The following is a 56,290-nucleotide window of genomic DNA, read 5'->3' as shown; positions in this document are numbered from 1 at the left end:
GCACTCGAACCCCCACGACAGTGCTCTGACCCCCGGGACAGCACTCGGACCCCCACGACAGTGTTCTGACCCCCGGGACAGCACTCGGACCCCCAAGCAGGGCTCTGACTCCCGGGGCAGCATTCGGACCCCCACGCAGGGGTCAGACCCCCAGGGCAGCACTCGGACCCCCACGACAGTGCTCTGACCCCCGGGGCAGCACTCGGACCCCCACGCAGCGGTCAGACCCCCGGGGCAGCACTCGGACCCCCACGACAGTGCTCTGACCCCCGGGGCAGCACTCGGACCCTCACGCAGGGGTCAGACCCCCGGGGCAGCACTCGAACCCCCACGACAGTGCTCTGACCCCCGGGACAGCACTCGGACCCCCACGACAGTGTTCTGACCCCCGGGACAGCACTCGGACCCCCAAGCAGGGCTCTGACTCCCGGGGCAGCATTCGGACCCCCACGCAGGGGTCAGACCCCCAGGGCAGCACTCGGACCCCCACGACAGTGCTCTGACCCCCGGGGCAGCACTCGGACCCCCACGCAGCGGTCAGACCCCCGGGGCAGCACTCGGACCCCCACGACAGTGCTCTGACCCCCGGGGCAGCACTCGGACCCTCACGCAGGACTCAGATCCCCGGGGACGGTACTGGACTTCCAGGACCAGACTCCGACGGCCGGCGGAGGCCGCAGAGGGGGACGCGTGGTGGGAAGCGCCCGCCCCGGCCCAATGCCGGCGCCCGGCCCCGCTGGCCACGCTACCTGGTGCCTGGTCTCCGGAGAGCAGGACCCGCAGAAGCGAATCTCGTCCGGGCCAGCGGCGTCCCGCCCCCCCAGCGCCCGCGAGCGCCCATCTGGCGGCGGCAGGCACGCGACGCCCGACGGCCAATGGGGAGCCCGCACGGAAGCCCCACCCCACCCCCAAGGTCCCGCCTCTTTGCGTGCGGCAAACGGCGGGATGTGGGCCCTGCGGGCCACCGTCCGCCCAGGGGCCTGGGTCTTCCGCGTGGTTCGCGGCCACGGGGCCCCGAGAGCGCCGCCGCCGCTGCCGGCCTTCCCGGATCGCGCGCTCGCCGCCTTCGGCCCCGGGGGACTCAAGGGCCCAGGAGGTGGAGGACGGGGCCCACGGGCTGATGGCCCGAGCGGCCGAGCGGGAAAGGAGGAGGAGCCAGAAGATGCGGAGGAGGAAGAGGAGGAGGAGCTACTGAGGAGGGACCCTTTGCTGCCGGCAGGGACCCAGCGCGTGTGTCTGATTCACCCTGAGGTCAAGCGGGGACCGCGGAAACAGCAGCTAACCGGAGGTGACCCGGAGCGGTACCGCGGCCGGGGTCGGGGTCGGGGACACTGAGAGGCGGGGCTTCCGGGGGCGGAGACTCGGAGAGGGCGGGGCTCCGAGTGCTGGCGCTGGAGAAGAGGCCGGAGACGCTGAGAGGCGGGGCTTCCGGGGGCGGAGTCTCGGGGGCGGGGCTTCGAGTGATGGGGCAGGGGCCGGAGACGCTGGGAGGCGGGGCTTCCGGGGTGGTGCCTCGGAGGGGGCAGGGCCCCGAGTGCTGGCGCTGCAGAACGGGCCAGAGACACTGAGAGGCGGGGCTTCCGGGGGCGGAGACGGGGGGCGGGGCTTCGAGTGCCGGCGCTCGGGCCGGGGACTAGGACGGGGGGCGTTCCGAGGGTAGTCAAGGGACCTTGGGGGGTGTCGGGGTACTCAGGGGGGTGTGCCGGGGGCGGGGCTTCGAGTTCTGGCGCAGGGGAAGTCGCCGGGGACACTTGAGAGGCGGGACTTTCGGGGGGCGGGGCTTCGAGTGTTGCTGCTCGGGGCGGGGACCAGGAGGGGCAGAGCTCCGAGGGTGTCGCTCAAGGAGGGACCCTGGGGGCGGGGCCCGCACTTAGAGGCGGGACTTCCGGGGTGGAGACTTTGAGGGGCGGGGCTCCGAGGGCAGCCGTCGAGGAGGGGCCCTGGGGGCGGGGCCCGGGCTTAGAGGCGGGACTGCGGCGGGAGGGGTGGAGACTCAGGGGCGGGGCTCCAGGGCAGGTGCTCCGGGTGGAGACTCGGAGCGCCCCAGTGAAACCGCTCTCCGCCATCCCTGCAAACCCGCGCGGGGCCGTGGAATCAGTCCTCCGTTACCCCCAAACCCGTGTCTGCCCCGTGCGTGGTCGTGCCTTCTCCAGCATGTGCTGGAATCGCGCAGTGCGCGGCATTGCACACCGGCTCTTTTCGCTCAGCGTGCACCCAAGGGTCGTGTGTGAGCGCGGTGGCTCGACAGCGGCTTTGTGTTCGGTGCTGATGATATCGCCTTGTCTGGGCGCGCCTGGGGGCTCCGTCGGTGACGCACTTGCCTTCAGTTCAGGTCATGATCCTGGGTCCTGGGATCGGTCTGGCCTGGGCTCCCTGCTCGGTAGGGAGGGCGTCCGCTTCTCCCTCCTCCTGTCCCCCTGCTCGCTCGTTCTCTCTCCCTCTGCCCGTGTCTCTGCCAGAGAGACGATCGACGACAGATGCCTCAAAGTGCTTTCCAGGGGGCTGCGCCGCTTGCCTTCCCACCGGTGGTGACGGACAGATCTCGCTGCTCGTGCCCTCACCCGCGTTAGGTGCTGGCCCCCTGCAGCATCAGGGGCCCATCTGATCAGTGCGTACCAGGCTCTCCTAGAAGTTTGCCCGTTTTCCCCCCGGTGAGCGATGGCGCAGCCGGTGGCCTTGTGTTTGCCGTCCCCGTGTGCTCTGGGAGGTGTGTGTTGGGTCTGTGGACCATCCTGTCTTCACGCTCTTTCCCTGCCGCGGACTGTCGGGCGTTCTTTGTGCACGGTGGAGAACGTTCCTTTCTCAGCTGCTTTAGGAAAGTTTCAGTCCAGCCCACGGCCTGACTCTTCCGGCGCTGGATGCCGTTCCCAGGGCGCGTGCTGCAGTCCTCACTGTCCCATCTGCACGCCGGGAGCTCGTGCCTCAGCCTGGCCCGCTCACAGGCCCATCACCGGAGTTCTTCATTTCCGTCGGAGCGATTCTGACCGCTCGCCTTTGCGTTCCGTTCTTCCTTAGGCCTTCGGTCGGTCTGCTTACGCTACCCACCTGTTCTGGCTTTCTGCTTGATCCCTAGAGCCTGTGCAGTACGGGTCGTAGTGGGCTTTTCCCGAAGTTGGCTTTTTTATTAGTCTGGGACAGAGAAACCACAAGCGGTGGGGGGGGGAGGCAGCAGAGTCAGAGGGAGAAGCAGGCTCCCTGCCCAGCTTCTGCTTTGGGCATTGCAGAACTCGGTTCCCGGACCGTGTGGGCCGGGGACGTGGTCTGTAGTCCCCGCCGTGCGTGAGGCTCTGCGTCGGAACTGTGGACCGCACACACTGCTTCTCGCCGCTCACTCCACGGGGCGATTGGACCACACCCCCAGGTGCTGGCCGCGGGCACTCCCGGAAGTCTCGCGACCCCAGCGGAGGGTTGTGGGAGCCGATCCGCGATGGAGCGGGGGGACATGGCCCCACCATGGAGGTGACGACAGAGTGCCTGGGGGGTTTGCTGATGGGCTACATGGGACGTTGAAGGAGGGAAGCTGCGGTGGCCCCGTGCCCCGGATCGGAGCGCCGGAAGGGTGGAGATGTGGAGGACCCGCGATGCCCGTCAGGTATCAGAGCTGAGGAGACCGTGCGTCCCCTCAGCCAGAGGACGGGGCACCCCGTCCCCCACCAAGCAGAATGTGCAGCTTCTCCGCAGGACTTTGGATCCCCCCCAGCCTCATCACGGACCCCCCCCCCCCCACCACCACCACCGGGCTCAGTTTCCTCCCTGTGCCTGAGCTCTGCAGACAATTCGGGGACATAAAATTGACCCAAAGCCCTCAGCACCCGGTCACTGGAGTGGGGACAATGAGTACGCGGTGCGTGTCTGGAAGGGACGGCTCCTCTGGGACATTGTGCTCTGGGGAGGAGCCTTGTGGGGCAGTCGGGAGAGCGCAGCGTCTCAGGGGTGCCCTGCGCTGCCTCCCTGCTTGGGAATGCTGTCAGGACAAGCCTCCGGCCTGAGGCCCCAGTCCCCCACGCCCTCAGCTCCTGGGACCAGCCCCTCCTTGGGACCCCAACCCCCTGTCTGGGATGTTCGCTGAACTTTCCCCAGGCCACCTCCTGCACAGGCTGGCACCAAGGCCCCATACATCATGCTGTCCATCCTGGGCGGCTGCTTGCTATCTTTCCTGTGTAGCATTGGCAACGGGGGTCCAGGGACAGCCACTCCTTGCCCACAGGGCTCACAGCCCACCCCGTGGGGAATGCAGCACGTTCCCTGGGCCCTCAGGGGCTCCATGCAAGATATGCTATGGGCTGGGGCACGGCAGACCATGGAGGCCTCCCGTTTGCTGCTAAGTCCCCAGTTGCCACATTAGGAGGACCCGTCCTTGCATTCCCCTGGCCTCGTCCTCCCCTTCTCGCCGTCTGTGGCTGGAACAGCATCGCTGTGTCTTGGAAGAAATGGGTACGGGGGTGCTTTCTCACGACCTCTGTGCACGCTGCAGGAAGCCATCCCAGCCAAGGGACGTGGGCCGGGGCAGGCCAGGCAGGGCTGGACAGGGCCCGGGGCCGAGCCCACGGGGACGCGTCCCTCACTCTGGCCCTGTGTCTCTGGAAAGCTGAGTGGCAGGTGGCGGAAGCAGAAGCACTGGTCCACACACTGGATGGCTGGTCGGTGGTGGAAAGGACGGTGGTGCCCAGCAAAACACCTGAGGGGAAGCTCATCTTCGGCAAAGGCACTTTGGAGCACCTGACAGGTGGGTCCCTCCTTTCCTCCTGAGAGAAACGGAGCGACAGGTGGGCTCTCATCTGGGCCCTGCAGAGGCGTCCTCGTGGGAACTTGGATCACGTATCGAGAAGCCCACCGTGCCTCTCTCCCCATTTGCTCTGTGCCCACGGGTGCCATCGGGGCCATTCGGAGTAGGGCGGACAGCGGTCCCGAGGCCCCCGGCCTATCTCCCCCTGCACACAGGGTGCTGGGTGTCAACTCTGTTTCCACGGAGCCCGAGGGTCTGCGGCCCCCGCGGACATCCAGCTCCCGGCACAGATCCGCAGGCTCAGCACATGTGCCCCGAGGGCTGTGCACCGCCCATCTCTGTCACCCCGAGGCCTTAGACCCGCTCAGTCCCCGTGGGGTTGTGCACCTGCCATGTGTCTGCAAGACCCACACCCCTGCAGGGGAGCCCAGGCCTCCCCTTGACCCCCGTCCCGCACACCCGGCTTCCCTAACGTACGCCCGGAGAGTTGAGGCTGTCTGGCGGACCCGGCCAGCCAGAGCTCAGGGTCAGTCCCACGATGGCCTGCACAGCGCACAGCGCACTGCACCGACGGGACCTTCTCTCCTCCCCAGAGAACATCAGAGGGTCGTCAGAAATCACGGCTGTCTTTCTGAATGTGGAGAGGCTGGCCACGCCTACCAAGGTATGCGGGAGCCCCTCTGTGTTTCCCACGCCATGCGCTGGGGGGTGTTGGGTCAGCGTCCCCCTGGGACAGGACAGCTGAGGGTACCGGACTGCAGCCAGCGTCCCATCCCCCCTTCACCCGAGGTGCCGCCACAGACGCCTTCCCTCCCTGCCTCTCCCTTTGCAGAAGGAACTGGAAGCCAGCTGGGGCGTGCCAGTGTTCGACCGATTCACGGTGGTCCTTCACATCTTCCGCTGCAACGCCCGGACTCGGGAGGCGCGGCTGCAGGTGGCGCTGGCCGAGCTGCCCCTTCTCAGGTACCTGGCACAGGCCCGCTGTGGCAGCGTACCCCAGACCCTCTTCTGGCGGTTCTGCGTCGGACTCGATGGCCACTGGAGTGTGGCGAGGACAGAGTGCGGGGCTGGCCACGCCCTCCCGGACAGCTGGCTTGTCAGGCGCCGTGTCCAAGCAGCATGTCTGCCCGGGCACGTCCCCCTGGTAGGCCCATCACCCCACTGTGGGGCCCTCCGTCCGCGGTGTGATGGCCTGGGCAGGGGGGAGACCACCTGGCCTTGTTCTCTGCACCCAGAGTTCTTGTCCTCACTCGTCTGTGTGGGCACGTGCCGTGCTCGCGCTGGACGGGCAGGTGTTTCCATTCCTGTCTGCTGAGAGGCCCCCTTCCCACGGCAGGACCCACCTGAAAAGCAGCACTGCCCGCCCGGGTGGACAAGGACGGGGCTCGCGCTATATCATGGGGTCAGGTAACGTGTGAGGTCTTGTCACAGGGTGCTCGGGGAGGCGGGGGGAATGTCCCAGCAGCCACCCCTAGGGAAGAGGACAGCGTTGCTGAAAGAGACAGTGGGGCAAGGGCGGCATGTGGGCCTTGTGTGTGTCATCTTCAGACAAAGTGAGATATGTAGGCCGTCTCCGGGGGCAGCTGGCACAGAGGACCCAAACTGGGGGCTTAAAAACCACAGGAATCTATCCTCCCAGCTTCGGAGAGCAGAGTCTGAGATCCAGGTGCGGCGGATAGTAAAATCCAGGCAGGACAGGGCCACTGCGATCCAGGCAGGGCCGGGCCACTGCGATCCAGGAAGGGCAGGGTCACTGAGATCCAGAAAAGGCAGAGATGCTGAGATCCAGGCAGGACAAGGATGTTGAGATCCAGGCGGGACAGGGCCACTGCGATCCAGGAATGGCAAGACCGCTGAGATCCAGGTGGAGCTGGGATGCTGTGATCAGGCAGGACAAGGATGCTGAGATCCAGGCAGGGCAGGGCTGTGCTCTCTCCTGACGCTCTAGGAGTTGGTCCTTCCTGCCTCTTTCAGCTTCCGGGGCTCTAGGCATCCCTGGGCTGATCACGACATCCCTCCCCTCTCTGCCTCTGTCCTTACGTGGCTTTTTCTCTCTGTCTCTTGCCATCTTTTATGTGGACGTTTGTGTTCTGATTTAGGGCCCCCCTCGTCTAGGATGAGCCCATCTCAGATCCTTGACCATTTGTATGGGCCAAGACCCTATTCCGAAACAGGGTCCCGTTCACGGGTCCTGGGGGTCGGGATGCAGACGTGTCTTTACGGGCACCTCTCGAGTCGGCTGTGGATTTCACGGGGCTGTCCTTGCAAGGCTCCCTCTTCCTCCCGCCGCTGATCTCAGAGGGCAGAAGGCCACGGGCAAGACCCCCTTCTGCTGCACAAAGCCGTCTTGCCGATGGAAAGACGTGGAGGCAGGGGCCTCGTGGTAGAGCAGGCTAGGGGGACCCCAGTGAGAGGATCCCAGTCCATATCCCGCACAGGGACCTCCATGGCGCCCTTTGCGCGGACGTCTTTGCTGCCTCCTCCGCTCGCTGACGCGCGATCACTGCGTTTCTAGGAGAATCGTTCATGCAGGTGCAGCAGCGCCTCTTGAAGGAAAAGGAAACGAAGATCCGGAAGGCTCTGGAGAGACTGAGGCAGAAACGGCGTCTCCTGGGCAGGCAGCGGAGGCGGCAGGAGTTCCCGGTGATCGCCGTGGTGGGGTACACCAACTGTGGTGAGAGCCCTCGGGGCGTGAGACGTGGGGTCCGCGCTGCCCTCGCACCCCGTACCTTTGCGCCGGGCTCGTGTGTTTGGGGAGAATCCGTAGCAGATGCACCACGACCGTGGCACGCAGAGGGCCGACCGATGAGACAGGTGGAAAGCGGGGCCGCTGTCCTCGGGGAGTCACAGTGCCCACGGCCCACACCCCGTCAGGTCACGGTGTGGTTGTCGAGCGCCAGACGGTGGACAGGGCTCCCGTCTCTTACCGCGGCGTTTTAAACTCAGTGATAGGAAAAAAAAACAAGACGTTTTTAAGCTCATTCCCGGTAGGACCTGCCCGTAGGAGAAGGAGAACCATCCGGGTTGCGTCCGATAAGACGTCAGGACACGTCTCAGGGTTCCGTTCACGTGTGGGCTTAGCGCGGTCGCAGGCAGGATGCCGACCCTCGGGTTTCCTTCGTGCTGAGGCCCTGGGTTCACGGGACCGTCCCCTACGGGGCAAGCACGGCGGGCTCACTTCCTCACCCTCGAGCTCGCCCCGCCAGCCTGAGCCACCCTAAGGTCTGGTGCCCGTGTGTGGTCGGAGACCACCGTGACGCCACCACCCCTGTCCTCAAGGAGCTGGCGGTCCATGTCCCAGGAGAGAGGGAACTTCCCACAAACCTGGGACGGCGCACCGGGGATACACCTAGCTCTCGGCGACCCCTGTCTGCACCACGGTTCACCACTGTGCGAAACACAGGCAACTGCTCTGTGGCCGTGTGGGGCGGGGAACACGGGGGCTCGGTGCGTGGTGCACGGGCGTCACGGGGGTCTGTTGGGGTCCCTGGGGCTTGGCCGGCGCATGGGACGAGGAGGCGTCTGTAACCCGGCACCTCCTGTCCGTCCACGGTGCCCGGTCACCCCACGGCAGGCGGGTCCCCTCCTGCTTCACCTTCAGGTCAGGCTCTCCCAGTGGCCACTGGCCATCTCTGAGGGCCCGGGGCCAGTGTGCCCCGAGCACGCGTGCGGGTCCGGACGCGGGTCCACCTGTTGGTAAGGCTGTGGGGGAGCAATCTCTGCAGGCCGTCGGACACACACAGCTCCCGACGGTCTACGCCATCACACTCCATCGGCACCGTCACCCGTCACGGAGACACCCATGCGCTGAGACAGCACACACACGCTACCGTCATCCCGTCTACACAGACACCCACCCTCTGACGCAGTGTCCCTGCCCCCACTCCACCGTCATCCCGTCTACACAGACACCCTCTGACGCGTTCCTAGTCCATCCCCCTCGTGTCCGCCGTCATCCCGTCTACACAGACACCCTCTGACGCGTTCCTAGTCCATCCCCCTCGTGTCCGCCGTCATCCCGTCTACACAGACACCACCCTCTGACGCGTTCCTAGTCCATCCCCCTCGTGTCTGCCGTCGCTCTTCTGTATGCCGATACCCTGCGTCTCAGGCACACGGGGACCCGCCTGGTCTGTGTGAACACCAGTCCTGTATCCCTCACGTACAGATAGGACTCTCGCGTCTACACCAGGACCCTCATCTGCCGGGCGCCCACGCACCCCTCTCCCACTCACACATCCCCACCCTGGCGGCCCCGGCGCCATCCTGTGGGTGCCTCTCATGCCCCAAGCCTGGACCTCCTGACCCCCGTGCACAACGGGGAGCAGCATCGTCTCCACCTCAAGGCACCCCAAGGGTCCTGCAGAGACGAGACCTGGGAGGTCAGAGACCTCACAAACGGCGGCCACCACAGGCCAGGGGCACGTGGGTCAGACTTGGAGCCGCCGAGGGACAGCAGTGGACAGTGGGGCCCGTGCGAGGGGCCCGTCATGCATGTGTCTGCCGTGGCCCACCTTCCAGGAAAAACCACGCTGATTAAGGCCCTGACAGGCGACGACGCTGTCCAGCCCCGGGATCAGCTGTTTGCAACCCTGGACGTCACCGCTCATGCTGGGCGGCTGCCCTCCCGCATGGCCGTCATTTACATGGACACCATCGGCTTCCTCTCCCAGCTGCCACACAGCCTCATCGAGTCCTTCTCCGCCACCCTGGAAGACGTGGCTCATTCGGTGAGTGTGGGATGATCCCAGGGGCCGAATGCCCTGAAACACCAGCATTACCTGAGGCCAGGTTCCGTCACACACAACACAACCCTGGGGACTGGACCCCTCACACATAACCCTGGAGACCGGGTCCCCTCACACGTGACACCAGCCAGGCTCCAGATTCCCTCACGCGTGATACAACAAGGGGTCCAGAGCCTCGCGGACGCAGCACAACCCAGGGCTGGGGTCGTCTCCTTCATGACACAACCCTGAGACCGGGTCCCCTCACACACGACAGTCTGAGGGTTAGGGTTACAGCCCAGAGGCTGGGTCTCCTCACACGTGACACAGCCCTGTGGCCCGGGGCCCGTCACACACGATGCAGCGCAGGGATCAGGTCCCATCGCTTGCATCACAGCCCTGGGGGCCGGGTCCTCGCACTCACGACACGACACGGCGACCAGATTCCGTCATACCTGTTGCAGCGCTAGGGCCTGGGTTACCCTCATACACAGCACAGCCCAGAGCCCAGGTCTCGCCTGTGACAACCCGAGGACTCCCGTCCCTCCCCCATCCGGAAATGGCACCTCACTCCCCCTGACCGCGAGGCCTTGCTAGTGACCTTCCAAGACGGATTCCGGAAGGAGGTGGAGCCCCTCTGCAGGGAGACCTGGGACTCCTGCCCCTTGGCCCTGGGGTCCGCGTCGTGTGCGGCTGTGGGGTGATGGGACGCAACGGCATGTGCTGTTGGGGCGTCCGCCAAAACCCCGACCTAGCGTCAGCACGAGGAAACAGCACACGCCAACGGAAGGGCGTCCCACAAAGTGCCCACACGTGCTGAACGTGGTCAGGGTTCAGAGGAGCCAGGAGGGGTGACGGACGGGACACACGTCCTGCCCGGCGTCCCAGGACAGAAAGGAAGAGATGCGTGACTCCGAAAAGACAGGAGCACACCGGAGTCACCCCTTGATCGTGGCCTGTGCTCCCGGGAACGGCGGCGGCGGTTACTGCCTCCCTGTTTGCCGTTCCAAAACCAAACGCTTCGGGAACAAAGTGCTGATCTTCTGAATTTTAAGTGCCTCGAAGACCTGGGAGCAAACGTTGCAGAACGGAAGCGCTCCCTCTGCTTCCGGGGGCAGAATTACGAGCAATTCTTACTCTTCCCCGTTGGGCGTTTTCCCGGTAACGTGTTGGGTCCCTGCCTGCACACCATTTAAAATCAGGCAGAAAGGGTTCCTGGGGGTTCAAAGTAAGCGAGAGTCTGCAGGTTTCCCCGGGAGCCTGCAGGTGGACGGCGGGACCCTGTGGGGTTGGAGACGCGGGAGACGCCCAGGCCCTGGGCCGGGTGCGGGGGCGCGGCCTGTCCGGGGGGACCCTGTCCCCACCGCGTGGCTCGTCTGCTCCTCAGGATCTGATCGTCCACGTGAGGGACGTGACCCACCCTGACAGGGAGCTGCAGAAAGCCAGCGTCCTGTCCGGCCTGCAGAGCCTGCGCCTGCCCGACCCCCTCCTGGACTCCATGCTGGAGGTTCATAACAAGACGGACCTGCTGCCCGGGTGAGTGCACCCCCGCCCGCCCACGGCCCCACGGCCCCACGACCCCGGAGCCTCGTGCCTGGAGGGTGCCGGCGGGGCACCTGTGTGACGGGGAACTGACAATATCAGGCCGCTTTTGTCCTCCCGGGGCGCGTCCCCCCTGCTCTCAGGGAGACAAGGGGGTCGGAGCACCCTTCTCCCACCTGCCTGCCGGGAAGGGCTTTCGCACGCAAGCAGTCACAGGCCAGCAGACCGGCCGTTTGGGGTCTTCTGAGTCCCCTCGTCCGCGTGGCCCCCATATCTCTCTGCATCCTTATCGTGGTTTCCGTTGTCTTCCCATCCGACATCCTGACGCACACGGAGGTGGTCCCAGTGGGAGCTCCGGGGGCCGGGGTCCCTGGGGGGTCCTCGCTCCATCTCTCCGAGGCGGAGCCGAGTCTGGGGCTGCCCCTGTCCAGGTACAGCCCGGCGGAACCCCAGGCTGTGGCCGTGTCCGCCCTCCTGGGGCACGGGCTCCCAGAGCTGAAGGCGCGGCTGGAGGACGCCGTCCTGAGAGCCACGGGGAGACAGGTCCTCACCCTGCGGGTCCGGCTGGCGGGGGCACAGCTGAGGTGCGTGGGGCTGGCCTGGCGGGGGAGAGGGCCGTGGCCGTGCAGGGGGTGCAGGTGTGGGAAAGGCCACGGAGCCGGCCCGGCACCGGCATGCAGAGGAGCCGTGTGGTTTCCGATGTCGAGCGGGGCCGGCCAGCTGTTGGTGGGCAGGCCGTTGGCAGGCCTCGGGCGGTGGCGACAAGGCGTGGGCGGCCCTGGGACGGAGCTCTGGGCGGAGCACCTTCCGCGCACAGGTCCTGACGCGGCGCTACCCTCGCACACACCCACAGCTGGCTGCACCGGGAGGCCACCGTGCAGGACGTGCACGTGATTCCCGAGGCCGGGGTGGCCGACGTCACTGTCATCATCAGCCAGTCCGCCTACGGCAAGTTCAGGAAGCTCTACCCCGAGTGAATGGACATCGTGTCTGCGGCCATCTCGGGGCCTCCGCCCGCCCCTCCACGGCCGCTCAGGGGGGAAGGGCCGGCGGCTGGAAGTCAGAGGTCGGCTTGCCGGTGACTGAGCGGCTCTGTGGCTGCCGGACCACGTGCGCCTGGTGAGAGTGGACGAGCCTCCCGCAGGTTCCGGCCGCGGGACGGCCTCTCTCTTGCTTCCACGCGTGGGCCACCCTGCAGGAGGACGTCCTGCCCGTGGCGGCCGAGAGGGGGCCGGTGGCGGCTTCCCCGTCTGCTGCGTATCGCAGACTCAGCAGCCGGGCCTCGCTGTTCCCCGCGTAGCACCCTGGACGTCCTGACGGTCTCCCGGCAGCCCGGAAGCCTCTCAGCACGGGTCGTGGGAAAACACGGTGCATCCTTGAATCAGCAGGAAACGGGGGTGCTCCGCGCTCGCCCACAGCCGGCTGGGACGGGCCGAGGCTGGAGGGATCACGCCTTTCCCACGGCCTGTCAGGGACCGGGGCTGTCTTCACCAGAGGTCCCGGGACACAGGACAGGATGCCGGTCCCTCCACTCTTAGAGACGTCTGCAGACATCGCAGGGGGGCCCGAGCCCGGTGCCGTTCCCCGTTCTCCGGAGGGAACGGCGACGTGAGCGGACACCCTGTTGCCGCCCGGGACGGTGCCTCGCTTGGTTTCCGCCTTCGATGTGTCTTGACCCTTACAGCGGTGTTCTGGGAGTGACTCAGATTTCAAAACTCGGGGATCAAGGAGAAAACACCTGTAGCCTGCCTGGGGGTCTGCGGGGGAGGGGGCTTTCCTACGGACGGGGGAGCGTTCTCCTCACTCAGGCGTGAGGCGAGAAGACAGCTTGGGGACGCAGGTCGCCGCAGCGCTGGCGTGGACGACCGAGGGGACGCCGGCCGTCGGGGACAGCAGGGAGCACGGGGCGCGTGGAGGCCGGGTTCCCACCCGGAGGCCCCAGCCCCTGACGCGGGCCCCGTGAGACCCACGTCCGCGTGCTGGCTCGCGGACCCGTTTGGAGAATACACGTGTCTGCTCTGAAGCCAGCACAGGTGGTCGTCTGTCAGCGGCTCCGGGACGCTCGCACGTGCGGGGTCCTGCGGTGCGGACGGGCGGCACCTGACACCAGCGCCCTGCGCTCTGGCTGTGTGCTCGGACGGCCTCTCCCGTCCTTCCCGTGGGGGCCCCGAGGGCTGAGTGCGGCTGAGACGAGGTCCCGTGGTGTGGTCGGGGCCGCACAGTGGACAGGGTGGTGTGAGGGTCCTACACGGCATCGTCGGGGCCGCTGAGCTGATGAGGGGAGCACGGGGTCCCCCAGCGGCATGGTCCTGGCCGGCCCCGTGGCCGGGCTGGACTGCAGGACAACCCAGGTGTGCTTGGGGCATCAGGACAGCTGCTTCCCTCGGACGGCTGACCAGTCGGGACCGTCCCGCTTTCTGCCTCCCTCGGCTCAGCCCCTGGGGGTTGGGTGCTATGGGGTCTCCGAAGAGACCTTGTGGGGCAGCGAAGCTCCTGCATGGGCCACCCCAGCTCCCAGGGTGCAGCCCAGTCCAGTGCCCCCAGGAATGTGCCCCACTCTGCCCCGAACCCCCTCGGCCATGCGCTCTGCCCGGGTACTGTGTCGGGGGCACCCACGTGCCTGCAGGCCCCCCTCTGGGCTCTGGCCACCCCATCCCAGTCCCTCCTTGTGCAGGGGACGGAAGGAAGGGAGCACGTGGGGTCAGGCCTCTGTCCCTCACTCTCCTGGCTCACCCGCCCCCGCCTGCTGTCCCCACCCCAAGGCCTGGAGACTGCAGGGTCCTGACGTCCGCTGTGGATGCTTAGTGAAGGGGGCGTGACGAGGGGCTCCAGGGGGCGTGCAGCAGAGGGTGGGAGCTTTGGAGGCGCCTAGGACAGTCGGGGCTTCACGGGCCTGGGAGGGAGTATTGGAGGGCATTCAGGGGCCTGGGAGGGTCGGGGGGCTTCCAGGTTCTGGGAGGGAGGGTCGGGGGGCTTTCAGGGGCCTGGGAGGGAGGGACACAGGTTTTGGGGGAGAACAGAGACACGGTGTGAGGCTCCCTTTGGGGGATCCCCAGAGCACAGAGCTCTGTCCAGCCCCGTGGAGTCAGGGGCACCCAGCAGGGCTCCCCGAGGGTCTTCTGGATTCCCGACATGGCCCGAAAATCACGGCGTCCACTCACCAAGTGTAGGCGCAGATCTGGAAAAGGCCTGATTTTACCCTCAAGAGAACACACTCCCACCCGGATTAAAGGGTCATTGTCGAGGACGGTATCCTAAGAAGACAGAATGCCTTGGGCTCTTCCGTTGTAGGAGGAACGTTCCAGAAGACGATACTCCAGGAGCTCCCGGAGCCCCCGTTTGTAGGGAGAGAAATCAGAAAGGATGACTGGAATTCACCGTTTGAGAATGTGAAACCGCCAGCTTCCCAGACCTCACGTGCGAAGGACGGACTTCTGTAACATTTGGGGTCATGGAGTTCGAGCCCTGGGTCCCGGGAAACAGCGAAGCCTCTAGCACCGGCCTGACCGCCCATGGAGGGGAGGGGGAGGGGGAGGGGGAGGGGGTGGGTCCCACCCGGACCCCAGGGTTTTTGCTCACAGAGGCCAACCGCGATTCCCAAGAGAACAAGGCGTGCCCCCTGGGCTCGCAGGGAAAACCCAGGCACCCGCACAAGGCCCTGGGGTTTCCGTGGGGAAGGAAGACGGGAGAGCGCACGGGGCCGGCTGTCCAGCGTGAACAACAGTGGCAGCCCCCAGAGCCAGAGCGTCCCCCGAACAGAAGCTGGCCCAGGGCTGTGGCGCCGTCTTCCCAGCGGCGTCCGCTCACCTCCCGTCCCCGCGTCCCCGTCTGGGGTCTGGCAGTGTTGCTGACCCTGTCGTGACGGTATTCGTGGCCTGTGGTCGGCGGTGCGGCTCCCCGACAGCTCAGGCGGCGCCTGGCGTTTGTAACCAGTAACGAGTGTTTGAAGGAGGCACGCAGACACGTCTCGCAGGGATCGCGGATCGCACGCTTCACAGGCGGCCGCGTAAACGTCACGGGCACGGAAAGCAGGCGACTCATCTGACTCGCTTTATTGGGATTTTGCTCGAATAAAGCCCGTCCTGCGTCCGAGGAGCCGGCGAGTCGGTTCAGCCTGTGAGCTCCGGGCGCCCCCCACCCCCGTGCGTGCGACCCGTGAGCGACGGATGGGGCGCTTCTGTCCCGTGGAAGACACGTGCTCCCGCGGCCGCCGCTTGTGTGCGGGAATCCGCTAGCCCGGACGGGGCCGTCTCACCACCGTCCGCGAGGCCCCCAACGCAGAGCCTCGGGACAGAGAAACGAGACAACACGGAACGTCCTCGTCGCCGGGAGCGTGGCGGAGACAGACGGACCTTGAGAAACCACGGAAGGGGACACAGGGACGGTGACAAATGCCCAGCGTGGCAGTGGGAGACGGGAACAGTGGCAGGAGCCGAAGCCAGAGCCGGGACCAGGAAGCTGAACTTCGGGGACGTCTGAGGGCAGCCTCCCAGCGGGGCTGAGGCACCGGCAGTGCGAGGGGTTCTGGGGCCGCGGGCAGCAGATCGGAGCAGCACAGACTGGCCGCGCCGGGGCCGGTTGTGCGGACGAGGACGCCGCGGCAGCCCCCGGCGTGGGCACAGCTGCCGGTCACACCCGTGTCCCCGTCCCGCCAGGAAGACGGCGCTACCGGAGGCCTCGGGAAGGGGGAGGGAGTGTGCACAACAGCCCTCGCCTTTGGACGGCCCTCACGGGCCTGACGTTACCGTCACCGAAGCCAAAGTGAAACCAGCCCCCAGGGACCCACGGTCCTCGGGAAACACACAGGCCCTGATGCCATCAGAATGAAGAGGTTTTCCCTGTTTCCGTGGTTTTCTCACTGGGATTCCGGCGCGCCCAGTCCTACCCCACAGACACGGAGTGACGAGGCTTCACGCGGCTGCTGGAAGCCATGAGGACGTCCTCCTGCTGCCCTCGAGGCCCCAGGGGAAGGGACGCCCCATAGCGGCCACGGCCCCGTGTGGGCCGAACCTCGAGGAGCAGACCCCGGGTTCCGGGTCGTCCGTCATCTCTGTTGCGAGCCCACAGCACCGTGGACCGTGAGCGTGTCCCGTGAATCCGCCCAGGAACGCCGAAGACCTGCAAGGTCAGGGGACAACCCTGGGCACGCCCTGACGTCAGGGGAGACGGGGAGCCCGCCCCAGGTCCGCCCGCACTCCACAGGAGCTGCAGAAGGGGTCAGCATCGAAGCAGCTTCTCGTTGAGTCTTACGACGTCGCCCACGAACGCGTCCACCCCGATGAAGTCGCCCGCGATGATGTTGGTGCACTGAGCGCCCGGCCCCGGGCACTGCTCCCGGACCCACGCACGGAGGCACGGCAGGCTGGGGAGCGTCATCTTCCTGAGGGACTCGGTCGGGTGCCCGAGGACATACGCCAGGTTCTCCGTCAGGTTGATGCCCGCCACGAACAGCCCACCTGAAACAGGATGGAGAGAGAGGTACACGGGGTCGTGGACGCCTGTCTCGTGCCCGCCAGACCACCCCCTTCCCCTCCCACTTGTCGTCCCCAGAGCTGGAGAGTTCCAGCGGCAGAAGGACACACGTGTCAGCGTCCGTGCGGTGCTCCGGTCACCCAAGAGTGGACGGGAGCGCCTCCCAGAGATGTCCACGGCCCGACACCCACGTGGTGGACGGAACCATGTGCCAGAGACGTCCACCTCCCAACCCCCACGTGGTGGACAGAATAATGTCCCCAAAGGCATCCATGTCCCCACAACCTCTGTGTGGTGGCTGGAGTAACAGCTCAGAGCCCTCAGAGCCACGTGAGCCCTCAGCCGTGGGAACAGTGGGAGCCACGTGAGCGCTGAACCCTGTATGGGCTCGGAGCCACAGGAGAGGTGGGAGTGTGGGAGGCCCACGGGGGGCTGCGGCAGGGACCCTTGTACAAGTTCCCCTCATGTCGGCCTGGGGGGGCCCCTGCAGCTCAGCGCCCCATCCCCGAGGCAAAGACCACCATGGTTCTCAGCGGTGGTTGCGTGACGCCCCCCACTGCCCCCACCAGCTCCTTTCCTTCAATGTGGAGGGAAATTCGCAAGGTGCCGCATTCAGTACTGGAAACAGAACGCTCGGCAGCCTGTGACCCATTCACGTGGCTGTGCAGCCACCGCTGTCTGGTTCCGGAACGTTCTCATCCCCCAAGGAGGCCCCGTTCCCACGAGCTCCCGTTCTCTGTGCCCCCGCACACCCGATGCGGCCATGGGTCTGGGCTTCCCTCCCCCACCACCAGGCGTCCGTGGTCCATCCGCGGCACCACGTGTCCTCTCCGTGGAGAATCCATATCCGTTGTGCGGGTGGACCGTCCGCACACACGCGTGTGCCACGAGGCCGGGCTACCTCCACCCAGAGCGCTTTCCAAACACCGTGGGACGAGCGCCAAGTGGGAGCCTGGGCTTGGTCAGGTTTGGGGCTAGAATGGTGGCCCCCCCCGCACTGCCAGCCGCTGCAACCACACGGACCTTCTCCACGGCACGCATCAACGGTGCGCGCCACGCAGGAGTCTGCTCCGTAACAACGGGCCACGGGACACACCGGGAAGCCCGCGGTCAGTGCGGCGTCTGGGCCTAAACCCGGCTGCCTCCCGCGGAAAGGCGCACGGAGCCGGCTACGGCGAGCACGCAGCACAGCTTGGCACACGTGTCGCCCGCGAGTCTGTCTGCGCTGAGGGCTCTGTCGGCTCTGAACACGGCCGTCGATGCAGGTGACTCAGACCCACTCCCTGCTGTGCCGACCGGGACCCATGACCGCATCGCATCACCGGCCACGGATGTGGAACAGGACACGGAACAACACAGCCGGGACGCTCAGAGTCTCCACTGGCACAGCCACGCACCCGTGACCACGGATAGGACAAGTAAAGCCGTGGCCTCCACCATCAAGAAAAGGTCCCTTCAGGCCAGTGGGTGCCACCAAGCCCAGACGCCTCTGCCACAGCCTTGAGCGGGGCTGGTCTGCGGCGTGTTGGGCAGCCGCTGCCCCACGAAGCCCTCGGACCACGGGGCCCCCGTGGAAACACATGGCCCTGAGGGCAGTGCCACAGGAAGGAGCTCACATGCGCACGCGAGTCTGCACCGGCCCTGTCTGAGCTGGAGGCAGGGCGCGCCCTTGGACCCGGCGCCCGATGGGGCACGGTGGACTGAGTGTGCGCGGGGTGAGCGCCTGGAGGCCCTCTGCTGGCAGCACGGCTGGCGTGCCACGCCGGCCGCCCAGGAGGGGCCCACGCGGAGAACCCTGTCACCTCTGGGAGGGGGACCCCACGCAACCATTGTACAAAGGACGCACCACACCGAAGTGAGACGGGAAACCGGACAAAGACGCAGGGACAGGGATGCAGTCAGAGAGACGGACAGACAGGTCAGCCGGGGAGGCAAGAGAGACCGGATGTGAGCTTCGGGTCGTGGGCGTTCCTCACGCCTCGTCCTCCAATGAAGCAACCACGCCCCCACCACACAGGGTGGCCGGAGGGTCCCCGCCCGTGCCCGTACCCCCAGCAAGCAGCCGCTACACGGACGGTCAGCAGCCGCCAGCCACTCTGTCCGGGCTCTTGCACACTAAACCGTGCACAGCGCGTCTGTGTGAGAGCATGGCACGCTGCCCGGGGTGCGTGTCGGTCCCACGGCGGTGCAGGACGGCAGACCACAGCTGCACGGCACAGCCATCAGCAGCCTGGGGACACGGCACGCACCTCGGTGTTGACAGCACACGTGTGCACATGCGTCACGAGGAAGCGTGTGCACGTCTGTAGGCACAAGTCCACACACGTGTACCCACGCACACGTACACCTGCAGACATACACTGCGTACGCGTGTGCATCCGTGTTACGTGTGTCCGCATCCGTGTTCATGCGTGTGCGCGTGCATGTGTGTCCGCCCGCATGTGCGTCCGTGTTGTGCGCATGTCTGGATCCGTGTGCACGGACGCACATTCGCACGTGTGCGCACCCACATGCATTTGCACCACCCACACGCGTGTGCCATGCACGTCTGCGTCTCTGTGTAGGCGTGCACACGTGAGCACACTCCCTGCAGTGTGTCCGTTGTCCACATATCTGCCTCCGTGTACACGCACATATACGTGTGTGCGCACCCACACGCGCGTATCCCTGTCATGCACACACACAAAAGAGACGGCTTCCAAACGTCTTTCCTGAGAGCCAGAAGCAAGCCAGTGTGTGCCCTGCTGCAGGGCGGGGTCCCATGAGTGGACGGGACGTGCTCACCTGGGCGGCCGCAGCTCTTCATGCGCTCCAGGTAGCGGATGAGCTCCTGGGGCTTCACCTGGTCGCCCCACCAGTAGGGGATCCCAGGCCACAGCTCCGCGTGCCGGCTCACAACGCTGTCCTCCTCATAGGACAGAATGACCTGCTGGCCGCGTGACCACATCTGGTTCAGTGTTGGCACCTCCTGGGGGGGGATGGCGCTGAGAGACACTGACGGTGGGGGACCGGGGCGTCCGAGAGCCAGGGGTGCTGGGGGACCGGGGCGTCCGAGAGCCAGGGGTGCTGGGGGACCGGGGCGTCCGAGAGCCAGGGGTGCTGGGGGACCGGGGCGTCCGAGAGCCAGGGGTGCTGGGGGACCGGGGCGTCCGAGAGCCGGGGTGCTGGGGGACCGGGGCGTCCGAGAGCCGGGGTGCTGGGGGACCGGGGCGTCCGAGCCAGGGGTGCTGGGGGACCGGGGCGTCCGAGCCAGGGGTGCTGGGGGACCGGGGCGTCTGAGAGCCAGGGGTGCTGGGGGACCAACAGTGCTGAGTGTGACCTGAGGTGGAAAGGAAGTGGTCCTCCCGTGCCCAGGCAGCGCGGGGGCCTCTGGCAGGCTACACTCTGCACGGGACGAGCGGGGTCTTTCTCCTCTCAGGACATCCACAGGACCAGAGGCTCAGGACGCACCAGACTTCCCAGAATCACGCACAGCAGAACCAGCAGGTAAGCCTGCCCTCCCACTCCCGGCCCCGGGGGCCCTCCTCACCCCTCGCGGACACAGCATGTCCCCAAAGATGTTCCTGATGCAGGCAACCAGGTACTCATGCAGGCCGTCCGTCATGCCCTCGAAGTCCCTGCAGGCCAGGATGACGACCTCCCGGGGGTGGCTCTCCAGCCACTCAGAGATCTCCGTGAGCGTGTCCTGCGCAGGGGAGACAGCAGCTGGTACACAGCGAACCGAGAGAGGCCGGGGCGCTGGAGGACACTCCCGCGGGTCCAGGGGGCTTCTCCGGACAGAGCTCACGGGACGAAGGGGCTGGGTCCCGCAGGAACGCAGACGTACAGCAGACAGTCGGGCCACCAGCCCATTGCTCCGGGGACAGAAGCACACGCGTGTGCATGTGTGTGACTGCATGTCTGTGTGCTCGCTCGGAGGGCACCGAGGTGTGACGTCTGCACGTGCCAGGGGTCCGCCAAGGCCAGCCAATGGCCCGTGGAACGTGGTCCCCTGAGGTGTCTCCTGACCGCACTCACTCTGGAGGGCTTGCCGCGGGAACGGGCGGCCCCAAGCAGGGGTGACGCCGGACGGTGAGGCGTCCTACTTAGACTCGGTCGCGGCCGGAGGAGAAGGAAGACACCGCAAGCCAAAGGTGGGCAGACACGGGGCCCCACATGGCAAACTCCCAGACGCACTAGAGGACCCCAGAGTCTGGGCACAAGCTCAGGAAGGCGCCCGGCCACGAGTCCCGGAGGCCGGCTTTCTCCCGCGTGCCGGGGTCACGGGTGCACCCCGCGGCGGGAGCTGTCCCCGCCGAGCCCGCATACCTCCACCAGCGCCCTCATGTACGCCCCGCGCGCCCCCGCGCTCCACCAGCGCCGTCGCGAACGCCCCGCGCGCCCCCGCACCTCCACCAGCGCCGTCGTGTACACCATGTGCACAAAGTGCAGGTTCTTCTCGGAGCCGTCACGCATGTGTGCGATCCGCAGGTCCAGGTACCGCACGCCCGCGTCTAGCTGCTCCGTGACACCCAGCACCTGCGGACAAACAGCCGTGGTCACTGCCAGGGACTGCGTGGTCCCCGCCTCGGCCCACGGCCTGCGTCCCGGGCTCAGAGTAGCGTTGGAGCAGCCCAGCCGTGAGCCCCGCGGTTGGATACCCCATCGGTACGTGTTGGTGTCTGCGGGGGCTCGGGAAGCCACGGGGGCCCTGCCTTTGGGAACATGCGTTCCTGGAGACATTGGCCACGGAGAGCCACGAGGGAGGCTGGCTTCCAGACATCCCACAGGGTCCTGCTTCCCTCCCTGCCCAGGCTGTCCTCAGGAAGGAAGCCTCTGTGGGCCTCAGTAGCACTGGGCTGGTTCCGTGAGCCCCACCTGGACACTCGGGGTGGGTTGCGGGTCAGGATGCACCGTGGCAGGGGGTATCTGCTACAGTGGCCGTTGTCCCGCACCCCACCGACAGCACCAGGAAAGGCAAGAAGGAGTCCACAGACGGTCAAGGGAAGAAAAGGCTGTCCCCTTCCTGGCAATGTCATAATGGGAAAAGGCACAAATTTCCACGGAAATAACATTGACGCCCTGGGTGGCCCTGCGGGGAACTTGCCTTCCTCCTGCTCGTCCCCCAGCTGACAGATCAGGACACTGAGGTTGGGGAGACCACACAGAGGCCTGTGTGCACGCTGGACCTGGCCAGATGGGGCGCACCCTGTGGGGACCTGGCTGCTTGGGGTGGGGCCTTGCTCAGAGACCCCGAGTTCTCAGGGGGCCCAGAGTCTGCGCAGGGGAGTTCAGCCGTGCCGGCGACTCCCAGGGGACGGGCCAGTCTTCCCGCGGTAACCCCCGGGTCTGCCGGACGCCGTGCCCAGGCTTGTGATCCCACTGCCGTCTCGGGGGACGTGCTGGCTGGAGGCAACTGAGGAAACCGATCGTTGTCTCCCCCAAATGTCCCTTCAGGCACTTGAGCTGTATTTTTAGGCAGTAGCTAGGGGCTCCTTGTCCTAAGGTTTGGAAAGCAGCAAACTCTGGAGAGGACAGCAACGTGTCCCCCAGCGTGTCGAGGGACACAACCGGCCAGCCACCAGGCAGAGAGGCCCCTGAGGAGCACGGAGCAGCCCTCCTCCTGTTTGCCCCTCCCTGTCTGTGCCCCTGAAGCTAAATCATGCCCCCGCCCCCGTCCTGTCTTCCCGAGGGTACTCAGCTCTATGGTCATGGGACATTCTGTGCAAAATCACCCACTGTGTGCACAGTTCCCAGCGTGGGACGCACCATGACAGGGTCCACTGACCCCCTATGTCTGCTGCCGGTGTGCCAGCGTGGCTGGTTGTGTCCTGCATGGGATTGCCTGAAGGATCCCGCCCTTTCAACAGCCCCCCACAGCACAGCGCAGACGTCCTCACAACCACCCCGTAGTAGTTCCCCGGCACCGAGGGACCCCAGGACCGAGGAACTCCGGCACCGAGGGACCCCAGGACCGAGGAACTCCGGCACCGAGGGATCCCGGCACTGAGGGGCCCCAGCACTGAGGAAGCCTGTCACCGAGGGACCCTGGCACTGTGGCCCCCAGCACCGAGGGACCTGGGCACCCTAGGGTCTCCCTGGTTGCTGTGAACCGGCTCACCCGCCCACGAGAAGGCCTCCACCTCCACGGGGGAGGCACCTGAAGGACCGGTCAGGAATGTGGTTTCTCCACATTCCAGACCCAGACCCACAGGCGGGAGGGGTTAATGGTGTCCTTGGGACTGAAGTTCCCAGAGCCCAGCAATCACAAAGGTCAGAGCCTGGGGGAGGAGGGGACTCTGGAGCGGGAGAGCCTGGAACCAGAAAACATACACCCCTGAGCCCCGCCCCATGTGGAAGTGAGGGATGAGCTGATCTCTGGGTGGGCGCCCCGCTTTGCTGTCCCCACCCGGGCGCCCCCGTCGCGGCCGGCACCCCTCCCCCGCTTGCTGGCTAAGGGTCTGCTGGTGTCCACCCCAAAGCCAGCTGCCTGCACCCCAAGAGGATAGACTGGGTCACCCTGATCTTCTCCAGCACGTCCCCCCACCATGAGGACACCCCAGGTCACCCTGACCTTCCTCGGCACCCCTCCCCCACGAAGAAACCCCAGGAGACAAAAGCTGGACAGGGAGGATGGACCAACCCTAAATTGAGAGGACAGGCTGATTCTCTCCCAGAACCTCAGGGACAGGACACCCTGTACCTGCCCTTCCCCGCACGCACCCCCTCCCTGCCTTTCCCCGGCATTCCCTACAGAAACTGGTCATTGCCATTCTGTGTCGTCCTTTTCACAGGTGTGCAAATCTCCAAACAGACCTCGGGACACCCGCACAGCTCGGGAGTGTTTCCCAGGACTGAGGGCTCTTCGAGGTCACCTGGAGGCAGAAGACGCCAGCCTCCAGCCTCCGCAGTGAGGGCCTGCCTCATCCACCTCCCAAACTACAGACCCCCTGGTCTTCACCACTGGGCTGTGGGGGTCCTGCGGGTTGTGTGTCTGCTGGACGGGTCCGGGGTCCGATTTCCACTCCACTCCCCCCACTCACAGGGATCAGGGCACCTCGCTGCCGGGAGGACGCGGGTCACCCCGCTGCTGACCCGTACCTGGGTGGTGGACCACCGGAGCACCATGGGGCGGGTGACGCAGGGCAGGACCTTGACCAGGAGCTGCAGCAGCCGGGACTGGGTCTGGGAGATGGGCGACCTCTTGTTCAGGCAGTAGGTCATGGTGTCGTGGCTTCCTGCAAGCAGACACCAGGGGACACTGCACGGGGCCTCCTGGGCTGTGTGCTCCGAGGGCACGTGGGGAACACACAGCGTCAGGCGTGACCGGGCGTTGCCCAAGAAGCACGCCCACCAGACGGCTGCAGAGTGCGCAGACGGTCGTCCAGAACCAAGGGACCTCAATCCAGGGGCAGGGGTCCTTATACGAGACACAGGATCGGAAATGGACGCAGAGGACGAGCGCTGGGACCCCAGGCACCTCCCTGGTGGGGAACCCCAGACATCACCTGGGGACAGCCCTGTGCAAAGCTGGCTGTCTCCCCACAGAGCCCGGGGTGTGCTCCTGGCTCCCGGAGGCGTCCACACCAAAAAAAGTTTAAGGTTTCCCAGAAACCTCTGTAAAGCAGAGTAAGAAAGGGGAACTTTTCTACGAGGTGCTAATGGACGTGTGTTATATAGCAACGAGCTCTGGAAAGAAAGAAACCCAGCACAGTCGGTCAGACGCGCTGTTGGGGACCCACGCGACAACGGATCGCAGTCCCGTGTTCACAGAGGGGCGCGATCAGACCAGCTTCAGGGTCTGTAAGGAGGCGTCCCCATCAGGGGACCAGCGGGTCCAGCCGGCACGCGGCTAACAGGGCAAATCGGGCCAGATTCCCGTGTCCTGTGTGCCGTCCACGGTATCCCTGGATGTTGGCAGATTTTCGTGCACGATGAAAGCACGGGGTTCTGTTGGGACACGTGGACATGATCCCCAGTGGAAAAGTTATGAGGAACACAGGATCAGAAACGGCGGGATATCCCCAGGCTGGACTAACTAACATCCCAAACACATCCCCAAGACGCGTTTGTCCAAATGCCCATACGGTGGGCAGAACGGGACCCTCCAAGAGGTTCCGCCGAAAGCCCCTGGAGGGGGGACGTGTCATCCCACACGGCAGAAGGCAATTGGTAGACCAGTTTTGGGTGTCGAGCGGGAGATCTTCTTGGATGACCCGGTGGCCCGATCTTGCCTCGAGGGACCTCATAACAGGGAGATGGGGTCAGAGTTAGAGGACGGTGGGCAGAAGGGACGTTGTGGGCTTCGAGGTGGAGGAAGGGGCCCCGTGAAGCCGGATACAGCAGAGAAACGGAGTCTCCCGGGAGCCTCTGGAAGGAGCTGGCCCCACAGGCACTCCGAGGTCAGAACGTGCCCAGTTCTGGGCCCCAGAACCGTGAGGTCACAGCCGGGTGTGATAAGGAACCACCCAGGTTGTGGTCCTTCGTTAAAGAAGCCCGGGGACACTCCCACAGCCACCCAGACCTCGGTGCCTTTGGGACCAGGAGCTCCTCCCCAGCGGCACTGGGCCGTCCCCTGCCCCTCACAGCTGTGGCCCCCCCACATCTGCCTGGGAGCTATTGGCCCACAGCCATGTATTCTGAGGGGCGCCCAGGAGATGGAACCCCCAGGACGGGCACTCCTCTGTGCCCTGGGCCCTTCTCACCTCCCAGAATGACTCCCTGCTGGTCCCCAGGACACCTACCCCCAAACCGCATCTCGACTGCACGCAGAGTCCTTGGGACCCACAGAAAACATGCCCCCACCTGGAAAACAGCCCCCCCCGGCAGGGGGGAGGGGAGACCTCAGTGACTCGGGTCACCAGGAAGTACACGCAGGGACATGGCTGTCCTCCAGCATGTTGGTGAGGCCGGATTAGGGTGAGCTTCTCTGTGTCTGCGTCTCCTCTTCTGTCTTATGAGGACCCCGTCACCGGGTTCAGTACCAGCCCGATCCAGGACGAGCTCATCTCACACCCTCCCTTCATCACGCCTGCAAATACCCCATTTGCACAAAAGGCCCCATTCCAAGACTCGTGGCAGGGGGACATGAATTTCGGGGGCACCGGCCAGTGCCTACAACTGGGTTTGTGCAGGGACACCGCCTGACCCCCAGGCGCTCTCTCATCTGTGAAGTCCTTCAAGCCAGGGACTCTGGCCACGGGGGGAGTCCCGCTGACGGGACAAGAGGCAGCCGTCGGAGATTCGCAGACTCTTCCGCCCCATTCATAGGAACCAGATAAAGTGCGTATGCCTGTTCCTTAAGAAGTCATAGAATTCTGGGGGGCACCTGGGCGGTCCGTCGGTTAAGCATCAGTCTTCGTTTTGGGCTCAGATCATGATCTCGGGATCCTGAGATCGAGCTCCGCAACGGGCTCTGTGCTGTGCTCGGGATTCTCTCCCTCTGCCTCTCCCCAACCCCCCACTGGCACGTTCTCTCAAATTAATGCATCTTTTAAAGAAAGAAGAAGTCGTACAATTCCTGAAGAAAAGGCACATACGAAACTGTGGGAAAATGTCAAAAACGGCGAAAATGCACCCAGCTGAGAAATCCGCCGCTTTTGAGGGAGGAATTCCTGACACCGCGTGGACGTGGCCGCGGAGACACACGGCGGGATCCACCACGCTTCTCTTCCGCGAACACGGAAGACTGGCAACGCCCGTGTGCTCGGCCGTGCAGAGCCTTGCGGCCACCGTCCCACTGCCCTCGGAGCCCCAGGGGCCCCGGCGGAACCCAGCAGGCCTGACTCAGGTCATTGGATCCCACAGTCCCCAACGTGCTCAGTGTGATCTCTTTGTGGGTCAGACCCACTTGGGACCCTCCAGGCTCCAAATGCAAGAGACACTCAGCGCGCGGCGGGTGGGGAGTGGTGAAGGCTTCCGTGAGAAACCAGCGGGTTCGCTACGCGGAGGGACAGAGCAGCAGGGACGCTTGACCCCGAATCCCTATGCTGTCAAGAAGCCACACTCCCCTGGGGTCTGCACGTGCCTGCTGGGCTGCGTTAGAGAAGAAGGAGAAGGGAAAACACGCAGGGCATGTCTGTGTATGTGTGTGCGTGTGTGCCTGTCTTGTGTGCATGCGTGTGCACATTCACGCACATCTGTGCCTGTACCGTGTCGATGCGTGTGCATGCCTCCCTGTCTTGTCTGCCTGCGTGTGCAGGTCCGTTCACACATCTGTGCCTGTACCGTGTGTGTGTGCCGCGGGCATGCACTGCACCTGCCTACACCGTGTGTCTCCACGTACGTGCTCCATGCGGTCTCCCCACACCCGAGCCCCATCCCATGGCGGCGGCTTCCCTGCCGGGACGCGGAGGCCCTCACCTGGGATGGAGATCTGGTGGAGGGGCACGTCCCACAGCACGGGGCACAGTGCCGACATCCAGTCTGCGTTTGTGGTGCATGGCAGGCTCTGGAAGCTGCCGGAAGTGCTCACCCGTCCGCCCATCGGGGGCCACCCTGTGCGACCGACCTGAGGAAAGAAATGAAGTTTTGCAGAGGTCAACCGAGGGGACCCACCTCCGTGCAGTGGGAAGGGGCTCACACGGCAGCCTGCAGAGCCTGCGCGGTTTCCATTCCGCGGTTGCAGGCGTCTGAGGGCCCAGGTGAGCACCCTGTGCTGGGGTGCTGGGCTCTGGTGCAAGGAAGACAGCGCACTCCCTTACAGGCACCAGGGAGATGCCCCGGGCTGGGGGATGCTAGGGGGTCTCACGGGTCCTTAACCTGCAGCCCCAGCCACTGCCTTCCGGTGTCTGCCAGCGGTGTGCCCAGCACGCAGGGCATGATCTCCGCTCACCATCAGCAGGTGGGCGGTGCGGGTCATTAACGCACAGGAAAGGGAGTTCCAAGGACGTGTCCGCAGTGCTCCACGGGCCAGTGGGCAAGACCTCGCCCCTGGTCCACATGTGCCTGTCCATTGTAACCCGGCCTCCTGACCTGCCACCGCCACCCAGAGGGGACACCCTTGGGGACAGAGCCATGCCCCCAAGCCCCGAGGTGACATGTACTGGTTTCCCAGCAGGAGCCTATCCTGGACTGAGCTGTGTCCCCACCACCAGATTCCTATGTGGCAGCCCTCGTGTCCTCTCCCTGGGTCGTGGGCTGGGTTCTGAGCAGAAGCACGTGAGGCGTGAGACCCGAGCCCACAGGGACCACGCAGCATGCCAGCCACCGCGCAGGCGTTCCGGACCCACCGTCTGCGAGGGACGAGTTCCCTCTGGTCTGGATGTGGCCCTTCCTCTGGCCGAGTCTCCCACTGTCGGAGCTCTGCCGGTACAGCAGGGGGCTGGGGGGCTCAGAACGGGCCTCCCTGAAATAACCCACTTTGCCATAAGGACGACTTTGAGCTGAAGGAGATTGAGAAAAAGCCGAGACAAGAAAAACTCCCTGCCCTTCTCCTCTCTGCCTGGAAGCGGCATAAACTTCCCTTCCTGAAGCCATTCCTGCTCTGTGCCCTGCCCCAGGAAAGGGGGGAATGTTCTCTCCAGGAAAGTCTGTATGACGAGCCTCACCAAGGAACACTTACCTCCTACTCATTTCCCCAAAACATTTACATTCTCATAATTGACTGTCCCTATGATGCCAATCCCCTTTTCCTCTGGCTTGTCACCTCCCCCCAAAATGCGTCACCCGTTGTTGCAGTGGCAGGTAAGCCCATAAGTCTATCTCTGTGAACCTACTTCTTTTCCGTGAAGGCCTCTGTACACGTACAGAATCAACCTTTTCTCCTGCCCATCTGTCTTTTGTCATTTTATTGATTTTATTTTGTATTTTATTTTATTTTATTTTTTGGACGAGCTCTATGCCCAACATGGGGCTCGAACGCTCAACCCTAAATTCAAGAGTAGCATGCTCCACCCACGGAGCCAGCTAGGCACCCCCGTCTTTCCTTATTTTAGTTTGCAGGTCTCGGTTACAGAACCTAAGAGTGTAGAAAAAATTTCTTCATGGTCTACAATGCCTCTAGTACACCAAAAGCCAACACCGCTGGTTCTCATTCTGCCTTGGCAGCAACAAAGACGGGTCCTCTACCTCGTCCATAAGAGGGTCCTTGACATACTCGACTGGCCCCCCTGCCACCCATCTTCACTTGTGGCCTCTCCCAGAGCTCTCTCAGCTCGCACTTGGTGTCAACGGTGTCCCTGCAGCAGTGAGTGTGGGACCCCAGACCTCCTGGGGCGGGAGGCTGACATTCACGCAGCTGGCGTCCAGGCGGTCAGGGGCTGGGCTGTGCCACACACACACACACACACACACACACACACACCCAGGAACGATTCCTCGAGGTGCCATCCAGGCACGGATGGGCCACCCCCTGCCCGGCGCCCACGCAGGTGTCTGGAATGCAGGTGGATCAGGAGTTGTGTAACCCCATCCTCAGGATTCTGTAAGTGTGTGTTGGCGAACCTCACCGGGGAGTGGGGCAGCCTGGATGGGGACACACTTCCCTGCATCCTTGTCAGGGGAACAGAGGCTGGGGTCCTCCCTCTCCCAGATGCCGCCCCAGGGGGGCCTCTTCAAGCCCAACGGAAGCATAGACGGGAGCCCAGCCCCATCCCAGTGGCCCCGGACAGGGGGCTCTGGTGAATCCTGGGATCTCCCGGGGACTCATTTTGCCTCCAAGGAAGATGACTCTTTGAGTTTCAGACTGAAGGGGACAGAACACACCCCCCTAGAAACGTGCTCTTCGGGCTTTAGGGCTGTTCCCAGCAAGGAACACCACAGAGAAACTCCAGAACAAGGCACAAGGTCCCCTGCACAGAGGCGGCTCCCAAGCAGACAGGAAATGTCCAGCTGTCCCCGCACCTGGGAGAGGGCCTGGGGACACCTGCAGCCCGTGTTGTCCTCACCGAGCTGGACCACCTCCCCGGTGAGCAAGGCTGCAGTTAGGCGAGCCCTGGGGGAGGGCATTGCACAAAACGGGGCTGAGAGCCGGTTTGCAGAGCCCAGGACCCCGCTGGTGAGTTAGGCGGCCCAGCTCATTCTCTGGAGGACGGTGACAGGTGACAGGGTGAGGCTCAGGAAATAGCTCTCCAGTGAGTAAACAGACGGACACGTGGCTGGCAATCTGCCTGACATCCTGGGCCTCCTCCTCACCAGGCTCCCCAACGCTCCTTCACCAGCCGGTCCTCCCTGATCTGCCTGTCCGGAGGTCCTGCGCCAGCACCCAGGGACCGGCCGCGACCCCAGGGGCCAACAAGTCCTTCACCTGCCCGGCAGCTAGGTCAGTGCCCAGGGCACCCGCCACCCTCAGGACCCTGGGGCCACAGCCTGGGGGGGGGTTCCGAGCTCCACTCGGACCCCAGCCGGTTCCCTCCACCCGCCGGGCGGGGACACCAAGCCTGGAGTGGACACTCTGGTGGCGGGTCCTGCTGCCCCTCCAGCCGGGTCGGGAGGAAGCAACAGCCTCAGCGCCAGACCCTCCAGACCCCCTGTCCCGCGGCCCCCCACCGGCACCCCTGGCTGGGACCACCTGTCAGCCCGCTGCCCCCACAGTGGACCCCTGCGCTCAGCCAGGAGGCACTCACCGCCTGCCGCAGTCGCTCCGCAGAGTTTCCGGCAGAGGCTCCCTCCTCTTGCCCGGGACACTCCAGCACTTCCTAAAACGCTCTCCGCCTGTCATTCGCCGCCCCAACACCGCCCCGGAGGGAGGAGGAGGAGCAGGAGCAGGAGTGGCATTCCAGACACTCAGTTCCTGCTGTGCAGCAGCCTACCACCCCCAAGTCCAGACCAGGACCCAAGTCCGGAGCAGGGATCCCCAAGTCCAGAGCAGAGACCCCCAAGTCCAAACCAGGGATCCCCAAGTCCAGACCAGGGACCCTAAAGTCGAGAGCAGGGACCCCCCAAGTTCAGAACAGGACACTCCCAGTCCAGAGCAGAGACCCCCAAGTCCAGACCAGGGACCCCCAAGTCCAGACCAGGGACCCCCAAGTCCAGAGCATTGACCCCCCAAGTCCAGAACAGGACACCCCCAGTCCAGAGCAGAGACCCCCAAGTCCAGACCAGGGACCCCCAAGTCCAGACCAGGGACCCCCCAAGTTCAGAACAGGACACCCCCAGTCCAGAGCAGAGACCCCCAAGTCCAAACCAGGGATCCCCAAGTCCAGACCAGGGACCCCCAAGTCCAGAGCAGAGACCCCCAAGTCCAAACCAGGGATCCCCAAGTCCAGACCAGGGACCCCCAAGTCCAGAGCATTGACCCCCCAAGTTCAGAACAGGACACCCCCAGTCCAGAGCAGAGACCCCCAAGTCCAAACCAGGGATCCCCAAGTCCAGACCAGGGACCCTAAAGTCGAGACCAGGGACCCCCAAGTCCAGAGCGGGACCCCCAAATCCAAACCAGGGATCCCTGAGTCTAGAACAGGGACCCCCAAGTTGAGACCAGGGACCCCCAAGTCCAGACCAGGACCCAAGTCCGGAGCAGGGATCCCCAAGTCCAGAGCATTGATCCCCATAAGTTCAGAACACAACACCCTCAGTCCAGAGCAGAGACCCCCAAGTCCAGAGCAGGACCTTTACGTGGAGAGCACTGCCCTAGGGTCCACAGGTCTTCACAGTCCCAGGCTGTAGGGACCAGATCCTCACAGAGGACAGGAGGGCATCCTGAGGGCATCCTGAGTGTGGATGGGGGATGGGGACAGAAAGACCTTGAGTGTGACCAGGGGACACAGCCATCAGAGGACAAGGCGCCGGGATGGTCGGCCGTCGGGACAGGGAAAGGAGGACATCCTGAGAGCCTGACCGTGCTCTGGCTGTGGTCTGGACTCCGGGGCCAGAGCAAACAAGACTTTCATCAGAGCCCGGATTGCCTCACACCCCTGGGTGCCGGCGCCTCTGATCTCTGAGCACACTGGTCGGCAAAGTGACCGTGTCCCGTACTGAAGTGTCCGGCCATCTGGCCTGAGTGGCCCTTGTCCCGGCCCTGGTCAGGGGACTCGGCCTCCGTGGGTGGAGGCCGATTCCCCAGGGCACGTGCCCACCTGCAGACCGGCCCACTCAGATGCCAACCCCAGGTGACTGGGAGACCCTGGTCCTGTCTTCCCCCGTCTGCTCCACGCACGGAGTGCTCAGCAAACGTGCCTCACGCAAGTCTGCGGGAGACTGGTGGGGACGGAGGGGACGCAGGACCATAGGAGGACAGGAGGAGGGGACGCAGGACCATAGGAGGACAGGAGGAGGGGACGCAGGACCATAGGAGGACAGGACTCACCTGCGGCTCAGGCTGGCTCGGAGCATGGTGTGGGTGCAGCTCTCCAAGGCGGCCTCCTCCCACCCCGTGCCAGGCAGCCTCCACTGTGCGGCCCTGTGGGGGTCATGAGGACCATCCGCAGCCCCCTGGCTTCTCCTCCCTGCCCTCCTCTCTCCGCTCCCCTCCCCTCCCCCTCCTCCTTCTTCCCTCCCCCCCCTTCATCCCTCCCCCTCCTCCTACCTCTGCTCCTCCCTTCTCCCTCCCTGAGACCCGCTCCCTGCCTACAGCCCCCTCCCTGGCCCCCAGGCTCCCCTCCACAGCCCAGAACCCCACACAGACCCCATAAAATGGGACCCAGAGCTCTGAGCTCTGGGGGCCTTGACAGTGACCTCACCTGGGCTGCCTGTGGACCAGACCCTCCCTCCCTTCTACTGCCCTTCCTGCCTCAGGAGGGGCTGCTCCCTGGGAACCAGCGCATGGCAGGCCCCCCGTGCCCAGGCCTGGAGGTCGCTGGGAATGCTGAGCTAAAGCAGGCACTGGCCTGCCTCACCCGGGGCGGGGGGAGGGGGAGCGTGGGCGTGAGTCCCAGGGGCTGTGACGTGGACACGGGGGCCGGAGGAGCAGGGGACGCGTGGACAAGGACACCAGCCTCGCCGGCTCTGCCGCAGGAAGGGCCGTGAGCTGAGGGATGCGGGGCTCCTGGAGCTGGACGGGCTGGAAAGCCCGCAGGGACCTGCTCACACCCGGACGGCCCCGCCCGCGGCACACTCGCAGCCTCCTGGGGTGGGGGTGTCCAGGACAGGCACTTGCCGCCTGTGGGTACCGCCGCCTCCCCTGCACCCCCACCTCCTTCCACCGGGCCCTGCTCGCGGCCACTCCTCCAGGAAGTCCTCCAGGCCGCACTGAGGCCAGAAGCTCCAAGGCCTCATCCCTGCAGGGTCTCAAGGTCTCAACCCCCTGACCCTCACGCCCTGTGGGGGGTCTCCTTGCTAACCCTCTCATTCCCACCTGTGGAGCGGCACGGGGTCCACGCTCTCGCCGCAGGCCTCCTGCTCAGGGACAGTAGGCGTGTCTGGGGTGAGACCCACGATGTCACCCGTGACGGGAAGGGACACGGGTGTTTTCCCGAGCCCAGGACCCCACGTGGCCTTTCTACACAACCTTCCTGTGGGGCTCCTTGTGTGTAACGGTGGGTTAGGTGTTTAAGGCAAGCGTTGGGGACACTCCCCATGCTGGGCAGCACCCCCTGTCTGGTTCCAGAACATTCTCTCTCCCCAAAGCACACCCGCTCACTCCCGGTCGCACCCCTGCCCTCCCCGGCGGCGAGCACTCAGCACATCCCTTGTCTCACAGACCTTCTGGGCTGGGCGCCTCCTGCGTGCCCGGGGCCCTGGGCCTGCCCCTCACTGGGCACCACCTCCTCCAGGCTCCCCTGATACCCGGTGCCTGCAGGGCTCAGCGCCTCACCCCTGCCTACAGCCCAGCACCGAGCATGACCCCTTGAGAGTCATGTTGACGTTCCACACACTGACACGCCGCACGGGTGCCCTGTGACAGGAAAACCACGGGCAGAACCGGACGGGTTCAGGGTGTCCGGGGGGCAGGTTCTGGGCAACCGTACCTGGCGTCCTCCTCACACAGGGTCACCTCGAGGACACTGACCAGGTCCGGCTGCGGGTCCACACCGGCTGGCTCCTGCCCCCAACCCCACCGTGGCTGTCCCTGCAACTGGGTCCCCTCCCCCACCCCACTGTGGCTGTCCCTGCCCCCGGGTCCCCTCCCCCGACCCCACTGTGGCTGTCCCTGCCCCCGGGTCCCCTCCCCCGACCCCACTGTGGCTGTCCCTGCCCCCGGGTCCCCTCCCCCGACCCCACTGTGGCTGTCCCTGCCCCCGGGTCCCCTCCCCCGACCCCACTGTGGCTGTCTCTGCCCCCGGGTCCCCTCCCCCTTGGAAATGGCAGTGGAAAGCCCTTCATCTCCGTCCGCGTCTCAGAAGAGAAAAAAAAAGACGGGAACTGCTCCTTCTGCTGTCTGCTAGGCAGGCTTGTGGGGACTGCCCTCTGACGTGAACCCGTTTCTCTTTGCCTTTGTTCCTCAGGAAATCAGGACTTTCATTTTCCTTCAAATTTGCCTCGTTCGGGAAGCGTTGGACAAAGCTGCGGCAGGGCTCCCGTGATTTCTGTTGCTTTGTTCTAGGGACACATAATGTCCTGCTTGTTTCAGGGATACAAGTGTGTGACTCATCAGGCTCACACAATCCACAGCGCGTAGCACGGTGCACCCTCCCCCAGGGCCCACCCCCAGCCACCCCGTCCCTGCACCGCCCTCCAGCAACCCTCCGCTTCTTTCCCGAGATCAGGAGTCTCTCCTGGTTTGTCTCCCGCTCCCGATGAGCCTCTGCCTGGTTTCTCAGATCCCTGGTGTCGGCGACATCCCACGTAAGTGCGTGTCCGTGACTGACGTGTTCGCTCAGCGTGACAGCCTCCGGTTCCATCCGGTCTTGCACACGGCAAGCTCCTGTGACTTCGGTCACGATGTACAAGAATCCCGCCCACACTGTGCCTGCGTCCTCCACCTGCCGCCGTCCTAGGGTCCCACAGTTCTGGGGCGGGACCCCGATCACCCACTGTGCCGGCAGGATGCAGCGTGGTCCCCCGTGGGCTCCGGGCTTGGCTCGCCAGCCCCGCGGAGCGGGACCCACAGATGAAGAGACGGGGACAGGAGCCCCGGGCTCGGGGCCACACGGAGTCGGCGGCCTGCACAGGAGGGAACCCACCGCCCTTGGATGCCTGCACAGGTGCTTGGAACTCTGCAGGGGCAGGGCCGAGGGACTCCTGCGGGTCCCCTTTCAAAGGGCTGAGAGACTCGTCACACCTCTGCGGTGCAGGGAGGGTGCATGGTCACCCCCCACGGACACCCCCTCCTTCAGCACCTGGGCTCTGTCAGGTCTGAGGCAAACTTTTAAGTCGAGGCAGCTGAGTCCCCAGCGTGACCTCACCCCGTGACATCACCCCCCTGTCCTGGGACATCGCCCAAGTCCCATGACCCACAACTGTGCCATCCCCTTAGCCCCGTGACCCCTGCCCTGTAACATCACCCTCAGCGCCGTGACCCTCAGCCCCCAGCCCTGCGACCCCCACCCTGTGACCTCGCCCTGTGACACCTCAGGCCTGCGAGCCCCATCCTGTGACGTCTCCCCTAGCCCATGAGCCCACCCCGTGACGTCCCCTGCACCCCGTGACCCTCTGTCCCCAGTGCCCTGACCCCGGCTGCTCTGTATGTGGACTCGCGTGCGGGTGAGGGAGCAGGTCCACAGGTCTCGGGGTTAGAGCGACCCCCGTGGCAACGAGACACGTGGAAACGGACTCGTCTGTGGCACCAGGTCCCCGGGATTGTTCCTCTTCGGGGGTTTTTCGTGACCACACACGCTTTCTACCCAGAACACAGGATAAAGACACAAGTAACAAGACTTGTAAACGCTGTTAGCTAATTCTGTGGGCGTTTCAGGAAATCACTCATCGGTTTGTGAAACCCAAATCCTCTTTGTTCAAAGGATGTGTAAACCCCTGAGTGTAACTACATCTTCGAGCCTCACTTCTTGTCTCTGGAGGCCTCTGCATGTCCATACGCACACACAAGGTGTTCTGTTTCCTTTTAATCTCTCATTTTTTACTTTAATTCACAGGCCTCACTAACAGAACGTAAGAGGGTAGAAGAAAAGTCCTTCCTCTCGAACACTTCCAGAGAGCCTTCGGAGAGGGTGAAGCCCTGCGAAGCTGTGATGTGGGACTTCTGGCCCCCAGAACTCCCAGACAATAAAGACATTTCTGATGTGTAAGCCACTGGCGTGTAGTCCTTTGTTCTGGTTCCCCAGGGAACTCACACCAGCTTCCTGCTGTCCTCCTGAGACTCACATAAGACTCATGAAGTCCCTGTCCCCTTGGACAATGCTGACAGGCCCCCCGGCTCCCTCGTTTGGCCCATCAGTGGCCGGCTCAGCTGCCCATCCTGACCGATCTGTGGGGATCAAGGGCTTGGTCATCACGCAGAGCACCATCAGGCCTCTGGACTTGGGCCGGCCTCCGTCTGAGCCCCCAGATGAACCTCCTGCGAGCCCCCCGGAGAGCTGGCCATGGACAAGGACAGAGGCTTCCTGGGCAGCTGTGGGGCAAGCCGCCTGCTCATCACACCCAGTCCCCTGGGCCGTTGGGTCCTGACGCTGGAGAGGCCTGCAGACTGCTGGTCACCGTGTGCAGCCTCTCTCATCATTCCTGCGTGTGCCGAGCGCATGTTCCCGTTTCAAGTGAGTTTATAACATTGTCCATTCAGATATCCGTGAGCTCACGGCAACAGTCTTTGCCTTGTGCGGAGGACACAGGGGGACAGCGGGACGGCCAGTCGCCTGGATCACGACTCGGGCTCCGTCCGGCTGTGCTGTTGTGCTCACGTGTGTGACAGTTAGAGCTTAATCATCTCTGGGAACCACCGCCCCTAAAAAGCTCGGTGGCCTCCAGCCCTGCCACCCCACCCACCTGCTCACCCTCCCTGGCCAGCACTGCTGGTTGCCTGCCTTCTGCCTGGGGCGGCTCGTCTGCCCGAGGTGCCTGTGCCTGTCGGTTCCCCATGGCTGCTCTACCAAATTACCCCAAACTGGGGCCTTCAAAATTCACTCTGGCACATGGTGGAGCCCAGATGCATGACGGGAGGGTGTCCTCAGGGATGGGTTCATCCAGGAGCTCCAGAGGTGCATCCATCCCAGGACCCCTCCCAGCTCTTTAGCCCTGGCGGCTCCGGGCATCTGTCCCTCGGTGTGTACGCGCTTCACCCGTCTGCCTTCATTACCCTGCGGGCTCTTTCTCTTCTGCCGCCTGCTCTGCGTGTCTCTCGTGAAGGACCCGTCACTGGATTTAGGAACACTCTGACCCAGGACGGTCTCATCTCAGATCCTTCCCTGAATCACGTCTGCAGAGACCATTTTCCAGCTGAGATCCGAGCACAGCTTCCAGGGATTATGAGGGGTGCATGTCCTTGGCGGGGGTGGGGTCACTATTAAACTCACTTCCACACCTAAAAGCCGTGTGGTTTAACTTTTACTTTTTGTAATGTGTAAACAGTTTGATGCTGTATGTAATCTTTTGGGACTTACTTTCCCCCTGGAAGGTTATATTTACAAGACTCACCCACGTTCTGAGGATTCTGCAGTGCTCTAGGTCTGAGTGGGTCCGTCGGAAGGGAACCCCACCTTGCGAAAGCCCTGCGGGTCTCCACTCTTCCCTGTTGTCTATCCTTCCTCTTCCCTTATCCCTCTGCTTTACCTTCTTGTTTTATAATTACTACACTTCCTTTCTAGGAGCAGTTTCAGGTTTATGGAAACATGGAGCAGAAAATCCAGGGTTCCCATGACCTCTCCAACCACCACCGCCTTCCCAGTTCCCCTGATTATGAACATGTGGCTCTGGGCGGTGCATTTGTGACCAGCAAGGAGCTGCCGTGTTACTCACGGGACAGAGTCCAGTGCTGCGAGCCTCTCTGGGTGCAGACACGTTGACAAGGACCACACTTGGCCTGACCAGGACTGTGCAGAGCAGGTCCATCCCAGGTCCCCTGGGCTCGCCTGGCCCCATCCCTGCAGCTCGGTCCCTTTCATGGGCTCCCTATGTCGACCTTCGGAAGCGGGTCATCTAGTTGGGACCATGACCCTAACCCTAAGCCTCCCAGACTTGTATCTTTCTATTCTGTTCCTATGTGAAATGATATTTTCGCTCCTCATCACTCAGAGAATTTTAGAAGTTTTCTTTTTCTGGCGGTGAAACTGTTGGGCAACACCTTTTTATGTTTAAGTCTTTGATGGATCACGTCAGCATCCCCACGCTTATAGTTACATCTGTTATAGCTCTAAAGCTCCAACGGTTACGCTTTCTCCGGAATTGTTATGACTCCTGGCAACTCCCTAACACAGTAGGTGTTTAAATATACCACGCGCTATTTATAGCAGTAAGTAAAAATGCATTGGAGCTGCATCTTTTAATATGATGAGCGCAACTCCCCTTTCTCCCCACATGTATTGAAGGTGACCGTGCCTTATTGCCAGGAATAGAGAAGATCTGGGGGCACCCGACTGGCTCCATGCGTGGAACGCGCAACTTGATCTTGGCAATGAGCGTTCAAACACCAGGTTGGGGGGCGGATTTCTTAAATTAAGAAACACATTTTTTAAAACCTTAAAAAAGAGATTCATTAGATACATTCTTAGTTTCCACTTTTCGATATTCACAGAGACATCTGCAGAAGGTTTGTTACAAACTATCAGTTGGGGGCCCAAGTATTACACAAGAGATCGGAGTGTTTGACACGCTTCGTTCGGTCACGTGGAGAGCAAATCATGGCACAGGTTCCGCAGGGTGTGTGACCCGATCCTGACACGGCTTCCTCTCTCGGGGCCTGGGAAGCGGGCCAACAGGCTTCAGCAGTGCTTACCCATTGAGCAAGGGTCGACCTTTGGCATCCACTCTTTGACTCAGAAATCCCTTTTTTTTTAACTTTATTTTTAAGTAATCTCTATACTGAACGCGGGGTTCAAACCCGACCCCAAGATCAAGGTTCGCACGCCTCACCAGCAGAGCCAGCCAGACGGCCCTAGAAATTCTTGTTTAACCCGATGGACAGCACAGCCTCAGCACAGCTGGAGTACGGTCCTTCTCATCCCACCTTGGCCTGTGTGGTAGTTTGTTCTGAGAAAAGCTCCCGCGCGTTAGGATCTTCCGATCTCCATGTCTAGGTTTTTCCACTTACGGACTATTGTTAGTGTGTCTGTCCCTCCCTCCCTGCCCCACCAATCAGCCCCGCCGGGTCCCATTCAACATTCACTGCAAGAGAAATGTGTGTTTGCGTCATTCTTACAACACCGAGAGAGCCAAGCTGAAGGACGCTTCCTGGACCCAACCCAGCCGAGATCCAAATGACACGGAGGGGACACAAACACTGGGCTCCTTTAAAACCAAGATGCGTCAAAATAATTCTTTGAATGTGCAATGATGTGTTAGCACCCGAAACCATGAGCTGTTTTAATGGCTTCATGAGGGCGTCATTCACATGTGATAAAACGCACACGGAAACCGTAGGTTTGGGTAAGCTCTGAGATGTGTGTGCACGCTGAAAGTCTTACTGTGATCCAGGTAAGGATGGACCTTTCCTCCCCCGGCGTCCCTCCTGCCTGCGCTCCCGCGCCTGCAGACAGCCCCAGATCTGCTTTCTGCCCATACACGTTCCCGCACGTCTTCTAAGTACGCATGCCTGCCCGTGTGTGTCCCAAACTTGGGCTTTCAGTTTTTGGGATACGTCGATAAGAAGATCATAAAATAAACCTTAGTGATTTTGTCGCAGTCAGACTTGAATTCAACAGAGCGTGGGGCGGGGGACAGAGCCGACCATGAACGATACCGTTTCTACAGAAAAATCGGCAGGCACTGTGTTCGGAGAGACGGCATGAAGACTTACAACATTCTGGGAGGACCAGCTGTACAGCTGGACTGGCCTTTAGGGCAGGTGTAAACCCAAGACGCTGTGCTCTGAACAAGCCCGTTGGTCAGGAAGGAGTCCCAGCATGTTCCCCGTGAGGTCCACAGGCTGCCCGGGAGTGAGCGTTGACAGCCAGCCCGTCCTGACTTTCAGGAACGAGACTCCTTCCTTCCAGCCACGTAAAGATGTGTGCTGGGCGAAGCCGGAAACGGCGGCCCATGTTGGAGGCTGTTAAACGCAGGACTTCCCAGAGACACCAGGGATGCGCTGCCCTCACGAGCTCCCGCCGGGACACAGGGACTCTTGGCCTTGCAGGAGCCTAGACCACTGTCCTGGGTCCCACCCAGAGCCACTTCATGACGCCCATGCATGCGCCTGCTCTCCCTTTAACAGAAACGTCTCCAGGCTGTGGAAGGCAGGAAGCTTCTTAGGGCCTGAGTTGTGTCCCCTCAAGTCCACTCCTTTCAGTCCTTACCCCAGACCCCAGAAAGTGATCGTATGTGGACACCGGGTCATTAGAGAGATAATTTAGTTTAGCCACACCCCACATGACTGCTGTCCTTGTAAGGAGACGAGGACACAGACACATGCAGAGGGACAACCACATGAGGTCACAAGGAGAAGATGCGGTCTGCAGGCCCAGGAGCCGGCCTCGGCCCTGCCTGGATCTCCGACTCCCAGCCTCCAGACTGGAAGATGAACACCTACCATCTACGCCCCTCAGTCTGGGGTGCGTTGATAAGGCAGCCCCAGCTGAATAAGACATCGTGCATTTATGGGATCTCGAGGGTTTAATGTCCATAGGAAAAGGGGGCTGCATGAGGGGTTTGCTCTGGAAATGGGCTCCCAGGCAGACTAATTTCAGGAGCACCCATGATTCACGGATTCTGCACAGGGATTCCCTCCCAACCACTGTCCTCTCCTGCACCCTGGAGAGAGGGCTTGTGCATCCCAGTCTGGAGATCTTCGGCCCCCGCTGCGTTCTCCCAGGTGTACGGGGAATTGCAGGTTTCTGGTCAACAGAAAAGTTGGGTGTTCTGCACCTGCTCCGCGGGGGTGCCCTGAGCTGCCAGGCGTCCCGCAAGGAGGGACGAGGCTCTGTGTCCTCCCTGCCTGTCCCCGGGGGAGACCAGCAAACAATTGTGAGCAAGCAGTCTAACTTTGATCTACTTATGAACACAGATGATCTCTGAATGACTGTAAGATGGACTTAATTTCGCAGGAATACACCTACAATGGGATTCTAGGAAAGGGTGTTCTCATTTTTATTCCAAATCTTACCAGGAATTTTTCAGCGTTTCGGAAAAACGAACCCTCCGTGGCAGAGTGGCTCAGCGTTTGAACTGAAAATCACTATGGTTACACCAGGGATTGCTGCAACCACAGTGATTCAGGTTTTATACGGATACGCCTCGTTTGAAAAACATTAAATTTGAAGGTTGAACCGAGTAGAATGTTAGCCCTTTTCTTAAGTGTAAATTTAAGCATCTGATTACTTTTACAGGTTTTGTGTCATTGAAGCCAAGTACTGACATACTAAATTACATGTTGTTTTATTAAAATGTATTTCCCTTTCATTCCCCTTTACAGTGCAATTACAGCTCATAATAGATATAGATTCAATCACACGTGAGTTACACGTGCAGAAACCCTGTTACCTCTGCCTTTGATTTAGAAGGTGAGGGGAGTGTCACAAAATCGTTTTGAAAGATTTTGCTTATTTGAGAGAGAGACAGAGCACAAGCAGGTGGAGAGCAGAGGGAGAGGGAGAAGCAGACTCCCCGCTGAGCTGGGAGCCCGACGCAGGGCTCCATCCCACGACGTGGAGATCCCGACCTGAACTGAAGACAGACGCTTAACCATATGAGCCACGCAGGCGCCCCTGCAAAGTATTTGGCACAAAGGGGTGAGAATCTGTTGACAGACCCACCACGAGACACTGCCTCGCTCCCGCTGCTAGAATAAAAGCACAGACAGTAACCCGGGGGCCAACGGGAAACGTCAGGTATCACTGACACGGGCCACAAGCGGGATGGACCTTGAAAGCCGATGCTCAGTGAGAGAAGACACGGGCATGGCCTAGGTCACGCGCCTCCCTGTACACGAGATGTCCAGATCAGGAAAATCGAGAGAGCCTGGGGGGATTAGTGCTTGTGCTGGGCCGGGGGAGGGAGGTAAGGGGTTTCCTTCGAGGGTGGTGACAAGGTTTGGACAGTGACGGTGCTGAAATGGTCCAGCTTTCTGACTGCACGGACCATCACTGTGCGGTCCCGTGGAGGGAGTGCGTGGTAGGGAATGGATCTCCGTCAGGCTGTTTGAAGGAGCAGAATCTGGTGGGTGTGGCCTGAGGTGATTCTACGACTCCGGTGAGTCTGGCTCTGTGGGTTTGGTCTGCCTGGCATCTTGGCCAGCAGGTTGTGGAGACACTCTGCTGGGACCCCCACGGGAAGGTTTCCCCAGAAGAATTACGATCGTCAGGAGAAAGCAGAATGAACGGGGGCGTCCGCTGTGTGTGATGCCTGGAGCTGCAGAAGCCATTAGGGGACCGCGAAGAGACCATGGCTGCTGGCTGCAAAGGGAAGAGGAAAGATGGAAGCAAAGACCCCGAGACTCCGATGCCACTGTCGAGAGGCCAGATTAACAGCTCAGCCTCCACACCTGGCTATGTCCGTACAGCCACGAAAGTCCCATCTTCTGTCACGGGCAGCCCCCGAGTAAGCCCCATGTTACCTGGGAAGTTTTCTCCTCCTAAAGAGGAGATTTAGAGTTAAGCCCAACGCAGCAGCTGCCCTTAACAACACAAGGGTCCGTTACACTGCGTGTGCCGGAGGAACGCACTGGGCCACGGTCCCTGCTTCACGTGCTCGTGCCATCCTGGCAGACGAGGAGCACCTACAGGACAAGCTAATGAGTCATGACGGGAACGTGCTGGGACCCTGCCCTGGGAGGGGTGCGCCTGAGAAGATCATTGCGGAAGAGGACTTCTGACTGGAATCCTTTTTTTTTTTTTAAAGATGTCATTTAATTATTTGACGGACAGAAATCACAAGTAGACAGAGAGGCAGGCAGAGAGCGGGGGAAGCGGGTGCCCCTCTGAGCAGAGAGCCCGATGCAGGTCTTGATCCCAGGACCCTGAGATTAACGCACTGAGTCACCCGGGAGCCCCTCACGGGAATCCTAAAGGATGAGCTGGCGTTCGCTCTGCAGGAGTGAGTGTGGATGCACGTGTCTGAGGACGTGTGACGTGTCTACCCGCCTGTGTGCAAGCATCCCGGGCACGTGTGTCCATGTGCGGCGAGGCGAGTGCGCGCGCGTGTCCCACGGATGGGTGTGCACGTGCGCACTTAGGAGTACATGCGTGCAGCGGGTGCCGGTGCGGGTGCGCACATGTGACTTCATCCGGGCGCGTGCGTGCATTCGAGCGTGTTTCCCCGCGTCTGAGCGTGGATGCGAGTGAACGCGTGCACTTGTGTGGCTGACACGCGGCAGGGAAAAGGCCGCCAGGTGCAAAACCACTCAGGCCGCCAGAAAGAGCCAAAGACTTGGAGCTTCCCCTGCTCCTTAGCCACAGCCCAGCCCTCGCCTCCCTGGGGCTCACCCCTCCCTCAGCAGATCACCCCCCCCCCCCCCGCCTCGCCCCTACCCCTGCTCCCCCAGACCCACCCCTACTGAGTGCCCCGACCTGACCCCACCCCAGACCCCGTCTCCATGCTCAGTCCCCGCTCCTGCTCTGACCCAGGCTCCCCAGGATCTACTCTGGTCCTGACCTGATCAGTCCCCCAAACCCCAGACCCCCAGGACCCTGGCCGCGACCCTACCTCCCCATTTCCAGCGGGCACTGTCCAGACCCCCCTCACTGATCCCACCCCCACCCAGCCCCGTGACCTGACCCTGCCTCCGTGCTTAGGCGCCCCCCCCCTCGGCGGCCCCACCCTGGCCCTGTCCCACCTCCCCTACCCCGCCCCGACTCCGGGACCCGGGTGGCCCCGACTCCCTGCTCAGTCCCCGCCCCCGGCCCCCGACCCTGGCTCACTAGCCCCAACCTCCCCCTGCCTCCCCCCTTCCCGCCCCCTTCCCGCCCCCGCCTGGTCTCCACTCCGGCCCCGCCTACAGGCCCAGTCCGCGCCCCAAGGGAGGAGCCTAAACGCCCCGCTCCTGGCCCAGCCCCACCTCCACCGCCCGCCTCCCTGCTCAGGCCCCACCCGAGTCCGGTCCCACCTCCCCCGTCGCGCCCCCACCGGTCCCCACGCCGACCCCGCCTCCCCCTCGCTCCCCGGCCGCCCCACTGCCGGCCCCGCCCCGACACCCCGCACCCCGTCTCCGGTGCGCTTCTCCGCGCGACCCGCAGCCTCCGGCCCTGCGCTGCCCGCCCTGAGCCCTCGCTCCCGGCCGTCCGAGGGGCTCCCAGCGTCCGCACTGCTGGCGCGAACCCGTGGGTCATGCTGGACGCCTGCTTTCCTTCTGCGGCCTGCGTTTGGGGGGCAGGCAGGGAGCCCACGTGACCGTCCGCAGCCAGGCACGGGGTCCCTAAGGGGCTTCCCTGGAGGGGCGCTGACCCCGCCTCGCTGGGGAACCAAACTGTCTGCGAGGCCTTCGGGGGTCCGCGAGGGAACACCAGGGACCGGCACCGGGACTCCCCCCGACGCCCCCCGAAGCCTGGCACGCCTGCGCGCGTAGGCCGAGTGCTCCCTGGACCCTCGCTGCCCACCCTACTCCCGGTCCTGGGACCGTCCTAGCAACTCCCCCGAGCTGGGGTGGTCTCGGGGACCCCTCACGCCGCCGTCCCCGTCACCTACTTGCCTTTGCTGGTCTGGGAGCATTCCCAGTGTCTGGAAGGCTGCGCCCTGTGTCCATGTCTCAGCTCTCCCGTAAGAACATCTGGAACTTTCCACAACCGTTGGCGCTGTGGCTGGAATCTCTTCCTTGTGTGCTCGGGAAAGAAGTCAGAGTTTCCATAGCGAGTGTCTGCTGGAGCGGCCTGGGTTCTGGGGCTCGGCCCTCAGCAGGACCCACGCGGGCCCACAGGCTTCTTCCAGGACCCAGCCTGGGACGCACTTTCCAAACGTGGAATCTTCCAGAGCGACGATCACTTTCAGAACCGTGTCCTCGACAGGCACCACGTGCATCCACTAAACGCCCGCAAGGGGTGGCTGAGACCCCTAAAGCAACCCCTGGGCTGCAGCGCCCAGGAGGTACACTGAGGAGAAAAGACGTCATTTGAAGCAACAGAACCTTCCGGAATGGGCCCCTGGCCCACATGTCCACATACACAAGCTTCCTCGTCTCCTCTGCCCACACAGGAGCATCCCCCGTCCGGGAATTCTTCCTGGCCGCAGCCCCGATTTGTGGGACGCGGTGGCCGGTGAAGGAGGACGGGCTCAGAGGCTGGCCTGGTCCTCCCAGCCCCCAGGGGCCCAGACAGGCCGCACCGGGGTTGCTGGGCCGTGAGCTCCTGAGGCTTCCATCTGGGAATCACACGTCCCGTATGGCAGCAAGGACGGCGACGGCTCCCTGCGGTCCCCCATCCGTGATCCAGCACACATGCGCCGGAGCCCATCCCCCACCTCTGTGGGAAACTCCGGGCTGCATGCGCACCCCATGGCGAGGTCAGCGGGACGCATGGGGCTGTGGTTCCCAAAACGTGAGCTCCACACCCCTTCCAGTCCCGTCCGTCCTCAGCGAGTCACACTCAAGGCACGTGCCCTCAGCACCCCGCCCCCCAACATGCACTGGGAGAAGGGAAATAACACACCAGACCACGCGCAGAAGAGCCTTGTGGGGTTGGGACCGGGCTAGGGGGGCCGCCCACTGCTCCCCATGCCCTCACCCCGACCCTTTCACAAAACCTGACTCAGGACTCACTTTGCAAAGCCTTCCCTTCCGTGGGATGCCTTTTCCAACCCTGTTAGTGGAGTCACCCTGCGCAGCTTCTACGAGCCCCCGTCCCCAGGAGCTTCCGTGGGGCACGCTCACCCACCCGCTGGTGCAGCTCCCAGCTGAGATGTCCGAAGGGCACAAGGGGCCCCAGCAGGGCCCCAGCAGCTCCCAGCAGAGTCCACCACCTCCGTGGGGGCAGAGAGCGTGGCCTTCCTCCACCCGCACGCACACAGCCATGCACTGCCTCCCGGAAGGGCCTTTCTTGCCGCTGTGCCCACTGTGCCCAGGGGCACCCTGGCCTGTGTCCTCACCCACCACCCACCTCCCCTATTCCTTACGTCCTGTGAGAACAGGGTCTTCAGGAAGCTCCCTGTGACTCAGCAGCGGGTTGCAATGATTTAGAAAATGAACCAGAGCCGCAGCGAGGTGTCCATCCGCGCCCCTCCCGATGCCCCACACCTGTTCCTGTGGGGTGCGGCAAGGCCCAGGTTCTTCCCTACGATCCTGTGATGGGTGACAACAGGCCCACCTGGGCATCCCCTCCGAGAGCAGGGCCCAGCTGTCCTGCAACACGGCTCGATAGGAACCATCCCCGAAGCAAGGACACCTGTCGGCTCCTGGAAGCGGATGGTCCCGTCCCAGGCAGAAGCGGCAGGGCTGGGCTGGCGGGAGAGTACTGGCCGCCACTGTGCAGGTCACGGGGTCTGAGTGGCCTTTGTTGGAGCTTGTCACTAATCACTGGGCGTGTTGTCTGCGAAGGAAGAGGATGGAAATCCCACAGAATTCGCCCCGGGGAGCGGTGCGGAAGCAGGAAAGTAAGGCCCCGGGGTGAGAGAGGGAGGAACGGATGGGGTCGATCCCAAGCTTCCAGCTTACCCTCCCCTGTGGGCTGAAGGTGCCCACTTGGGCCCTGCCTGTCCTTCCTGGTTTGGTTTCGCTGCGAGCTCGTTGCCCTATTTCACGTTCCTGCACCCCGTCTGGGAGGTCTGACCCTGAGGGTGGGGGGCTCCGACAGGGGCAAGACACCACGGCGCTCACAGAGGGGCCCCGCGGCTTTCTACCTGATGAGGTCTTCGCTGGGGTGAGGTCCGGAGCCGAAGACCAAGAAGGAATTCTTGAGACGTCTTGGGGCGAAATCGCGGTTTATTAAAGCACGGGGACAGGACCCGTGGGCGGGATGAGCTGTGGCCTGGGGCTGTGAGGGGTGGTCCGTTATACGCTTGCAGGTGGGGAGGGGGTCAGGGATAGTGTAAACTTTGGAAGCAAGGTTTCCGGGACCTTGAGGGGCTGCTGTTGGGAAAAGGTTATTCATTACCAGCAAGAAAACCTTTTGTGAGACCCTTTAGAAGTGTGTTAGTGGGTCGTATGCTTGGGAACGATCGTCAACATCTTGGAGGGTTTAGAGAGAAAGTTTCCAAAGAAATTGGTAAAGTGGGCTTCCGGGGGCACCTGGGTGGCTCAGTGGGTTAAAGCCTCTGCCTTTGGCTCAGGTTGTGATCTCAAGGTCCTGGGATCGATCCCACAGCAGGGAGCCTGCTTCCCCTCTCTCTCTGCCTGCCTCTCTGTCTACTTCTGATCTCTGTCTGTCAAATAAATAAATAAAACCTTTAAAAAACTAATAAGCAGGCTGGCAGGATCCTGGTTAGGGGAAGGGGCCGGTCAGGCCACGATGGCACTTGGCCCTCAGCACAGCCTGCTGCCGGACGCAGTGGAGTCCCTAGAGGAGGTCACTCTTCCTGTCTCAGGGCTTGTCAGTGGGTAAGGAAATTTAATCTTTTTCTTCTGCCTCTGTTTCCCACATCATACCGAGGACGCTCCTTGCCTGGGTGCCCGCGGGCTTCCTGGGGTGGGCGGGGGGAGGAAGCCGTGTCCCTCCCTTTGGCCACCCTGGTCAGCCTCAGAATTCTGCTTTTAACACAGCCAGGACCCGGCCGGCTTTCCCTCACTGTAACTTCCCGGGTCTGGATTTCCCCGGCGAACGGTGACAACGGGGGACTGTCACATGTTTCCCACCCCGTGCTCCCTCCCCCACACGCTCAGAACCTCGGGAGGTCCGTGCGCAGCCTGCCCGCACGCTTGACCCTTCAGCATTCTGGTGCGGCCACTGCTCTGGGATTTCTGGTGGCCCACTGCTGGCTGGGAGGGTTCCGGGCACCGTGTGCCTTGAACGAGACCCTCGCTCCCAGAGGCCCACAGAACAGGGTCTGGGTGGGTTTCCTGCAGCTTGCTGTACCACGTTTCCACAAGCTTGGGGTTTAAAACAGCAGAAATGTATGTCCTCTCGGTTCTGGGTCTTGAAGCCAGAGATCGGGGACAGGGCCTCTGAGATCCAGGCGGGGCTGCATTCCTCCTGGTGGTCTGGGGGTGGGGAAGGGGTGTCCCTCCTGCCGTCTCCAGCTTCTGGTGGTTGATGGCATGCCTTGGCTTGTGGATGGCTTACCCTGGCCTCTGCCTCGGTCATTCCAGGGCCTTCTGCCGTGCATTTTCTGTCTTTCACCTTTCCCTTTCTTACGAAGCAAGCCAGTCGTTGGATTAGGCCCCACTGTTCTGCAGCGGGACCTCAGCTTGGTCATGTCTGCGTGGAGCATCGTCAAAATGACCTGTTCATAGCTACGAGGTACTCGGATGTGAGCACTATGGCCGGGGGACACAAGTCCACCGCAGACGGGACCTGTGAAGTCCTCGGTGTGCGCTTGCCAAGTCATGGTGCAGAGCGCGGTCTGGGACTGGCTGTTTGTTCACCGTGGTCAGTGACCGCATGGCACCTTCTCCCTGTGATCTTCTGGGAAGCTGTCCTGTTTAGTAGTCAAGGCCGCAGTCACTCCCGAAGCCAATGAGCGTCCCGCGAGGTCACTTCACAGCGTCGCGGGGACCCTCTGTGACCCGAGGTTGGAGCTGCAGCGTCCAGGTCTGTCTTGCCTCTCCTCATGCGGGCGGGGGGGGGGCTGTGGGCCGCCGCCTCTCGTTCAGCGTGTCCTCTGCGGCCCCACTCTGAGGGACGGCCGTGTTTTTAATATTCTGCTACGAGTGTGCCTGCGGGAACAGCGCAGGGGGAGAGCAGCCGTCCCTGGACACGGACCATAGAGATTCTAGACCCAGGAGGGGCCTCGGGAAGGGTCCAGGTGAACCGACTCCGAGTCCTTCCCCCTCAAGGACCTCTACGCTCTTCTTTTTCTCCCACTGGGGACCGCGTCCTTCGACATATTGTGACTCTCCCACTGAACGCTTTATTTTAAAGGTCCCAGGGGCACCTGGCTGGCTGAGTCGGGTAAGCAGCTGACTTTGGCTCGGGTCATGGTCTCAGGGTCCTGGCGTCAAGCCCTGTGTGTGGGGAGGGGTCCATGTTCAGCAGGGGAGTCTGCTTGTCCCTCTCCCTCTGCTTATGCTCTCTCTAAGTCTTAAATGAAATTTAAAAATAAAGCTTACTTGTTAATTAACTATAAAGCTAACCTGGCCTTTAACTTTGGGGCACACAGCTGGCTGCGTCAGAGCACGTGACTCTTATTAATCATTTGAGCCCCTGCTGGTTGTAGCGTTTACTTAAAAATCTCATTCAAATATATATATATATATATATAAAATTAAACCCTATTTGTAATCGTAGCCAAAAACACAGACACCATTTCCCCTCCTAAGCATTTGTAAGCCTACAGTTCTGCAGGAACGATTTTCCGTCTCGCGTAACAGGGGTCTGGAAAGGCTTCACGCTGTCGCACTGAGACCCTGTGCCGGTCCAGCGGCTCCCATGCCTTCTTCCCAGCCCCTGGCCTTTCAGTTCCATGAATTTGACCCCCGAGATACTACACGTAAGTGGAATCATATGGGGCCTGTTCTTTCTTGACTTCCCTAATTCACTCATAACATCCCCAACGCTCCTTCGTGGTGTCTGATGACAGCGTTTCCTTCTAAGACTGAACGATATTTCATTTTATGTATATTCCACACTTTCCTTATCTGTGCATCCTTCCAGAAACACGTGGGCCGTTCCCACTGGTCGTTGATTGTGAATAATGTTGCAGTGAACTTGAGTGTTCAAATCTCCTTGAAATCCTGTGGGCTTTTTTTTTCCCCCAAGATTTTTAAATTTGTTTGTTTGAGACATGGGGAGAGACAGGTGGGGAGGGGCAAAGGCAAAGGGAGAGAGAATCTTACACAGGCTCCATGGCCGATGCGGAGCCCGACACAGGACTCGATCTCACAGCTCTGAGCTCACGACCTGAGTGCAAATCCAGAGTCAAATGCTTAACCGACGGAGTCACCTGGGTGCCCGAGATCTTTACGTTTTTTTTCAAAGTAATCTCTACACCCAGTGTGGCGTCCAAACTCACAGCCCCGAGGTCAGCCGTTGCACAGTCCGTTAGCCAGCCAGGCGCTCCGAGGTCCTGCTTCCAGACCTCCCCGGCCACGTGCTCAGAAGTCAGACCACTGGGTCCGACGTGGCTCCAGGTTAAGTGTTTGAAGACCCTCCTTGCTGTTGTGCAGAGTGGCCAACCAGCTTGCGTCCCTACCAGGGGAGTACGAGCCGTTCAGTCCCCTACACAGGCACCCACGCTGCTGGTCTCCTCCATTTCGACAGGGACGCTCCCAGCGGGGCTGCGGGGGCACTGCCTTCTGCTTCCCTGTGCACATCCCCAACAGTCAGAGACGCTGAGTGTCTTTTCGTGCGTCCGTCGGCCACTTGTCTGTCTCCGTGGAGAAATGTCCTTCAGGTCGACCTATTAAGCAGGTCCCTCATTGTCCTGGCTGAGTTGTACGAGTTCTTTGCATATCCTGAGTGTCAAGCCCTTATCAGAAGCACCACTGGGTGGGAATTCGCGTCCTGTGGTGCAGTCATTAACTAAACCGAATGGCTTACAGCCACAGAGGTCCTTCCTCTCACGGCTCTGGAGAACACAAGTCTGAGGTCCAGGCGGGGCAGGGATGCTGAGGTCCATGTGGAACAGAGTTGTGCTCCCACCTGAGGCTCCAGGGGAGGGTCCTTTCTGCCTCTTGACCTTCTAGGGCTCCAGGCGTCCCTGGGCTGGTGGCCGCGTCCCTCCCATCTCTACTTCCGTCCTCACGTGGTTATTCTGTGTCTCTCTCCTATTCTGTCTCTGGTAGGGATAACTGTCCTTGGATTTTGGGCCAACCTCATCCAGGAGGGTGTCAGCTCAAAATCCTTCATTTGTTGTATCTACAAAGAACACTTCCCCAGAAAGGTCACTTTCACATGTTCCGGGGGACACATCTTTTGGGGGCTACCATTCAGCACACTCTTTGTGCCTAAAATATCCCTTTCATCCCAGGAGATGAGTAAGGTGTTCTGTAGTCCAGTGCTGAGAGCAATATTGTGGGCGTGTGGGTGCGGGGAAGCACGGAAAGCATCGGAGATGGCAAGGACCCAAGCCCGGCCCCATCAGAAAGGGGAGCTCGTCCGCCATGAAGGACCGTTCCAGCGTCCTTCCCATGGGTGCCAAGGGCAGAGCGAGTCCCCCTGGAAGGCTGGTCCTGTGGCATTTTATGTTTAGTAAGTGCAGGTAACCGGTAATTGCAAGGTTGGAGCCATCGATTTGCTGGCACGTAAGGACAGCCCTGTCCTTTTCAGCTCCGCGAGACTGAAGCAGAAATGCTGCGCACGGGAGGTTTGGGCAATTTAGAAAGTTGGTTGCCAAGGGAAACGAGCAGGTTTGTTAGGGTTGTCACGGAAACATGTGCTCCTTGGCAGGTGGAAGGCAGAGGTGGGCGGGACGTGAACTCCAGGCCTTCCTTTCCGAGGCGCTCCTGCTTTCAAGCCCCATCCAGCCGAGCGACACCCTGCCACGTTCTGCTTTCAGCGTGGGCTCCGGCTTCGCAACGGTCTTACAAAGCCTTATTTTTCTGTCACCGCCGTGGAGGCGTTGTGTTCCCTCCTGAGGCTCCAGGGGAGGCTCCTCTGATATTAGGACAACAGCGCGTTACCGACACGTGCTGGAGCGTCACCACACACCAGAGCCGAAAGACTCAGGCCATGTGTTCACCATGTGGGTCCAAGGCCAGTGGGTGCGGGGGCCCAGGCTCTGTCCACCTGGTTTCCTCTTCCTCCTTCTAGGCTGAGGGTTCCTGCCAGCAGGGGTTGGGTCTGCGGGAGACAGACCCCTTGTGCTAAGATGCTCCTCCGTCCCACGATGACCCGTTGGTAACACCTCTAACCAGCCATCTCTTGGCCTCCCCAAGCTCCCGGAGCGGAAGCAGAGGCCCGTTCTGCTCGCTCAGTTGGAGCTGCTCCTCTGCTCAAAGGGCTGTTTTCAGAAGGCTCCGTGCCTCCGGGGGTCTGTCCCTCCCACAAAGGGAGATTCCTAGTCCGGGGCCAGGCACCCAGAGACTGGTCAGAGGGGACCGTGGCCACTCAGGGCGGAGTCCACGTGTGCTCGGATCCACAACCAGTCTGCACGTCCCTGGAAGTGACAGAGCGGGAATCTGCTCCTGGGGCTGGGGTAGCAGGAAAGGGACTTTGAAACAAGTGGCCTCACATGACCGTCCAGAGCACAGGGCTGGAAGGCAGCCGGACCGGGACCCCATCCATGTGAGGCCGCGCCTGGAGCTGGACCGCTCCATCTACGGGGCCGAGATGTCGGTGCAGCTCACACGCGACGCTTTCCCGGACTCTCTGCTCTGGAACGGATCCAGAAGCCCACGCCCCATCCCCACGGCACGGTTGCTCCTGGGAGAACGAGCTGCTCCCTCTCTGAGGGCTGAAACCCATTCTCCTCCCTCTGCAGATGGCTGAGGGGTTTCCAACTCAGTGTGGAGACCTGCGTGGCACTCTGGCTTGGCCACCTGCCAGCCTGGGGTGCAGGGTTCCCATGTCAAGGCTTGGGGCCTCTGTAGCTATACTCTACACAGAGTGTATATGAATGTCCCCGTCCAAGGAGTCCTGGGACAGGCCAGGGCCTGCTACCCCGAAAGTGCTCACGGCCTCAAACACCTGCTTCGTGCAAACCACAAGGAAGGGACACGGAGGCCTGCTGCCCTCAACCATCCCATCCCTGCGGTCCCTGAAACTTGTGCACCGGGGACATAGGCGGCAGGTTGGGTCGCACCCGAGACCTGATCTCTTCCATGGCACCCTCCCCCACTACAACAAGTACGAGGTGGGGTGGCTCAGGTGATAGGCATTGACGTCTGCGGGCTCTGGAGGAAGGACGTGCAAAACCCACGTGTGCACAGGCTGGTCCTCGTGAGGCCTCTCTCCTGGGCTCATAGACCGCGGGTTCTCCCCGGGTCCTCACTGGTCCTCCCTCTGTGCTGTCCGTGTCCTCATCCCCCTTCTTGGAAGGACCCAGTCCTGTCAGAACAGGCAGACCCTAATCTGGTTTCCCCTGAACTGCCTCTTTTAAGACCCCATCTCCAAATACAGTCCTGCTCTGACGTCCTGGGGCTCAGGACTCCCACACATGGATTTTGGGGAGCCTGGTGTAGCCCGTGACACCCTGCTTAGTCAGAAACATACGCTTTGGGCACTGCTTCCCCCACGTCCCGTGGGGCTGAAGCACTGGCCCAGGGAAACACACACTTGCTTGTGTGCGTCTGAGCTGGACACTGGACTTGGAGCTCTCGGATGAAGCGGCCAAGGGGCCAGCCCCCTCCCGGGGTATCAGGCTGCATCGTCCGTCCCCTCGGGTGCCCATGGGAGCAGCCGTGCTCATTGATGGGAAAGGCAGGGCTGACGGGCTCAGTGAGGGTGCTGGGGCTGTGTGCAGCAGGCGCCTCTCCCGAAAGCCCCTTCGTCCGGTACCGGGGCACCCACGGGTGGAGTCACGAGTGGATGAATGTCACAGTCTTTGTGCTCGGAGCGACCGACTGTCGGGGCTGGATGGGAGATGGGCCGTGTGACGGGGAGCCTTGTCTCGGCTCTGCAGGAAGCAGTCCCTAGATGGGGGCTTGGGGCCGGGCTGTGCCTATTGTGGGAATTAGTGTGGGGGCTGGGATAGCCTTTGGCTGTGCAGACGTGACCGATGGTCCTGGGCACAAGGAAAGTGGGGAGATCGGGACGGTCCCGAGTAGGGGGCTCAGCAACTAGGATACGGAGAGCAGAGCAGAGATCAGACCGGGAGCCCGTGTTCGGTCTCAAGGCAAGATGACGACTCTGTGGCTCGATACCTGCACCTGTCTGGGGAGAGGGGGAAGGTCCCCTGGAGTCTCCGGACGAGGGAGAATTTCTGGCTGGGGAAGGATGGTTACAGGCAGACCCTGTGCAGGTGATGGTCACCCTGAGGAAAGAGCTCAGACCCAAGGACAGGGACAGCCGCCGGTCGCTGCAGCCCTGTAACTGATCCAGAAACCTCAGGTCCCTGAGCAAAGCCCCGCTGTGGCCTAGCGGGGGCTGGGGTCTGTTTTCGGCGGGACCTGCCCCAGAGCGGCAGGCGCCATCCCGCAGGGTTTCGCTGCGGCGGGAGCTCTGTCTGTGGCTGTGCACACCGCGGGCTGAATGGGCTGTGGGCTCCGTGGTTACGGCTTCGCACCTGGTGACTGGTTGCTTCCCAGAAGGAAGGGCCTCCGCTCCCCGCAGCGAACACGCAGGGTCAGGGGCCGTGGGCTTCAGCTCCCCGGCAGGACCCAGCCTCCTGTCCACCACCTGCGAGGCCAGCCCTTGGCACACAGCCTGCTTCCGCGTCCCTCAGCGTAATCAGCCCGTGCGCACTGCTCTCCCAGGGGCAGCGAGACCTCTGAGAAGGGTTGGGGAGAACTCCAGCCTGTAGGGACAGGGTTCCAGGGGCTCAGCGTCCCACGCGTCCTCCCTCTACTAGGACACCTGCAGGACGGACGAATCGGGCTGTTTTCAGTAGTAGGTGGAGGCCCTTAGATAAACACTTGGGGAGATTCACCTTTCCAGTGAGGGGGCACCAGTGTTTCCTGGCTCTCTGATGGGGAGGGGACCTGCTGTGAGCGCTGCTGCTGAGACGGGGTGGCGGCGGCCGCCTGCACGCGGGTGGGCTTTCCAGACACTGTGCGAGTCTGCAGGAGCGCACCCCCCGGCAGGCGTCCGGGAGGGGGGACACTGAGCAAGAGCGGCCTCTCCTGCGGGTTTGGGAGTGGGGAGAGCACTGAGCAGGCAGGAGGGCACCTCCCCGGCAGGTTTCGGAGTTCGGGGGTGTCATTGAGCAACAAGTCAGGATGATAAGCCTCCTTTTATGTGCTTACTGGTCCTTTTAATATCTTCTTAAAAAACGTCAATCTTTTTCTTCCTTTAGAATGGAATTGTGTTTTTGTTGTACTGTAGGAGTTCGTTTTATTTTCTTTATTTTTAAGGAGATTTCCTTTGTTTGACAGAGAGTGCCTGTGAGCGCAGGAGCAGGGGAGCGGCCGAGAGGGTGAAGCAGGCTCCCCGCTGAGCCGGGAGCCTGACACGGGGCTCCTTCTCAGGGCCCCGGGATCACGACCTGAGCCAAAGGCAGATGCTTTGCCCACTGAGCCCCCAGGGCCCCGGGAGCTCATTTTATGCTCTGGATATGTTCCTCATCTGCCTTCCAGAAGCCTTGTGCTCCAGCATTTGTCTCTGACTCTTTGGGGTCTGAGATTTTTATTTTTCGGCGATGCCTGCCTCCGACCTGGGGCTCAAGCTCCCAACCCCAAGCCCCAGAGTGAGGCTGCACCCACGGAGCCAGCCGCGCACTCCTCTTCCTCCCATTCTTTACTAAATCTCTTGGTAGTGTCCTTCTGGCCAGAGTATTTGATTTTGATGAAGTTCACCTTCTGTTTTTCCTTTGCCTGCCGATGCTTTTGGTGTCACATTTGAGAAATCTGCCCAATCCTGGGTCATGAAGATCTTTCCTGTACTGTCTTCTAACGGTTTCTCCTAGTTTTAGCCTGAAATGTAGGTGTTCTATCTGTTTTGTCTTTACAGATTTTATTTATGTATTTGACACAGACAGAGATCACAAGCAGGCAGAGAGGCAGCAGGGAGCCTGATGGGGGCTCGATCCCAGGACCCTGAGACCATGACCTGAGCCGAAGGCAGAGGCTCAACTCCCTGAGCCCCCAGGTGCCCCTTCGATCTGTGTTGAGTAAATATTTGTGGCGTAAATTGTCAGAATCCACAGACCGTAAATTTCTGGCTGTCTATTGCCGTCTGTTGATAAAAAGAACCTGGGGCCCCTGCGTGGCTCCGTGGGTTAAGCGACGGCCTTCAGCTCAGGTCACGATCCCGCAGTCCCGGGATCGAGCCCCGCATGAGGCTCCCAGCTCCACGACGGTCTGCTCCTCCCTCTGACCTTTCTCCCCTCTCATGGTGTCTCTCACTGTCTCTCTCTCAAATAAATAAATAACTAAAATTCTTTAAAAAAAAGAACTTGGTTGAAGTATAACTGCGTACAATAAAACGGACTCAATTTCAGGGCGCAGGTTTACTACCTGACAAATACAACCACAATGACCGTGCGGAACCTTTCTGTCACCACGAAAAACTGCTCCCCGGCCACCTTCCCAGCCGTCCCCCGGGCCGCGGGGCAACCAGGGCTCTGCTGTGTCACTCAAGTTCGATTGAACTTATCTAGAATTTTCCGCGTTCTTTTGCAGGCAAGAGCGGGGAGGGGCAGCGGCAGAGAGCGTGTCCCGTGGGGCAGGGACCCCGAGATCACGACCTGAGCCGAAATCAACCGAGCCACCAGGCCCCGCTTGCACTTTCCCTGCTAACGGGCAGCACTGAATGTAGTTTCCGAAGGCTCAGGACCGTTCCGACTGGCAGCGGCAAGAGTCCCCACGACCCCATTGTTAATTCTACTTGTTCGCACGGTGTTTACTGGTATCGCGGTTTTATTGGACCGTCTCCGACGACTACTCGGAGGTGCACGGGCGTGTGTTGGGAGCTGTCCCCAGCTGTTTCCCAGCCATGCTGCAGAAGGCTCCGTGGTTCGCGTGAGGCCGACTGTCCTCCGCCATCCTCCCCCCGACGATCCCACAGACTCTCAAGGAGCGGCCAAACCCAACACAAGTACGTTCACTGTCCAGCCTTCGTTCTCGGGCAGGTGGCCTGGACACCAGCCGTGGTGACGACCCCACGGGCCCTGAGCGTTCTGCTGCGTATGAGCAGAAGGGGACACGTTGTCCAGATGCGGCGCAGTCACACCCCCCCCCCCCACAGGCACACGGGAGCGCGCTGCTCTCCGACCCGACGTGGGCTCTGGCAGGAGAAACGCAACAGGATGTGGACAGCAGGAGCTCGACGCTCGGGGAGACACAGCCCTGGGACGGCAGGCGGGGCTCCCC

The 56,290-nt window shown here is 62.3% G+C and overlaps 2 protein-coding genes across 6 annotated transcripts; one reads left to right on the top strand and one right to left on the bottom strand.

Moving 5' to 3' along the window:
- Nucleotides 1-923: 923 nt before the first annotated feature.
- Nucleotides 924-23,513, top strand: LOC123934820 (putative GTP-binding protein 6). 2 transcript variants are annotated; one of them, XM_045994933.1, is made up of 10 exons: nt 924-1,288; nt 4,589-4,726; nt 5,320-5,390; nt 5,559-5,689; nt 6,063-6,133; nt 7,242-7,400; nt 9,248-9,456; nt 10,841-10,989; nt 11,427-11,579; nt 11,849-13,022. In XM_045994933.1, the coding sequence occupies exons 1-10, from the start codon at nt 946-948 to the stop codon at nt 11,970-11,972; spliced, it is 1,548 nt and encodes a 515-aa protein (XP_045850889.1). In that variant the 5' UTR covers nt 924-945; the 3' UTR covers nt 11,973-13,022. The 2 variants fall into 2 exon arrangements, with proteins under 2 accessions (XP_045850889.1, XP_045850890.1); XM_045994934.1 differs by lacking the exons at nt 11,427-11,579; nt 11,849-13,022 and adding an exon at nt 23,241-23,513.
- LOC123934821 (PI-PLC X domain-containing protein 1-like) lies at nt 15,036-30,136 on the bottom strand. 4 transcript variants are annotated; one of them, XM_045994939.1, is made up of 8 exons: nt 30,012-30,136; nt 26,809-26,956; nt 23,548-23,684; nt 20,857-20,985; nt 19,997-20,152; nt 19,252-19,435; nt 16,246-16,451; nt 15,036-16,113 (listed from the first exon to the last, which is right to left on the bottom strand). In XM_045994939.1, exons 2-8 carry the CDS (start codon nt 26,930-26,932, stop codon nt 15,877-15,879), a joined length of 1,173 nt encoding a protein of 390 aa, XP_045850895.1. In that variant the 5' UTR covers nt 26,933-26,956; nt 30,012-30,136; the 3' UTR covers nt 15,036-15,876. The 4 variants fall into 4 exon arrangements, with proteins under 4 accessions (XP_045850895.1, XP_045850892.1, XP_045850894.1 ...); XM_045994936.1 differs by lacking the exon at nt 30,012-30,136 and adding an exon at nt 27,678-28,220; XM_045994938.1 differs by lacking the exon at nt 30,012-30,136 and having other exon boundaries at nt 26,809-28,220.
- Between the last annotated feature and the right edge of the window lie 26,154 nt (nt 30,137-56,290).

The sequence above is a fragment of the Meles meles genome, chromosome X (genome assembly GCF_922984935.1).
Source record: "Meles meles chromosome X, mMelMel3.1 paternal haplotype, whole genome shotgun sequence".
Classification (NCBI taxonomy): domain Eukaryota; kingdom Metazoa; phylum Chordata; class Mammalia; order Carnivora; family Mustelidae; genus Meles; species Meles meles.
The sequence above is the reverse complement of the archived record's forward strand: the minus strand, read 5'-3'. Positions and strand labels throughout refer to the sequence as shown.

Excerpts from the sequence above, each read along its gene's own strand:
- LOC123934820 (XM_045994933.1), top strand. The coding sequence starts at position 946 with ATGTGGGCCCTGCGGGCCACCGTCCGCCCAGGGGCCTGGGTCTTCCGC. Across the intron at positions 5,391-5,558 it reads GGCTGGCCACGCCTACCAAG|AAGGAACTGGAAGCCAGCTG; the intron begins GTATGCGGGAGC and ends CTCCCTTTGCAG. Across the intron at positions 7,401-9,247 it reads GGTGGGGTACACCAACTGTG|GAAAAACCACGCTGATTAAG; the intron begins GTGAGAGCCCTC and ends CCCACCTTCCAG.
- LOC123934821 (XM_045994936.1), bottom strand. The coding sequence starts at position 27,902 with ATGCCGCTTCCAGGCAGAGAGGAGAAGGGCAGGGAGTTTTTCTTGTCT. Across the intron at positions 26,957-27,677 it reads GAACTCGTCCCTCGCAGACG|GTCGGTCGCACAGGGTGGCC; the intron begins GTGGGTCCGGAA and ends TTCTTTCCTCAG. Across the intron at positions 20,986-23,547 it reads TCCGGTGGTCCACCACCCAG|GTGCTGGGTGTCACGGAGCA; the intron begins GTACGGGTCAGC and ends GTTTGTCCGCAG.